Source organism: Melitaea cinxia, chromosome 27, assembly GCF_905220565.1.
Source record: "Melitaea cinxia chromosome 27, ilMelCinx1.1, whole genome shotgun sequence".
Classification (NCBI taxonomy): Eukaryota; Metazoa; Arthropoda; class Insecta; order Lepidoptera; family Nymphalidae; genus Melitaea; species Melitaea cinxia.
This window is the reverse complement of record NC_059420.1, coordinates 7629313-7690260: the sequence shown is the minus strand read 5'-3', so window position 1 is coordinate 7690260 and position 60948 is coordinate 7629313. Positions and strand designations below refer to the sequence as shown.

The 60948-nt window shown below is 42.4% G+C and overlaps 1 protein-coding gene across 1 annotated transcript; it reads right to left on the bottom strand.

Moving 5' to 3' along the window:
- Positions 1 to 3400: 3400 nt before the first annotated feature.
- On the bottom strand, positions 3401 to 41575 carry LOC123666755 (insulin-degrading enzyme). Its single transcript, XM_045600810.1, has 25 exons — positions 41405 to 41575; positions 40435 to 40523; positions 40149 to 40234; positions 39011 to 39132; positions 38367 to 38536; positions 37384 to 37506; positions 35907 to 36109; positions 35581 to 35666; positions 34771 to 34885; positions 34249 to 34386; positions 32695 to 32816; positions 32088 to 32172; positions 30817 to 30945; positions 29834 to 29916; positions 27839 to 27983; positions 21818 to 21973; positions 18101 to 18176; positions 13361 to 13487; positions 12399 to 12469; positions 11416 to 11573; positions 7857 to 7991; positions 6743 to 6871; positions 5072 to 5152; positions 4346 to 4459; positions 3401 to 3782 (listed from the first exon to the last, which is right to left on the bottom strand). The coding sequence occupies exons 1-25, from the start codon at positions 41551 to 41553 to the stop codon at positions 3675 to 3677; spliced, it is 3000 nt and encodes a 999-aa protein (XP_045456766.1). The 5' UTR covers positions 41554 to 41575; the 3' UTR covers positions 3401 to 3674.
- Positions 41576 to 60948: the final 19373 nt, after the last annotated feature.

Sequence of the window (60948 nt, the reverse complement as noted above, 5' to 3'; positions counted from 1 at the left end):
ATCATTTAGCTGTGATCTTCTGTAAGATAGAGGTACTACCCCAGTCGGGCTGCTCCAGATTTGAGCAGGAAATTTCCTGCTATGCCCTACCTCAGTTAAATATATATCAGTATAATGTTTTCTTAATTTTACTTTAAAAAAAATCCTGCTGTACCCTAACCTCAGCTAAATTAATTGTAATACATTGACGCAATTTCTCATTTCGTTTCTAATTTTTTTATTATTATTTATTTTCTTAAACAAAGGAGACATTTTGAAGATTGTATTTAAATGTTTCCATATTTTTCATTTATTTATTTCTAATGAATTAAACACATTAAAACATTACTAGGTCTTAAAATATGAGTCCAAAATAACTTGAAACCCGAAATTACATAAGCCTTTAAACGTACGGCTCATCTTAAACTGGAATACAACTTTATCCCATACTAGCTACTGCCCGCGACTTCGTCCGCGTTGAACAGTTACTTGAAAAAAAACCCGATTTTGAAACATTCTTCATTAGTGCTCCGCTCCTATTGATCTTAGCGTGATGGCTATACGGCTATAGCCTATAGTATTCCTCGATATATGGGCTATATCACAGTGAAAGAATTTTCCAAATCGGACCAGTAGTTCCTGAGATTAGCGCGTTTTTTTTTGTCACTAGGTCGGCAAACAAGCGTACGGCTCACCTGATGGTAAGCGATTTCCGTAGCTTATAGACGTCTGCAACACCAGAAGCATCGCAAGCGCGTTGCCGACCCAATCCCCAATCCTCCCAGGAGCTCTGGTCACCTTACCAACAGGAACACAATACTGCTTGAAAACAGTATTATTTAGCTGTGATCTTCTGTAAGGTCGATGTACTACCCCAGTCGGGCTGCTCCATTTTTTGAGCAGGAAATTCCTGCTGTGCCCTACCATTATTAAATTAGCGTCCAAACAAACAAACAAACTCTTCAGTTTATAAGTATAGATGCTTAACAAAATGAATGGAAATCGCAAAAAAGGTCGCATTTATGTTTAAGAAATAAAACAACACAAAAATTTTAGTATTTTTTATTTATCCTTAAAACAATGTTATTGCATTGAATAATGTACGGCATTGCCAGTCACTGGCAGGCTAGCAACATCGATACCAATGTAATTAAAGTTTCTATCAATGTCACTCTCACACAAAACTACTGTAACGATTGCGATAAAACTCAGTACGTAGTTAGCAGGATAACCAGCACAATACATAGGCTATATTTCATCCCGATATTCCTACGGGATCATAATACGAGCAAAACTGCAAAGTACAGTTGTAGATAAACATAAGAAAAAATTGCATCTGTAGTGTTATCCTAATGCCATTGGAATGCCAGTGATTGACAAGTGTCTATACACTGATGTCTTTATAATTTAAAAACAAAATCACAACACTTTTTTATATTATTTACAAAGATGTTTGACGCGACACAATAAAATATTTATATGAAATTATAATTATTTTGATTGTCTGACTGTTTAATTTATATAAAAAATATGTTCTTGAATGGTTCTCATTATAAATACCATTAGAACCAACGTCACCGATTGCTGGTACATTTTATCTTGAACTTAAGTTACTGATAGATCTATCAGCAGCAATTAAAACAAGCCCTTATAGTGTGGTTTAATAATCATTGAAAATAACACGTCTTCGGAACAGGTTGTTTAAATATATCTGACAGATACAATTGTATTTTATGGTGAATTAGAAAATACCATATGAGAATCTTTTATCTTTTGGATATGTTTATTTACCAGACGACTATCTGACACCGATAAAATGTGTTATTTCTGGGACAATTTTACTAGTTAATTAAAAAAATATCATAGAGTTACTGATAGGCCTTATCAACAGTAAGTAGGAGAGGTCTTTTCCATTCAAGTAATAAATAATAAATTGTATTATCATATTAAATAAGAAAAATATCACAAACTTTTTATGCGTTAGATACCGTTATACATCAAATAACTATCAGCAACCATTGAAACAGTAGTAGTTATAACGCTTAAAATATTAGATAATTAAAATTCAATTATATAATGGACCCCAAATTTTCGAATAATAGGCCTTATTATATATAGGCTGAATATTATATACCATTTGTAAGATATGTACAGAACATCAGTCAAATACAATCATCAGTTTAGCCACGAGATAGGTTTACATGAACTCTATTTGACTGATTTTTTTGTATATGACCCGATTCTTTTATTACGTAAGATAGGGGGTATTTAGAGGGGGGAGGTATCTTGTCGCTTGTATCCACTGTGTATTGATAGGGGTGTCAAAATAAGCTTGGTTACTTTAAGAAATAATGAAAAAATAAAGCATACAAATGTGGTTTGTCAATTCACGATTTTAAGCTTTTTATTTGAAAGATTATGAGTAAACAATGGTGTACTTATCTTTTATTTATTAACATTAACATAATTGTGTTAATAATTAACATATTTGTGTAAATAAAATAATATGCTGTGTGGCTACGGCACTAAAAAATTTAGCCACCCCCTCTCTTCCCGTGGGTGTCGTAAGAGGCGACTAAGGGATGACCAGGTTCCGCAACCACCTTGGAACTTAAGAAGCCGACCGATGGCGGGATAACCATCCAACTGCTGGCTTCGAAATACACAGGCCGAAGACGGGCAGCAGCGTCTTCGGTGCGACAAAGCCAATACTGCGGTCACCAACCCGCCTGCCCAGCGTGGTGACTATGGGCAAAACACGTGAGTTCACGTTATTTTTGGCGTAAACTTGTGGAGGCCTATGTCCAGCAGTGAACTGTATAGGCTGTAATGATGAATCGTGTTAAAATTCATCGATCACAGAGAACAAACAGTTATTATCCCAAAAAAACGCCTAAAAATACATTTTTAAATCGTTTTCAAAGCTAATCGAGGCCATTTTCCGACAATTCCATCAACGACAACATTTCGAAATTTACACGTTTTTTTACAGACAATTTATTCAAATAGGGACAATATTTCAGTATGTTTCAGTGATTTACGTTAAACTAGCGACCTCTGTCCATCGATATTCTTTTACCCGATAAGTAGTCACCAACATATCATATACTAGAACCTTCTCCGGAACACGCCGCATCTTATGGTATAAGTATTATTCCGATCGGTTCAGTAGTTTTCGCAGTACAACCGAACAAAAAAACCGGCTCCATTTACTAGTATAGATTAGGCTTGATTTGATTTCGATTAAATTAATTTTAATCGTCATTAGAAGCATCTGAATTTTTTTGTCCAAATGTTCAAAATTTTGGACACGATTTTTGAAACTTGATTCCAAATAATTTTAACACTCCTCAAGTAACTAATTCAATTATTACTAAACAACGAAATCCTTGAATCGATTATAATTAGTGAAAAGCATACCTAAGTGCAAACTTTAAAGGCAAAATTTAAAAAAAAATTACATTTCAAGACATTTTGATTTCAAATTGTCAAAACGTGTCAACATATACAAGTCAATAACACACTTTTTTTTCCATATTAACTGACGCCCGATTCACAGCATCATATAATACAGCCTAAAATTATTAAGCTAGAGTCAGACCTATGCTAACGATCCCTTTGAACCTACGGTTGGTCTAACCAAACCCATCCAATTAGGATTTAGGCATTTTAATGCTAAATTGTATGTTTGTCTTCTATAGCTTGCAATGTGCCCCCTTTCGTGGCACGCTGGCGGCTGGGGCAGGGTGGGGCATAAGTCGTCGTCTTGACTTGAATTCGACTAAATCCTGTATCTTTACGGGCTGTAACAGAACATTAATAATATAGACAATGAAATCAAAACATTACACCATTTATTTTAAATCACTTTTATAATTGTAATTGTTGACATAACGAATAAAAAGTGCTTTTGAAGCCTATTGTACTGGTTTCTGGCTGTTGCGCTGGCGGTTGCGTGTTCGATCGCCGCACATGACAAACATTTGTATTGGCTATGCAGGTGTTTGTCGTGGTGGGTGTTTGTGTAGTCTTTGTGGATCTCCCCACCATGCCTCGGAGAGCAAGCTAAGCCGGTCACGGTTGTTATCACGTACACCTGATATTAATCGTTACTCATAGTACGATATATCCGCCAATCAGCATTGGAACAGCGCGGTGAATTAAGCTCTGATTCTTCTCCTAGATGGAAAATGCCCAGCAGTGGGATATTACACGCTAAAGCGAAGCCTATTTGAATAGAGTTATTTTGTTGATTTTAAGCTGAACCCTTTATCTTACAAGATACAAAGGCTACAAAGAACCAGGACCCCATTTTCTTATAATGCTCTATGGGGTAGATTTTTATATATAATACATGTTCTCTCACCTGACGTTTCTTATCATCCTCGGACTTGTAATCGACGCCGGCGCCGCCCTCGGCCGTCGAAACTACGTATACAGAAAGCTTCCGTCTGTCTGGGGACTCGGGACCCACGTGTTTCTGTAAAAGATAGAATAATTAAGGCATACGTGTTGTTACCAGCAGGTACGACTGCTTTACTTTCTACGTCTTCAAAACTATTTATGATTTTATCAATTATAACGATTTGTGGATTTTGTGGCACTTCTTGGAGTTCACTAGTAACAACGACAATTCTGAGGTCAATACGGAAGAACAGAATGCAAAAATTGAAGAAGATTCAGGAAGTACATCTATTTACAATACTGATGTTAATAAATTACAATTTAATATAAATTCGAACACCCATATGTATAATCAAAATGGGTACACCCAGTAAAAAGTTATGTGGATTTTCGAAAGTTTCCCTCGATTTATCTGGGATCCCAATATCAGATCCTTGTTTACCAAACTATCCCTAGTTCCCTTTCCAACAAAAAAAGAATCATCAAAATCGGTTCATAAACGACGGAGTTATCCCCGAACATACATAAAAAATATATATATACGGTCCAATTGAGTAACCTCCTCTTTTTTTTGAAGTTGGTTAAAAAATTAAATATTCGTTTTTTGTATTTTCCGTTACTTATCTTTTATGTTTCACAGTTTAAACCTTCCCTGAATTTCTAATTATAGTACAATAGATGTATCCACCTTAAAGAAGTCAATGAGCTCGGCCTTTGTGACCGTATTCAGTTCGTCGACTTCCACGCGAGGCCTGTCGAAGTTGTACACCTGAAACAAATGTTAATTTACATGAATATTAAAAATATCATACAAGAAGAGACAGAGATAATGCTCAGACATACACATTTTTTTAGTTTAAATACCTGCGTAAAATAATTCGAGCTAAATTAGTGGACTAACTGTGAATTCCACTCCATAACTTACTCCTAAAGATGATACCAAAGCCTTACCTTCATCTAAACAAAGATTTCACTCTAGAGTTAACGCTTCACAGGTTAGGATTTTCTCCTGGGTCCGGAAACACACACAATACACAAGCACAAACGCCCAGATCATGACAAAAATATATGGGCAATACAAATATCTGTCGTGAGCAGGGATCGAACCCACGACCGCCAGCGCAACAGCTATTGCTGTGACCGCTGCGCCAACGCGTGGTAGAGCTACTTGTATAAATGATATCTGAGCGAGGCCCTCACCCGAGCAGTGATTTCACTCTAGAGCCTACTATTATAAGTGATATCTGAGCGAGGCCCTCACCCGAGCAGTGATTTCACTCTAGAGCCTACTATTATAAATGATATCTGAGCGATGCCCTCAAGTGAACAGTCATTTTACCCTAGAGCTTACTGTTATAAGTGATATCTGAGCGATGCCCTCACCTGAGCAGTGATTTCACTCTAGAGCCTACTATTATAAATGATATCTGAGCGATGCCCTCAAGTGAACAGTCATTTTACCCTAGAGCTTACTGTTATAAGTGATATCTGAGCGATGCCCTCACCTGAGCAGTGATTTCACTCTAAAGCCTACTATTATAAATGATATCTGAGCGATGCCCTCAAGTGAACAGTCATTTTACCCTAGAGCTTACTGTTATAAGTGATATCTGAGCGATGCCCTCACCTGAGCAGTGATTTCACTCTAGAGCCTACTATTATAAATGATATCTGAGCGATGCCCTCAAGTGAACAGTCATTTTACCCTAGAGCTTACTGTTATAAGTGATATCTGAGCGATGCCCTCACCTGAGCAGTGATTTCACTCTAGAGCTTACTATTATAAATGATATCTGAGCGATGCCCTCAAGTGAACAGTCATTTTACCCTAGAGCTTACTGTTATAAGTGATATCTGAGCGATGCCCTCACCTGAGCAGTGATTTCACTCTAGAGCCTACTATTATAAATGATATCTGAGCGATGCCCTCAAGTGAACAGTCATTTTACCCTAGAGCTTACTGTTATAAGTGATATCTGAGCGATGCCCTCACCTGAGCAGTGATTTCACTCTAGAGCCTACTATTATAAATGATATCTGAGCGATGCCCTCAAGTGAACAGTCATTTTACCCTAGAGCTTACTGTTATAAGTGATATCTGAGCGATGCCCTCACCTGAGCAGTGATTTCACTCTAGAGCCTACTATTATAAATGATATCTGAGCGATGCCCTCAAGTGAACAGTCATTTTACCCTAGAGCTTACTGTTATAAGTGATATCTGAGCGATGCCCTCACCTGAGCAGTGATTTCACTCAAGAGCTTACTATTATAAATGATATCTGAGCGATGCCCTCAAGTAAACAGTCATTTTACCCTAGAGCTTACTGTTATAAGTGATATCTGAGCGATGCCCTCACCTGAGCAGTGATTTCGCTCCAGAGCTGCGACGCTTTTATGGCGAGACGTTTGGGTCTCTCGAGCCGCTGGGCAGCAAGGGCAGCACGGTGTTTGAGGAACTCTTCTTCCGACATATTTTCTAGATATTCCTGATGATAAAGAAACAAAATACCGTTAAGTTCACATGATTATGGTAAGCTGTTACCGTAGCCTAGAGAGACGCTTGATGCTACCAACTTCATGTCGTGTCCCTTGTTGACGCTAAGAACATTATATACCTAAAAACTGAAGTAAGGCATAGCAGGAAATTTCCTGTTCAAAATCTGGAGCAGCCCGACTGGGGAAGTACCTCGATCTTACAGAATATCACAGCTAAGTAATATTCAATTTAGCCTAATACAGTCCACTGTTGGACATAGGCTTCCACAAGTTCGCACCAAAAATGGCGCGAACTCGTGTGTTTTGCACATAGTCATTACGCTCGGCAGGCGGGTTGGTGACCGCAGGGCTGGTTTTGTCGCACCGAAGACGCTGCTGCCTGTCTTCAGCCTGTGTATTTCAAAGCCAGCAGTTGGGTGGCTATCCCGCCGTCAATCGGCGTTTCAAGTTCCAAGGTGGTAGCGGAACTGTGTTATCCCTTAGTCGCCTCTTACGAGACCCACGGGATGTGAGAGGGTGGCTATATACGGCTCACTGCCGTAACCACGCAGCTAAGTAATACTGCTTTTAAGCAATGTTGTGTTCCTGTAGCGAATATAGTGACCAGATCTCCTTGGGGGGGGATTTGGGGGTAGGGTCGGCAACGTCGTAGACGTTTATAAGCTACGGTAATCGCTTACCATCAGGTGATCCGTACGCTTTTTTGCCGAGCTAGTTCTATATTAAAAAAAAAAAAAACCTGTGCGAAGTCGAGGCTGTCTTGCTATCGCTAATTTTTAACCAAGTTCACAAAGAGGAAGATTAACATTTATTCAAAAGCTTAGAATGTTTATCATATTGTCCCATTTAAATTAAAACCTAATAATTGGTATTTAATTGCGTAAATGGTGTTATCATTTAAAAACTCGTCGATGTAAACTAAGGCCGGTTTTTTTTAGAATAAACACAGTCATAAAATACAAATATAAATCGAACCTCAATCCCATCGATGAACTTCTCTATCCTCTCCTCCAGGTACTCCGGGTGTCGGTCGCTCTGCACGATGATCCTCAGACCCTGGACTCCGTTCGACCGCCGCACGCCGCTGAACACTATGTAACCTAATTGTTCCTGAAACGTTCGACTGTACTAAAACAACTGTTAAATAAATGTAGTTAAAATACTAAAGCATTTCCTTCATCACATCATCATCACGCGCGCGTGTGTGTCTCTTTGTATGTGCGTGCGTGCGTGTGTTTGGGTACGTGTGGTTACGGGTGGGAGTGTGACGTGTGTCGGCACGTGTGCGCTGTGTGTGTGTGCGCGTGTACCTGCGTGCGCAGCACGTGGAAGCAGGGCTCGCTGAGCGCGTGCGCGAGCAGCTCCAGCGTGACGTGTGTCGGCACGTGTGCGCTGTGTGTGTGTGCGCGTGTACCTGCGTGCGCAGCACGTGGAAGCAGGGCTCGCTGAGCGCGTGCGCGAGCAGCTCCAGCGTGACGTGTGTCGGCACGTGTGCGCTGTGTGTGTGTGCGCGTGTACCTGCGTGCGCAGCACGTGGAAGCAGGGCTCGCTGAGCGCGTGCGCGAGCAGCTCCAGCGTGACGTGTGTCGGCACGTGTGCGCTGTGTGTGTGTGCGCGTGTACCTGCGTGCGCAGCACGTGGAAGCAGGGCTCGCTGAGCGCGTGCGCGAGCAGCTCCAGCGTGACGTGTGTCGGCACGTGTGCGCTGTGTGTGTGTGCGCGTGTACCTGCGTGCGCAGCACGTGGAAGCAGGGCTCGCTGAGCGCGTGCGCGAGCAGCTCCAGCGTGACGTGTGTCGGCACGTGTGCGCTGTGTGTGTGTGCGCGTGTACCTGCGTGCGCAGCACGTGGAAGCAGGGCTCGCTGAGCGCGTGCGCGAGCAGCTCCAGCGTGACGTGTGTCGGCACGTGTGCGCTGTGTGTGTGTGCGCGTGTACCTGCGTGCGCAGCACGTGGAAGCAGGGCTCGCTGAGCGCGTGCGCGAGCAGCTCCAGCGTGACGTGTGTCGGCACGTGTGCGCTGTGTGTGTGTGCGCGTGTACCTGCGTGCGCAGCACGTGGAAGCAGGGCTCGCTGAGCGCGTGCGCGAGCAGCTCCAGCGTGACGTGTGTCGGCACGTGTGCGCTGTGTGTGTGTGCGCGTGTACCTGCGTGCGCAGCACGTGGAAGCAGGGCTCGCTGAGCGCGTGCGCGAGCAGCTCCAGCGTGACGTGTGTCGGCACGTGTGCGCTGTGTGTGTGTGCGCGTGTACCTGCGTGCGCAGCACGTGGAAGCAGGGCTCGCTGAGCGCGTGCGCGAGCAGCTCCAGCGTGACGTGTGTCGGCACGTGTGCGCTGTGTGTGTGTGCGCGTGTACCTGCGTGCGCAGCACGTGGAAGCAGGGCTCGCTGAGCGCGTGCGCGAGCAGCTCCAGCGTGACGTGTGTCGGCACGTGTGCGCTGTGTGTGTGTGCGCGTGTACCTGCGTGCGCAGCACGTGGAAGCAGGGCTCGCTGAGCGCGTGCGCGAGCAGCTCCAGCGTGACGTGTGTCGGCACGTGTGCGCTGTGTGTGTGTGCGCGTGTACCTGCGTGCGCAGCACGTGGAAGCAGGGCTCGCTGAGCGCGTGCGCGAGCAGCTCCAGCGTGACGTGTGCCGGCGCGTGTGCGCTGTGTGTGTGTGCGCGTGTACCTGCGTGCGCAGCACGTGGAAGCAGGGCTCGCTGAGCGCGTGCGCGAGCAGCTCCAGCGTGACGTGTGTCGGCACGTGTGCGTTGTGTGTGTGTGCGCGTGTACCTGCGTGCGCAGCACGTGGAAGCAGGGCTCGCTGAGCGCGTGCGCGAGCAGCTCCAGCGTGACGTGTGTCGGCACGTGTGCGCTGTGTGTGTGTGCGCGTGTACCTGCGTGCGCAGCACGTGGAAGCAGGGCTCGCTGAGCGCGTGCGCGAGCAGCTCCAGCGTGACGTGTGTCGGCACGTGTGCGCTGTGTGTGTGTGCGCGTGTACCTGCGTGCGCAGCACGTGGAAGCAGGGCTCGCTGAGCGCGTGCGCGAGCAGCTCCAGCGTGACGTGTGTCGGCACGTGTGCGCTGTGTGTGTGTGCGCGTGTACCTGCGTGCGCAGCACGTGGAAGCAGGGCTCGCTGAGCGCGTGCGCGAGCAGCTCCAGCGTGACGTGTGTCGGCACGTGTGCGCTGTGTGTGTGTGCGCGTGTACCTGCGTGCGCAGCACGTGGAAGCAGGGCTCGCTGAGCGCGTGCGCGAGCAGCTCCAGCGTGACGTGTGTCGGCACGTGTGCGCTGTGTGTGTGTGCGCGTGTACCTGCGTGCGCAGCACGTGGAAGCAGGGCTCGCTGAGCGCGTGCGCGAGCAGCTCCAGCGTGACGTGTGTCGGCACGTGTGCGCTGTGTGTGTGTGCGCGTGTACCTGCGTGCGCAGCACGTGGAAGCAGGGCTCGCTGAGCGCGTGCGCGAGCAGCTCCAGCGTGACGTGTGTCGGCACGTGTGCGCTGTGTGTGTGTGCGCGTGTACCTGCGTGCGCAGCACGTGGAAGCAGGGCTCGCTGAGCGCGTGCGCGAGCAGCTCCAGCGTGACGTGTGTCGGCACGTGTGCGCTGTGTGTGTGTGCGCGTGTACCTGCGTGCGCAGCACGTGGAAGCAGGGCTCGCTGAGCGCGTGCGCGAGCAGCTCCAGCGTGACGTGTGTCGGCACGTGTGCGCTGTGTGTGTGTGCGCGTGTACCTGCGTGCGCAGCACGTGGAAGCAGGGCTCGCTGAGCGCGTGCGCGAGCAGCTCCAGCGTGACGTGTGTCGGCACGTGTGCGCTGTGTGTGTGTGCGCGTGTACCTGCGTGCGCAGCACGTGGAAGCAGGGCTCGCTGAGCGCGTGCGCGAGCAGCTCCAGCGTGACGTGTGTCGGCACGTGTGCGCTGTGTGTGTGTGCGCGTGTACCTGCGTGCGCAGCACGTGGAAGCAGGGCTCGCTGAGCGCGTGCGCGAGCAGCTCCAGCGTGACGTGTGTCGGCACGTGTGCGCTGTGTGTGTGTGCGCGTGTACCTGCGTGCGCAGCACGTGGAAGCAGGGCTCGCTGAGCGCGTGCGCGAGCAGCTCCAGCGTGACGTGTGTCGGCACGTGTGCGCTGTGTGTGTGTGCGCGTGTACCTGCGTGCGCAGCACGTGGAAGCAGGGCTCGCTGAGCGCGTGCGCGAGCAGCTCCAGCGTGACGTGTGTCGGCACGTGTGCGCTGTGTGTGTGTGCGCGTGTACCTGCGTGCGCAGCACGTGGAAGCAGGGCTCGCTGAGCGCGTGCGCGAGCAGCTCCAGCGTGACGTGTGTCGGCACGTGTGCGCTGTGTGTGTGTGCGCGTGTACCTGCGTGCGCAGCACGTGGAAGCAGGGCTCGCTGAGCGCGTGCGCGAGCAGCTCCAGCGTGACGTGTGTCGGCACGTGTGCGCTGTGTGTGTGTGCGCGTGTACCTGCGTGCGCAGCACGTGGAAGCAGGGCTCGCTGAGCGCGTGCGCGAGCAGCTCCAGCGTGACGTGTGTCGGCACGTGTGCGCTGTGTGTGTGTGCGCGTGTACCTGCGTGCGCAGCACGTGGAAGCAGGGCTCGCTGAGCGCGTGCGCGAGCAGCTCCAGCGTGACGTTGGCCCGCGCCTGGCGCACGCCGCACGCGTAGTACAGCGACGCGCACGACGACTTGTGCACGCCGTTGTCAATGGAGCGCACGTACCACGCGCCTGGAGTCACGAATGAGACGACTTTTATACGAACTAGCGTACGGCTCGCCTGATGATGATGAACGATTACCGTACCCTGCAGAGGCCTGCAACAGCAGATGCATCGCAAGGGCATTGCTGACTCTGATCCCACCAGAAGCTCTGGCCCCCTTACTCACCTGAGAAATGCAACACCGCTTGAAAGCAGTGTTATTTAGCTGTGATCATCTGTAAGGCTGAAGTACTTTCCATTGGTGTAAATACCAAAGGGAGTGAAGTTTATGGCGGCTTTTCTATGAAGAGAAGCGCAAGGATATCCACCGGCTGTTATGCTAAAGGTCGTGTGTTTAATTTCCTTTGAAGATAAACGTATGTATGGGCCATACATGATGTAGATCCTAGTCTGCAAGTGTTTCTGTTGTGTTTTTAGAACTTGACGCTGGATGTGCATCCTAATGGAGACTTCTGAGTGAACTAGTAAGTTTATTCTCTTTAGCCTATCGCAGTCCACTGCTGGACATAGGCCTCTACAAGTTCGCGCCAAAAATGGCGTGAACTCACGTGTGTTGCCCATAGTCACTACGCTGGGCAGGCGGGTTGGTGACCGCAGGGCTGGCTTTGTCGCACCGAAGACGCTGCTGCCCGTCTTCGGCCTATATATTTCAAAGCCAGCAGTTGGATGGTTATCCCGCCATCGGTCGGCTTCTTAAGTTCAGAGGTGGTTGTGGAACCTTGTTATCCCTTAGTCGCCTCTTACGACACCCACGGGAAGAGAGGGGGTGGCTATATTCTTTACTGTCATAGCCACACAGCAGAAAGTTTATTTATCAAATTATATATACATACCTTTTTCGATTTCGACTTCTCTGTACAGCAAGAGCTGCTGCGCCAACAACGGCGTTGCGTCCTTTGGTAGCCTGTTAGAAAAATATTATCCTAATTTAAGAAGTTATGCCACTAAAATTCATCAACACTTATTATTATTATTATTGGCTGATCATCTTTAACACAGATCAAACTAATAAATTATATAGGATGTTCAGTCTGAACTAAATTAAAAAAAAAAATTTGTAAATGAACTCTTTGCATTAGTAAATTTCGTAATTGATACCATTTGTTAAAAATGTTTATTGAAATAAAGCTTATTATTAGTATTATTATCTTGCACGAAATTTGGAGTAGACTGACTGACTGCCTGCAAACCAAGACCTAGTTGGCATACAGCAGCTCTGACTTACTCACCATAGGGACACTACTTGAGAACAGCATTATCTTTTAAATATTTATAATTAAATAGCGACCCGCCCCGGGTTCGCACGGGTGCAATGGTGATACTTATTATAAAATATATATTTACAATGAAAGTGCAAAAAAAACGTGTTTATTTACATCACATTAGAAACCTCGAAAACTATCAGTGTTCCTCTAATATAGATGTATTACACATATAAACCTTCCTCTGGATGCACTCTATTTACCAAAGAAAACTGCATCAAAATCCGTTGCGTGGTTTTAAAGACCTATAAGCATACCGATACCGGAAAGCTATTTCGTTTTATACTATGTAGTGATAATTCCCCAGTCGGATTGCTCCAAATTTCGAGCAAAATATTTTCTGGTATACCCAATTATAACACGGATCCACACTAGCCCTGAAAGCGTCACCAGAACGAATTCCATTAGATTTTTCCTTTCTAAATCGCGACGGTCTTATTGATTCGTGTCCCCTGGTATGATGTATTGTGTCTGAGTGTGTGCGTATTTATGTGTGTGTATGTACAGTATAAAGAAGTATATGTCTGTCTCACTTGCTCTCGACGATGTCGGCTATCGCCATCGCCCTCTCGCGCGTCAGGTTACCGAACATTAGAGCCTCGACGTGCAACTTGCGCACGAGTTTGTGGCTGAACTCGTCCAACTGTTCCGGGGTTAGTGCTGGAAAGATATAGACATATTTTTTATAGATAGATAATTATATTACATATATTGATTTTTATATGACTTTTGAAGTTAAAACAGTTTGAAATGAAAATTTTACAATAAACAAATAAAGGTTGTAATGGGGTGTAACGTAATACGTACATTATTTGTGCTGCTAAATTAAAATATGCTTAAATTTAATATTTTAAATACGTGAAATGATTTTTCTTTAAAAAAAAAAAACATTAATTTATTATAATTAAATCTTGCATGAAAATCTACAGTAATTTATAAAACACAATTTTATCATAAATTATTTTTTTTTTCTACAAACAAATAATATAAATTCATCAACCGGCATTTATATTTTCGCGCGGGCAAGTGTCACGGTTCCCCTGGTCTATTAAAGATCTAAATGAAACCAGGGTACCATGAATAAAAAAAAATATATTAAATTAATTAACCCGGTGAGGTAGATAAAAAATGTATGTATATGGGCGGGGTCGAGCACTCAATTCACACAAGCTCCAAATGCAGTTCGGCTCAGGTACTCTCCTGGTTCGCCGTGCAGGTGATATTCCCGGGAGTCGCGTGGCAGGATTCCGCTATCGACCGGGGGCGGCAGGAACGGGTAGTTGAAGACCCGGCGGAGTGCACTCTCGTCGTTGGGGTTAAAGGATTAGAGGAAAAACTTCCAAAATTGTTGACCCAAACGTCGAAATTGGTGACCCAAACGTCGAAATTGGTGACTCAAACGTCGAACTCTGGAACGCGCCATCAAAATATAAAAATAAGCGTTCCAGCACTATTTGCAAACATCCACGGCACTGCGTTATAAAAGAAAACACCTAATTTGTAGCAGTAGTGCCGTGGGATCATAAAGCCAGAAGCGGAGATAATTATCTTTTAAAAGTAGGTTAACTTATATTGAAATATACAATTATAATAAAAAAATATTAAAAATGAGGGTAGACTTGAAAGATGGTGAAATGTAAGAAAATAATTTAAATGAGATTTATGCTACTGAATACAAATATTATATTTTACATTAGGCATGATTACTTGCATTAACTACATAAATTGCCTGCTATATAAAAATACCACTTACCCAGTTTGGGGGCGATAAACACTGACACTATATATATTTGTTGAATCGAGACAACGCTAAGCAAGGATCACAATAATTTTATAAAGTACGGTTACGATGCTTAAATATATATTAGACATCGTATTAGAGACCGTAATAAAATATGTGATGTGCGTTAACTACTTTCTTGAGACAAAATTCCAAAAATGAATGACGCGGCGGCGACCAGTACTGTCGTTCTTATAACCCGAGACAAAAGATTCATTTGAATTTTTGAAAAGATAAAATGTTGCCCGCGCGAATATATAAATGCCGGTTGATGAATTTATATTATTTGTTTGTAGAAAAAAAATAATTTATGATAAAATTGTGTTTTATAAATTACTGTAGATTTTCATGCAAGATTTAATTATAATAAACTAGCTGTGCCCGCGGCTTCGCCCGCGTTGAAATCAGTGTTTCACAAAGTTTTACCAGCAAACTTCCAGTGAAACTTTCATCAAAATCGGCTTAGTCATTCCATAAACCTTCCTCTTGAAGCACTCTCTCCATTGGTGAAACCGCATGAAAATCCGTCCTGTAGATTTTGAGGGAATCGACCACATACGTTTTTGGGGACTTTGTTTTATAATACACTAACTGTTGCCCGCGACTACATTTGCGTGGTTATGAAGATATGCATTACTATTAAGATGTTTAACGCAAACTATTTTTTTATATCAGTCACTTGAAATGCTTATCACACTGAGTAACTTTTTAAAAGGCACAATTTAGTATAATTTAATAGTTATTTTTATAAAACCTCTCTATACACCACATTTTTAGCTTTATTTTCAGGCTGCAGTATAAATAACCTATCAGGCGAACTTATAGCTGCTGTTTATGTTTCGTACAAACTATAATCCCCAATTAAACCTTCTTAGCGGTGGAATATCGCAAAATCCGTTCTTAGCGGACGTCTACTTACTATAATCTACCTACCTACCAAATTTCATCTTTGTCCATCCTGGATGGATTAAAAACCACGTGATGGTCCCAACGATTTTTGAGTTCTCGTGATGAGTGAGTCAGTGACCTTTCTCTTTTATATATATAGATTACGATACATTATTTGGACACCTCCTCACCATCTATAGAGCATACATTTTAAATTTCAAGTCTCTTACTCAAAAACATAGGACTTTCATATAAACTTGCAACCCCCGTTTTATCCCCTTAAGGGTCAACTTTCGTAAAAGCCGGTCTTAACAGATGTTTACACCCTATAACGAACCTACCTGCCAAACTTCAAGTTTGTGGCTTTTATAGTTTCGGAGATTTCGTGATGAGTGAGTCAACCTACCATCCCCCGTATTAACCCCAAGGGGGAGTTGATTTCTAAAGATACGTTATTTGGACACTTTCTCATCATCTATAGAGCACACATTTTAAATTTCAAGTCTCTTACTTCAAAAACATAAGACTTTCATATAAACTTCCAACCCCCGTTTTACCCTTTTAGGGGTCGAGTTTCGTAAAATCCGTTCTTAACGGATGTTTACGTCTTATAAGGACCTACCTGTTAAATTTAAAGTTTGTGGCTATTATAGTTTCGGAGATTTCATGATGAATGAGTCAATGTACCATCCCCCGTTTTAACCCCGAAAGGGAATTGATTTCTAAAGATACATTGTTTAGAGACCTCCTCACCATCTATGGAGCATACATTTTAAATTTCAAGTCGTTTACTTCAAAAACATAGGACTTTCATACAAACTTCCAACCCCCGTTTTACCCCTCTAGGGGTCGAATTTCGTAAAACCCGTTCTTAGCGAATGTTTACGCCCTATAAGGAGCCTATCTGCCAAATTTCAAGTTTTTAGGTGTTATAGTTTCGGAGATTTCATGGTGAGTGAGTAAACCTACCATGCCCCGTTTTAACCCGAAAAGGGAGTTGATTTCTAAAGATAGATTATTTGGACACCTTCTCATTATCTATAAGGCATACATTTTAAATTTCAAGTCTCTTACTTCAAAATCATGGGACTTTCATACAAACTTCCAACCCCCGTTTTATCCCCTTAGGGGTTGAATTTCGTAAAATCCGTTCTTAGCGGATGTTTACACTCTATAAGGAGCCTTCCTGCCAAATTTCAAGTTTGTAGGTGTTATAGTTTCGGAGATTTCGTGATGAGTGAGTCAACCTACCATCCCCCGATTCAACCCCAAAAGGGAGTTGATTTCTAAAGATATATTATTTGAACACCTTCTCATCATCTATAGAGCATACATTTTAAATTTCAAGTCTCTTACTTCAAAATCATAGGACGTTCATACAAACTTGCAACCCCCATTTCACCCCCTTAGGGGTCGAGTTTCGTAAAATCCGTTCTTAGCGGATGCCTACGTCTTATAAGGAGCCTACCTGCCAAATTTCAAGTTTGTAGGTGTTATAGTTTCGGAGATTTCGTGATGAATGACCTTTCGCGTTTATATATATTATAGATTATAGATTAATGTTTTTTTTTTTAAAGAAAAATCATTTCACGTATGTAAAATATTAAATTTAAGCATATCTTAATTTAGCAGCACAAATAATGTACGTATAACGTTACAGGGGATGAAAATCAAATCATGTCGAATGCTCTAATAAGACTACTTATTAATATGTTACTCACGTAATTTATATATTTAGGATATATAATTATTTTTTTTTATGTCACTAAGTCGGCAAACAAGCGTACGGTTCACCTGATGGTGAGCCTGCAACACCAGAAGCATCGCAAGCGCGTTACCAACCCAATTCCCAATCCCCCCAAGAGCTCTGGTCACCTTACTCACCAACAGGAACACAATACTGCTTGAAAACAGTATTATTTAGCTGTGATCTTCTGTAAGGTCGAGGTACTACCCCAGTCGGGCTGCTCCATGTTTTGAGCAGGAAATTCCTGCTGTGCCCTACCTCAGTTAAAGGTACGTAGATACGCCTATATAATATAATACGCTACACATGCTTCCTGCTCCAGGGATTGTGGATTCGATTTTTATCCCAAATCTCATTTTCACAAAAATGTACTAAAATAAAAAAAAATACGAATATATATCAGCTGCCGCTTCAGCCTGTAATATCCCACTACTGGGGATAGGCCTCTTTCCCCATGTAGGAGAAGGATCAGAGCTTAATCCACCACGCTGCTCCAATGCGGGTTGGCGGATATATTCCCTACTGTGAGTAACGATCGCTATCAGGTGTACATGATGATAGGTACCGACGGCTTAACGTGCTCTCCGAAGCACGATGGATATATCAGCTGAATATTACCTAAAACATAGACATTAAATTGCCTATCTTAGGAATAGACGACACGTTCACTCATCTATCATGAGCGGGAATGAACCACTACACCAGTATGGTTGTCCGACATTACAGACGTCATAGACACAGGTGACGGGTGTCAGTCGACGAAATATCGTGAATTTCAAAATGACAATTGCCGTAAGATTTACAGAATCAAAAGCGTTATCGGGTTATATTTTGGGCTATTTTAAGGCTAGTACTTACTCTCAGCCGAATTTAACAGCTGACTCCTTGTCCAGACAACGTCAGACAAGCACACAGCTTGTTGATACACCGCATGCTGGAAAAAAGAAGGAATATAAAAATCATATAATATGTATAAGAAAGACAGCTTTACTCTAACAAACATCAAAAAGTTTTTCAATTATTGCCTTTGAAATCTATTTAAATAAAAAAAATCAATTTTAAATTTTCATAAATGTTTTTCTTCAATTGAACATCTTTAGACATCTATTATCCGTAACCGAAATTACTAAACTATCGAATAACCTAAAATAATATCTGTATCCGAAATGTCATATCCGTAATATCCCTGATACAAACGACTTTATATTGTTCCGAACACACAAAGAAACTAGCGCCATCTAGCGGCAACCGTTGAAACCACACAAAGACAGCGATAGCACGAAACACTACTCAATACTAGATGGCGTTAGAGGAACTACTGTGGAACTATATAGAAGTATAGTCTCGAAAACCGGGTACATGCGCGAACTTTCCAGAATGGTCTGGGCCTCGTCTCGGCCGATATAAATAGCCACAGGTAGGCGAGCGAGTTCAGTTCAGTTTGAGCGATCTTCGAGGCGACTTCAAGAGTGAAAACTAGTGATCAAGAGTGGTACCAGCGATACCTACGACATTTGGCTACGACTTAGGACATCGTTAGTGCTTAGTGTTTGAACCTAGTGCTTTGTGTTGGACCTAGTGCTAGTGAATAAAGTCTTGAAAAGAGTCAGCAGGTCTTTCTCTCCAAATCCTTCGAACCCTACCACGTAACAACTAGTGTCGGAAGTGAGATTTTGAGATGCCATTGACTCCGAGAGAAGACTTCAAGAGGGGCGTCAAGACAAGGGCACAACGAGCTGCGGAGGTCACACCCACTGGGGACCAAGCTCCGCCCACTGCGGGCCAAGCCCCACCCACTGACCCCGCCTATCATGCCCCGCCTACGGACCACGCCCCCAAGGCCCCGCCCACTCGGGCTCAGGCCCCGCCCACTCGGGCTCAGGCCCTGCCCACTCGGGCTCAGGCCCCGCCTACTCAAACTCGGGCCCCGCCCACGCGGACTCAGGCTCCGCCTACTCAGGCTCAGGCCCCGCCCCCTTTGTCTCAAGCCCCGCCCACCGGACCCGCCCTCCTTACCACGCCCACCAGTGACACCGTAGCTTCTACAGACTCTCAAGTGGCTCTTCAATTAGGAAGTTTAATTAAATTAATGGAGCTGCAAAGGGCTGAAATTCGTAGCGCTTTGCAAGAATCACAAGAGCAAACAAGTTTCAAATTGCAAGAATCACAAGAGCAACAAAAGGCTGAAATTCGTGGTGCTTTGCAAGAATTACATGAGCAACAAAAAGAGCTCCAAGAAAAAACGCTTTGGGCTGTAAAAGATGTTAGTGACGCGGTGATTAAGCTTCGAAAAGATGTCGACGTAGTGGAAGAACGAGTTACCGAGTTAGGATTGAATCTTGAAAATGTGAAAACCGGCCTCACTGAACTACAGAAGAGAGTAGTACGCCTTGAAACCATGGGAATTGCGATGTCTAATGGAACTACCGGAGTGGCACAAGGACCAAAAGTGAAAATGCCTCCATACGACGGCACTACTTCGTGGAATGCTTATCGTCGACAATTCCAGGCTGTTGCTACTGCCAACGGATGAACGGAAGAACAATGCCTGACCGCTCAAACTGTTGCGCTCAGAGGGCAAGCTTTGTCGGTTGTGGAAGCACTGCCACATACAGAAAATGGGTTCCAAGACTTGGTGGAGGCACTTGGATCCCGATACGGGGATCGACACCTGGAGCACGTGTTCCGTGCCCAACTGCGTGACAGAGTTCAACGCCCATGAGAAGGACTACAACAATGGGCGTTGGAAATCGAAGAACTCGTCAGGAAGTCATACCCAGGAGCCGACACCAAGATGGTAAACACGAATATTGTTCAAACATTTGTCAACGGAATCAAAGACCTGGAGGTCAGAGCTGCAGTGCGGCTTCGTCACCATACCTCGATAAAGAAAGCATTGGCGCATGCTTTGGAGGTCGAGGCTGTTCGCCATGACATACGGCAAACCCATAAGATCCGCGTGGTCTCTGAGGAAGTCAAGGAGGTTAAGGCTCCTACAAAAAAAAGTGCTGGAGTTATGTGCTATAAGTGCGGCGAGAGGGGCCATCTTCAGCTCAACTGTCCGCAGAAGAAGAGCCAGATAGCAAGGATGAAGAGGATCGAGGAACAAATAGAGGAGCTGAAGAAGCAAGGAGCTTCGCCCCCTGCCCGGGATCAGGAGTATGACTTCAAGACGAAACACCGCAGCGGAAAGATGCATGGGAATGCCGACGCACTCTCACGAAGGCAGTGTTCGGAAGTCTGCAAACATTGTGTTAAGCAAGAATCTAATGAAGTAACATTAAAGCTAACAAGAACAAGTCCTTTGGGTATCTGGGAGAATGATGCTATGAGGGAAGCTCAAGAAAGAGATAACGACCTTCGGCACATCATCACATGGAAGAAACGGGGTGACGTAAAACCAATCTGGAGTGAGGTTGCACCCACTGGCGCTGTCACTAAGGCGTACTGGGCTCAATGGGACAGTCTGATACTTCAAAACGGAATACTCTACCGGAAATGGGAGAAGACTAACGGCAGAAAGTTCCACGTTCAGATAATTGTCCCAAGAACGAGGGTACCAGATGTTCTCCGTGAAATACATGATGGCGTATCAGGAGGTCATCTAGGTGTCAAGAGGACGTTAACAAAAGTGCGAGAACGATTCTACTGGTTGCATTGTCGAGATGATGTACGGGATTGGTGCCGCAAATGTACTACTTGCGCTGCTGTAAAAGGACCACAGACCAGGAGCCGTGGAAATCTGCGGTTGTATTACGTCAGTGCACCGTGGGAACGAATTGTAGTTGACGTGGCGGGGCCATTTCCTGCAACGGAATCAGGAAACAAGTATTTTATGGTCGTCATGGACTACTTCACTAAATGGCCCGAAGTGTTCGCCATACCAAACCAAGAAGCCACAACATTCGCTTCTAAATTAGTCGAAGAAGTGAATGGTCTGGGCCTCGTGTCGGCCGATATAAATAGCCGCAGGTAGGCGAGCGAGTTCAGTTCAGTTTGAGCGATCTTCGAGGCGACTTCAAGAATGAAAACTAGTGATCAAGAGTGGTACCAGCGATACCTACGACATTGGCTACGACTTAGGACATCGTTAGTTTTGTATAGGAATTTAAACAGTGCAGCCTTGACGATAAAGAATAGAATATGATACAATCGATACAGAGTCATCTAGCGGCAAACGCGAGAACTAGGTTTAAATGCTGAATTTTCCATACAAATTGAAGTTAAAATTTACGCCCGTTATTGCGAGATGGATTTAACAAAACTCGCACTAGGCACTTTGCGTCTGGGTAGTGTTACCGACTAAGTACTACTAATTAGTGCTCGACAGCCGGTCGCTGTGACCACTTCTACTCTGTCGTCCTCTTGTAAAACTTAATTAGAATTAATATTAATGGAAATGGACAAGCACACGCACATGCTCACACACGCACACGCACACACACGCACACGCGCACACACGCATACGCACAGATACATACACACACACACCCTTAATCAAACACGCACGCACACACGCACAGATTAGCTGACAAACGCAAACGCGTGCTCAAGCACACAGACACACAAACTTACCTGATACGGTTGTTCGGCTTCGAAGTTCTTTATCGCTCGGATGTAAGTCTCCTTCATGATTTCGAACCTCTTGGGGTCGGTCTTGAAGTTCACTATGTGATCTATGATCTTCTCGAGGAGCACGTGCTGTTTGTCATCGTAGCCGTCTATTGTTATCTGAAAGTTTTACTTGAATTTGAATTGTGTAAAAAACTTTGGGTATATCGGGCTCCTAGACACAGAAATTCGTTTTCTTTGCAAACAGCAGCGAAACGAACCATCATCTTCCTGCCCTTATCCCACTTATGTAGGGTCGGCACATGTTCTCCTCTTCCATTCCTCTCTATTATTCGTCACTTCAGCGCTTACTCCTTTCTTTCTCATATCCTCACTCACACAATCCATCGCTTTTTCGGTCTGCCGATCGCTCTTCGTCCATCGACATTCATCCCTAACATTCTTTTACCAACATAGCGTTCATCCCTCCTCATTACATGCCCTTACCACGCTAATATATTTCTTCTCATTTTCTCCGTCACGCTTGCTACTTTCAAACTTCCAAACTTTAGCAGCAAACGAACCGTTTCCCTATATACTCGTATATGAACCGGACTTTAAGCGGAGATTGATAGATATATGTACTGTGTGTCTTTACGTAATCACATCAAACATTGACATAGTGCAAAAACTGCGAAATTTAAGTGACTCTTGTTTACATTGAGATGTTTTAAGTAATTTCTTTACACTTTGCTCTAATTTACTACTATTAAATTGTTAAATAGTTCGCTTCAGCCTGTAATATCCCACTGGGCATAGGTCTCTCTCCCACCACGCTGCTCCAATGCGGGTTGGCGGATATATTCCCTACTATGAGTAACGATATTCCCTACTATGAGTAACGATTGCTTTCAGGTGTACATGATAACAACCGGAACCGACGACTTAACGTGCTTTTGGGAATGCGGAGGAACGAGGCGTTCAGTTCCTCGTCCGCCATCGCAAAGCGAGGATCCTCCAACCAGGGGTCAGGTGATGATGACGTCACGATGACGTGGCTTTTGCGAAGGCTGCTCTGACGTTCATACTCGGGGTCACCAGTTTGGTAGCGTCTGGAACGCTGTATGAAGAATCACGTCCGCCATCGAAAAGGGAGGTTCCTCCGGCCAGACGGAAGTTGTGTCTGGAGGGCTAACGCCCCAACGATTGTTGTCGGGTTCTTGTATATATACTCAATCACTTTGATGACTTTGATGGCGTGATGTAGGATACGTCAGTTTTCTCTAGTTTGTATGCCGCTAGATAGATGTCGCTACATGCTCTTCAATCGAGGCACAGTGAGGAGACGCACAAGGACAGCACAAACACCCAGACCACGGCAAACATCTGCATGGCCAATAGAAAAGTATGTCATGTGCAGGGATCGAACCCGCAACGACCAGCGCAACGGCCACAAACTAGTGATGTGACTGTTGACCATAATGCGTTATTAAATAATATAAAATATTAATACCGTGACACATACTCAAAGGTTCTCTGGAAGATATTAGCTCTTTCAGCAATAAGACTGCCTTTATGCATCTTTCCTTATATCATTGTTGATTTCTTTGTTGTTTGTTCTTTTAACTATTTATTATTTTATCGGTCCTTACTGTTATCATAGATATCTTATAGCGATTGTTACTCATGGCAGAGAATATATCCGCCAATCCGAGTTTGAAAGAGTAATTTCCAATCATCTATAATTGGATTGTCAATATGGATTTTACAAGTTGAATCAATTGAATAATTGAATCACTGATTGATCAATCATCAGAATATAAAAAATAATAAATAAATAAATATCATTAACACAGACGGTCGTCTTTCCCTAAGGTGAGCAACTTAATGCTTCCGTTATAACGTTATACAACATTTATTCCTACCACACGATCACCACAGTGATGAATAATATAGAAGTAATAGATCTCAGGCGGGAATCGAACCCACAGCCTTCGGAGCAGAAAACGGGGCCACTACAAAGTGCGCCAACGGGCGATGGTCTAGAGCACACCGAGAGGAAGCAGCGCTACTCACGCTGAGGCCGTGCTTGGCGTTCCCCAGGCTCCAGCGCAGGCCCGCCAGCTCGGCCGCGTACGCGAACTGCTGCAGCGCGTCCCGCAGCAGCAGCGCCCACACCGACGTCTAGTCTAGAGCACACCGAGAGGAAGCAGCGCTACTCACGCTGAGGCCGTGCTTGGCGTTCCCCAGGCTCCAGCGCAGGCCCGCCAGCTCGGCCGCGTACGCGAACTGCTGCAGCGCGTCCCGCAGCAGCAGCGCCCACACCGACGTCTAGTCTAGAGCACACCGAGAGGAAGCAGCGCTACTCACGCTGAGGCCGTGCTTGGCGTTCCCCAGGCTCCAGCGCAGGCCCGCCAGCTCGGCCGCGTACGCGAACTGCTGCAGCGCGTCCCGCAGCAGCAGCGCCCACACCGACGTCTAGTCTAGAGCACACCGAGAGGAAGCAGCGCTACTCACGCTGAGGCCGTGCTTGGCGTTCCCCAGGCTCCAGCGCAGGCCCGCCAGCTCGGCCGCGTACGCGAACTGCTGCAGCGCGTCCCGCAGCAGCAGCGCCCACACCGACGTCTAGTCTAGAGCACACCGAGAGGAAGCAGCGCTACTCACGCTGAGGCCGTGCTTGGCGTTCCCCAGGCTCCAGCGCAGGCCCGCCAGCTCGGCCGCGTACGCGAACTGCTGCAGCGCGTCCCGCAGCAGCAGCGCCCACACCGACGTCTAGTCTAGAGCACACCGAGAGGAAGCAGCGCTACTCACGCTGAGGCCGTGCTTGGCGTTCCCCAGGCTCCAGCGCAGGCCCGCCAGCTCGGCCGCGTACGCGAACTGCTGCAGCGCGTCCCGCAGCAGCAGCGCCCACACCGACGTCTAGTCTAGAGCACACCGAGAGGAAGCAGCGCTACTCACGCTGAGGCCGTGCTTGGCGTTCCCCAGGCTCCAGCGCAGGCCCGCCAGCTCGGCCGCGTACGCGAACTGCTGCAGCGCGTCCCGCAGCAGCAGCGCCCACACCGACGTCTAGTCTAGAGCACACCGAGAGGAAGCAGCGCTACTCACGCTGAGGCCGTGCTTGGCGTTCCCCAGGCTCCAGCGCAGGCCCGCCAGCTCGGCCGCGTACGCGAACTGCTGCAGCGCGTCCCGCAGCAGCAGCGCCCACACCGACGTCTAGTCTAGAGCACACCGAGAGGAAGCAGCGCTACTCACGCTGAGGCCGTGCTTGGCGTTCCCCAGGCTCCAGCGCAGGCCCGCCAGCTCGGCCGCGTACGCGAACTGCTGCAGCGCGTCCCGCAGCAGCAGCGCCCACACCGACGTCTAGTCTAGAGCACACCGAGAGGAAGCAGCGCTACTCACGCTGAGGCCGTGCTTGGCGTTCCCCAGGCTCCAGCGCAGGCCCGCCAGCTCGGCCGCGTACGCGAACTGCTGCAGCGCGTCCCGCAGCAGCAGCGCCCACACCGACGTCTAGTCTAGAGCACACCGAGAGGAAGCAGCGCTACTCACGCTGAGGCCGTGCTTGGCGTTCCCCAGGCTCCAGCGCAGGCCCGCCAGCTCGGCCGCGTACGCGAACTGCTGCAGCGCGTCCCGCAGCAGCAGCGCCCACACCGACGTCTAGTCTAGAGCACACCGAGAGGAAGCAGCGCTACTCACGCTGAGGCCGTGCTTGGCGTTCCCCAGGCTCCAGCGCAGGCCCGCCAGCTCGGCCGCGTACGCGAACTGCTGCAGCGCGTCCCGCAGCAGCAGCGCCCACACCGACGTCTAGTCTAGAGCACACCGAGAGGAAGCAGCGCTACTCACGCTGAGGCCGTGCTTGGCGTTCCCCAGGCTCCAGCGCAGGCCCGCCAGCTCGGCCGCGTACGCGAACTGCTGCAGCGCGTCCCGCAGCAGCAGCGCCCACACCGACGTCTAGTCTAGAGCACACCGAGAGGAAGCAGCGCTACTCACGCTGAGGCCGTGCTTGGCGTTCCCCAGGCTCCAGCGCAGGCCCGCCAGCTCGGCCGCGTACGCGAACTGCTGCAGCGCGTCCCGCAGCAGCAGCGCCCACACCGACGTCTAGTCTAGAGCACACCGAGAGGAAGCAGCGCTACTCACGCTGAGGCCGTGCTTGGCGTTCCCCAGGCTCCAGCGCAGGCCCGCCAGCTCGGCCGCGTACGCGAACTGCTGCAGCGCGTCCCGCAGCAGCAGCGCCCACACCGACGTCTAGTCTAGAGCACACCGAGAGGAAGCAGCGCTACTCACGCTGAGGCCGTGCTTGGCGTTCCCCAGGCTCCAGCGCAGGCCCGCCAGCTCGGCCGCGTACGCGAACTGCTGCAGCGCGTCCCGCAGCAGCAGCGCCCACACCGACGTCTAGTCTAGAGCACACCGAGAGGAAGCAGCGCTACTCACGCTGAGGCCGTGCTTGGCGTTCCCCAGGCTCCAGCGCAGGCCCGCCAGCTCGGCCGCGTACGCGAACTGCTGCAGCGCGTCCCGCAGCAGCAGCGCCCACACCGACGTCTAGTCTAGAGCACACCGAGAGGAAGCAGCGCTACTCACGCTGAGGCCGTGCTTGGCGTTCCCCAGGCTCCAGCGCAGGCCCGCCAGCTCGGCCGCGTACGCGAACTGCTGCAGCGCGTCCCGCAGCAGCAGCGCCCACACCGACGTCTAGTCTAGAGCACACCGAGAGGAAGCAGCGCTACTCACGCTGAGGCCGTGCTTGGCGTTCCCCAGGCTCCAGCGCAGGCCCGCCAGCTCGGCCGCGTACGCGAACTGCTGCAGCGCGTCCCGCAGCAGCAGCGCCCACACCGACGTCTAGTCTAGAGCACACCGAGAGGAAGCAGCGCTACTCACGCTGAGGCCGTGCTTGGCGTTCCCCAGGCTCCAGCGCAGGCCCGCCAGCTCGGCCGCGTACGCGAACTGCTGCAGCGCGTCCCGCAGCAGCAGCGCCCACACCGACGTCTAGTCTAGAGCACACCGAGAGGAAGCAGCGCTACTCACGCTGAGGCCGTGCTTGGCGTTCCCCAGGCTCCAGCGCAGGCCCGCCAGCTCGGCCGCGTACGCGAACTGCTGCAGCGCGTCCCGCAGCAGCAGCGCCCACACCGACGTCTAGTCTAGAGCACACCGAGAGGAAGCAGCGCTACTCACGCTGAGGCCGTGCTTGGCGTTCCCCAGGCTCCAGCGCAGGCCCGCCAGCTCGGCCGCGTACGCGAACTGCTGCAGCGCGTCCCGCAGCAGCAGCGCCCACACCGACGTCTAGTCTAGAGCACACCGAGAGGAAGCAGCGCTACTCACGCTGAGGCCGTGCTTGGCGTTCCCCAGGCTCCAGCGCAGGCCCGCCAGCTCGGCCGCGTACGCGAACTGCTGCAGCGCGTCCCGCAGCAGCAGCGCCCACACCGACGTCTAGTCTAGAGCACACCGAGAGGAAGCAGCGCTACTCACGCTGAGGCCGTGCTTGGCGTTCCCCAGGCTCCAGCGCAGGCCCGCCAGCTCGGCCGCGTACGCGAACTGCTGCAGCGCGTCCCGCAGCAGCAGCGCCCACACCGACGTCTAGTCTAGAGCACACCGAGAGGAAGCAGCGCTACTCACGCTGAGGCCGTGCTTGGCGTTCCCCAGGCTCCAGCGCAGGCCCGCCAGCTCGGCCGCGTACGCGAACTGCTGCAGCGCGTCCCGCAGCAGCAGCGCCCACACCGACGTCTAGTCTAGAGCACACCGAGAGGAAGCAGCGCTACTCACGCTGAGGCCGTGCTTGGCGTTCCCCAGGCTCCAGCGCAGGCCCGCCAGCTCGGCCGCGTACGCGAACTGCTGCAGCGCGTCCCGCAGCAGCAGCGCCCACACCGACGTCTAGTCTAGAGCACACCGAGAGGAAGCAGCGCTACTCACGCTGAGGCCGTGCTTGGCGTTCCCCAGGCTCCAGCGCAGGCCCGCCAGCTCGGCCGCGTACGCGAACTGCTGCAGCGCGTCCCGCAGCAGCAGCGCCCACACCGACGTCTAGTCTAGAGCACACCGAGAGGAAGCAGCGCTACTCACGCTGAGGCCGTGCTTGGCGTTCCCCAGGCTCCAGCGCAGGCCCGCCAGCTCGGCCGCGTACGCGAACTGCTGCAGCGCGTCCCGCAGCAGCAGCGCCCACACCGACGCCAGGCCGCACGCCGCGGGCTCCGCGTACGCCAGCGGGCTGCAAACTGACTTCTTGTACCAGCGCTCGAGCACTTCAATCTGATCGGTCCACTGCTGGACACAGGCCTCCCCGAGTTCGCGCCAGACGGACTACACCGGGATCGCTTTCCGCAATACCCATCCAGCCCACAAACTTACATAGCGACCAGCGACCGACCGGCGGACCGACAATCTGGTAGAAAACTGTTTTAATAAAAATACAAAGGTGGCTTTCAAGTATAAGGTCCACCACATAGTGAGCAGATACGATAGTTTATGGAGGCCCGCAACGCCAGGACCATTGCAAGCACGTTGCCGACCAAACCCGCATCACCCTCCCCCCCAGTTCTGGTCACCTCACCCACCACAGCAACACTACTTGAAAGCATAATTATTTAGATCTTCTGCAAGGTCGAAATGTTATGTTAATAACCATGCCACGAGGGGAGGTCCAAAAGTTCGTGGAATGGAGGAGATGGAGAGGAGATAGGGTAGCTCACTTAGTGTCATACTAATTGGGGACTCAGCTTCTATCACTTCAGCCCTATTGCATCATTCGCTTACGAACACTCACCTGCTAAACAAGTAAATCCGGAAGAAAACTGAAACTATGGAGAAAATTGAACACCGTGCTGTGATAAAATTCCTTACCAAGCAAGGAAAGAGCGCTCAGACAATTTTGAATGAAATGGAAACCGTTTATGGGAAAATGTGCCCTAGTAAATCAATGATTTACAAGTGGCATGGTATTTTTAAACATGATCGGGAGTCGATTGAAGACGACCCCCGCTCGGGAAGGCCAGTTAAGGCCACCACATCAGACATCATCGAAAAAGTGGAAAAAATTGTACTGGAGGACATCCGTTTGAAAAAAAAAAACAGTTATCTGCATTAGTTGGCGTATCAGATACTACCATTTTGCGAATCCTACATGACCACCTGGGTATGACAAAAGTCAGTGCAAGATGGGTACCGAGAATGCTTACGCCGTTTCAGAAACAGCAATGCGTCGATGCGTCAAAACAATTTTTGGAGTTGTGTGGAGACGAACCTGCTCAGATTTTGGAGCGGATTGTTGCCGGAGATGAAACATGGGTTCATCACTTTGAGCCTGAGTCCAAACAAGAGTCCATGAAATGGCATAAAAAGGGGATACCACCGCCAAAGAAATACAAAGTGTCGGAGTCGGCTGGAAATTTGATGGCTCTTGTGTTTTGGGATTATGAGGGGTATATTACTAATTGGTTACAAAGAAAAGGGAAGGACCATAACCGGAGAATACTACGCAACGATATTAGAAAAATTGAAGGAGGCAAGGCAAATTCAAGGAAAAACGTCGAGGAAAATTGACTAAGGTTGTGTTGCTCTTGCAAGACAACGCGCCGGTTCACAAGAGCAGAGTTGCAATGGCTGCTCTGCACACGCATGGCTTCGAATCACTAGTCCACCCACCTACAGTCCAGATCTGGCCCCAAGTGATTTTTATTTGTTTCCTAATTTAAAAAAAGACTTAAGGGGAAGGAAATTTTCCGACGACAATGGGGTAAAGGAGACAATTTTAGCTCATTTTGACGCAAAAGATAAAAAATATTTTTACGATGGCTTAGGAAGATTAATTCATAGATCTAATAAATGTAGTCAGCTTAAGGGTGACTATATTGAAAAGGAAAAATAGATTTATTTGTTAATTTTATTTCAAACCCTTCCATTCCACGAACTTTTGGACCTCCCCTCGTTTAAGCTAACTTCACACTATAAATAAAGACATTCTGTAGTATATTTAGTATCAGCATTGCACGCGTGCGAAGCCGGGGCGGGTCGCTAGTACATAAAAAGGACATTAATAATAAAAAACCGTTTAATACACACCTCACTAATTCCAGGGTAATGAATGCCTTAGGCAGTAAGAACTCGTTGTCTTGCTTGTACCAGAGTCTCATTAACGGCGTATCCTGAAAAAAAAAACGAAATTTTTGACTTTTAAAGTGCGATATTCTATCAAGAATTAACAACGTTATAAAAAAGTGTGTGTGTACTTTGTACGCACGTAAGAAGTTATACTTCATTGGCTAGCTTAACTTCAAGTTGCTAACTTCTTCTCCATTGACAAGCTAACTTCAGGGTGTCGGTTTTTTGTGACGGTGTGCGCGCGCATCGTAAAAATGTACCCTCATAATTTTTTCCCGAACGCGCCAAATGAAGTATAACTTCAAAAATACAAAAGTTAAATAAAGAAAAAAAATATATATATTTGGATGTCCAAAAGTAAAAAAAGTCGGATCATATACATAGGGGTGATTCGGAATCCCCAGGGGGGTTTCTAGCTCTGGACTTCCGCTTGACAGTCTTTCCTGGGACAACCTGTATACATAAGCATATATTTACCCCGAGAGCGTGACCATTCAAATCAAACTATAGACGTTTTCACGCACTAAATCAAGAAATTCTTTTTTCAAGCAGACTTCAAAAATATTCTTAAATCGTCATTATGTATTGTGTAATATTTTACAAAAAAAAAACTATAAAAGGTCATATTTAATACTAACAAAAGTTGTTGCTGTACAAAGTTACTATTTGTATGTATGATTTGATATTATCTTTGTATAAATAGTTCGGCAAACAAGCGTACGACTCACCTGATGGTAAGCGATTATCGTAGCTCATACACGTCTGTAACACTCGGAACCCCCCCCCCCCCCCAGAAGCTCTGGTCATTTTACTCACCCACAGGAACACAACTCTGCTTGAGAGCAGTATTACTGATCTCCTGTAAGGTCGAGGTACTTCCCCAGTCGGGCTGCTCAAGATTTTGAGCGGAATGTATCCTGCTGTACCCTCAGTGTAAGTCATACCTTGATAATGGCGGGTGCTATCGCCTCGGCGGTAGGATCGGTCGCCTTTTCCAGCTCCAACCTCGCTGGTATGAACTCATTGGGCAGCGGCAAGTGGATCTCCGGGTTCAATTTCACCGATTTCCATTTCTGAAAAATATGTCTACATAAACAAAAAAAGTGTGCGTGTGCACACACACACGGCAGAAGTGTAACTTCGGAAAAGGAACCTAGAAGATATTTTTCTCACCGAGAATATCATTCTCTCCTATACATTCATGCGTTTGCTTTTTTTATCGTGACGCATTTTCGTTTCATCGAGTTTCAAATCAAAACAATTCTAAAAAACAAATTTCACTTCAATTAATCGCTAAATGTCTTTATAAGCGCCCAACTGAACTATTGGACCATGCGACGATTTTTTTTTAAGTCTAGAAACAAAAATGTCTTTATTCAAAAAGGCTTCAAAAGCACCTTCGAATTGTCATTTTACAAATTAAAATTTTAAAAGTGAAACTACCCCCGATTCGGTATACAGATTCTGCAAAGAAGACACGGCAAGAAACTACGCAGTTAATCTTTTGAATTAGTAACGTCTTGCATGTAATATAGCCTCACTATATCCACACATCTTTATCATCTATGTAGTCCTGCAGCGAATAATAAGTTTAAGATATTAATTTCTTTTTAATACAAACTTTAAATTTATTCTCAGACAATTTCAATATCGTTTGTTGAATTTTATTATACGTGCGAATACTATAACCCAAAAAGGTGGGAGGCAGAGTGAGTTATAAGTTAAAAGTTATACAGTACTTTGTATAAAGTTCATACGAAAGAGAAATTAAAGAAATTGCGTAGAATTTTTTTTTTTTTTTATGTCACTATGTCGACAAACAAGCGTACGGCTCAGCTGATGGTAAGCGATTACCGTAGCTTATAGACGCCTGCAACACCAGAAGCATCGCAAGCGCGTTGCCGACCCACAATCCCCAATCACCCCACGAGCTCTGGTCACCTTACTCACCAACAGGAACACAACACTGCTTGAAAACAGTATTATTTAGCTGTGGTCTTCTGTAAGGTCGAGGTACTACCCCAGTCGGGCTGCTCCATATTTTGAGCAGGAAATTCCTGCTGTGCCCTACCTCAGTTTCACTTCTTCTTCTTCTTCACGGTGAATGAGAATAGTTTGACCGTCGGTAAGATTGTCCATCTGACAGATTAGCTATTAAAAATAAAACGACAGAAACAGGCGCCAATAGGCAGGTAAATTAATTGAGTTCACTCACCTCAAGTGTTTCGTTATCGATATCCTCTTGAAGATACTTCGTGCCGTACCAGGGTTCCGTCTGTGTGCATTTGTTCTCGAAACATCTGGAATTGTGTGCAAATTATAAATTAGATTCGGTACCCAAAAAAGAGCTTGGACGTGTTAGAACACGTATAATATGAGCAGTGGTCATCAATGCTTGTCTTTAAACATTAATGATATATAATTAAACTAGCGACCCGCCCCGGCTTCGCACGGTTATAAAAACAATCAGTGTTCCTCTACTATACTATGCATGTATTACACATGTAAACCTTCCTCTGGAATCACTCTATTTACTAAAGAAAACCGCATAAAAATCCGTTGCGTAGTTTAAAAGATCTAAGCATACAGATAGTGGGATGCAACTTTGTTTTATACTATGTAATGATAAACAATTACGACCAAAACATCAAATATTCAATGATTTGGTATGCTAATCCTGTGTCCGGGACCACAATAAAACACAAAACGAACTCTCAGACTACGGTAAACATTTATATGACTCATTCAATCACTGTATAACTCATACAAACACTCGATATGAGCGTATACAAAAATGACAAAACTTAAAAATAGTTACTCACTTCGCCACAACCCCCACCCTTACGTTGTCGGGGGTGAGAAGTCCAAGCAGGTTTTCTATGAGGTCTGGCCTCCACTCCGTCATCAGGTAATATGCGCTCAAAATGTCCTGCATCGGGAAGTCCTAGACACCAAATTTATTATTTCTAACTATTAGGCCAAAAACTTGAGACAAAGTTATATTTTTGGACATCAAATTCAGATTCACAATTTTGGATAGTACACGAGCAGAACTAAAGCAGTAAATGTATGGATAATTTAAGGAAAGGTCCTCCTTCTCATATAGGAGATCGATTAGAGCTTGATCCACTACGCAGCTCCACTGCGGGTTAGCGGATAATTTCGTTACCGTGAGTAACAATAGATAATAGATTTCTACTATCAAAACTGGACCAACGGTTTTAACATTGGTAATAATGGTGCTGATCTGTGGTAGAAACAAAAAAAAGCCGATTTTAATTTACATTGACAAGTATAGTACAATACATCTTACGAAGGACAACTCAAAATCTAGTCTAATCTATCTATCTAGTAATGCTGTGTGGTTATGGCATTAAATAATACAGCCACCCCCTCTCTTCCCGTGGGTGTCGTAAGAGGCGACTAAGGGATAACACAGTTCCACTACCACCTTGGAAGTTGTAAAGTCGACCGATGGCGGGATAACCATCCAACTGCTGGCTTTGAAACACACAGGTCGAAGACGGGCAGCAGCGTCTTCGGTGCGACAAAGCCAGCCCTGCGGTCACCAACCCGTCTGCCCAACGTGGTGGCTATGGGCAACGCACATTAGTTCATGCCATTTTTGGCGCGAACTTGTGGAGGCCTATGGCCGGCAGTGGACTATATTAGGCTGAAGTAATGAGTCATCAGAACTCTGTCAAATTTAAATGAGACCACACGACAAGCACTAGCTTTCGAATAACAAAGAATCATCAGAATCGGTACACCCAGTAAACATTTATGAAGTAAAACATATGTGTTAATAATTGTATTTGTTAGCAAACAAAACAACCAACTTCAATCACATCGACAAGTTATACAACGTAAGTAGACGACAAAAAATAACAAGCGCACTAATCGTCACTACGATTTTCGAGGGTTCCTCTCGATTCCTCTGAGAGTCCATCATTGGATCCTGGTTCCCTTATCTACCACCACCCATGGGATATCTCCTTTCCAAGAAAAACGAATTATCAAAATCGGTTCATAAAAGACGAAGTTATCCTCGAACATACATTAAAAAACATATTATAGATACAGTCGAATTGAGTAGCCTTCTCCTTTTTTGAAGTCGGTTTAAAAAAGTGTTTGTGTAATTATATACGCAAGTAATTCATTGGCTAGCTAACTTCACGTTGCTAACTTATTCTTCGTTGACTGGCTAACTTTAGGGTGTCGGTTCTTAGTGACGGTGTGCGCGCGCATCTTAAAATTTACTCGCATGATTTTTCTCTAACCCCCCAAAAGAAGCATAACTTCAAAAATCGAGTCGAGTAACCTCTTTTTTTTTAAATTACCCCGAGCTGGAGTCGAACCGGAACGGTTTTACGTACCTGTAAGAGATGCGCATGCGCAACTACAGCGGCGCGTGCGTCTTGAACGTCCCGGAAACGGAACTCCAGAGCCATCAGGTCGCGCTGCTCCTCCCACACCCAGCGCTGAGGACCCTGGGCCTTCAACATCGCCACGTACTGCAAAGAAATAATCCTTTTCAAAAAAATTCCTGTTATCAACATACATCTTGATAAATCTTGATAACAGCAGAAATATCCTGCTCAAAATCTGGAGCGGCCCGACTGGGGAAGTACCTCCTTACAGAAGACCACAGCTAAATAATACCGCCTTCAAGTTGTGTTGTGTTGCTGTGGTGAGTAAGGCGACCAGAGCTTCTGGGGGGTTCGTGGTATCAATGATCAAATGATGATCGAAAACTTGGACTTTTTGTTTTTTTTGAAAAAATTGATGATTAAACATTTATACATAAGCTTTATCAGAAACTGGAAAAACAGGTCCATAAAATCTTATGTATTAAATGGCTTATACCTAAATGCTATTCATAAATTTGACCAACTAACCTGAAAGACGAGTTCAACAATTTCATCGATGTGGTCAACTCCAGCCTCCGTGAGGTCAACCTGAACACCGAAGAAGGCGAAACCCCTCGCACCTATACGCGTACCTCCTACCAGACTGGGGATAATGGTATATCATCAGAATCGACACGCTAACTACGGGTTTGCTATCAAAGTTTAACTGTGCTTAAATTCAGGATATTGGCTAATGAAATGAGGATATCATTTATTTGGGAAAATTTTTGACCAGCACTGGACTGCGATAGCTTGAAGAGAAGAGAAAGGGATTATATGAAGCTATTTGATATAACTTTTTCAAGATTCCGCCTGTGACAATATCTATAATTTCACTCCAGCCTATCGCAGTCCACTGCTTGACATAGGTCTCCACAAGTTCGCGCCATTTTTGGCGTGAACTTATGTGTGTTGCCCATAGTCACCACGCTGGGCAGGCGGGTTGGTGACCGCAGGGCTGGCTTTGTCGCACCGAAGACGCTGCTGCCCGTCTTCGGCCTGTGTATTTCAAAGCCAGCAGTTGGATGGTTATCCCGCCATCGCGGTCTGCTTTTTAAGTTCCAAGGTGGTAGTGGAACTGTGTTATCCCTTAGTCGCCTGTTAGATCTACTCTACTTTTTTAAAATAGGAAAAGCCCTAAAGTATTTTTAGGAATTCACATCATACTAGTCTCGCTTTGAAAGGAATTCAATTGGTACCAATCTTTAGTAGAAATATCAAAAAAAAAAAAATTGTTAGCAAATTTGAGTTTTGCTCGAAGGATTACAAATATCCAAAACAACTGGTGTTATATCTTACCTATTACACCAGCCCCTTGCCTTGAGAGCTGACAGCAAGCTCCCTGGACCCTCGTGTCCCAGGAGGTGAGATAGGTAATGTCCAGGCTGAAAATAACACACACATATATATATATATATATATATCAATTTAAGAGGTTAGTCAGTAGCGTAGTGTGATTTTATGCCCACCGAAAATAAAGGTGCACACCAGTGTATGTGTGTGTGTGTGTGTGTATGTATGTTTGTCATTGATCTACCACTCGCTGTAATGGATTGTCAATTTTATTGTAAGCAGAACCGCATGCCTGGATCTTATTTCCACAGGTAATAATAAAGCCCACTCACACCGCTCTTGTAATGCTTCCTCGTATCTGGTATGGGGAAATCTATAGACAGGGTCCGAAGATCTTTGATAGGGTAGCAGTAGGCGCGTTTTCTTCTTAAATCAGGGGGAAACGGGTGATCGGGCCACGTGGGAGCTGTTACTGATTTGTCTTCTACCGGTGAGAACAACTTGACTACAATTTCTTCTAACTCGTCGAGGGATTCTAGAAAAAAAATAAATACTGAATTAGTTTTAAATAAATAAATTTAAACACCTTTAACCACTTCAGCCTGTAATGTCCCACTGCTGGGCATAGGCCTCTTTCCCCATGTAGGAGAAGGATGAGAGCTTAATCCACCACGCTGCTGCCAATGCGGGTTGTCGGAAATATTCCCTACTATGAGTAACAATCCTTTAACCATACGCACACTGTCATCTGTTTCCAAGCAAATAAATGCTTGTGTTATAAGTAACAGTTGACTGATATAATTACATATTTTTATTTACTTACTAGCAGCCCAGACGGACTTCGTTCTATCAAAAGTTAATAGATTTTTTTTCTTTTAGTATCAAAACCTTCCGTGGGTTTTAAGGAACATACAAAAAATAAATTAGCCGAATCGGTCGAGCCATTCTCGAGTTATGCGCTTAGCAACATTCATTTCTATTTATATAAATAAATATACATATTATATTTGACGCGTTAGAGCAAAGGTCACAGCACTGGTTTGGGGCTGTTGCATTGGTGATCGCGGGTTCGATCCCCTCACATGGCTCATATTTGTATTGGCCATTCACATGTGTGCGTTTGTGTTTGTTTGTTTCCGAACCCTCGACACATGAGTGAATCCTAGCGAGGATTTTATAATTTACTAGCTGACCCCGCAAACGTTGTTATGCCATATATGTTATTAACCCCCTTAATCCCTCCCTCTTATAACTTAGGGGGATGAAAAATATAGATGTTGTTCGATTCTCAGACCTACCCAATATGCACACAAAATTTCATGAGAATCGGTCAAGCCGTTTCGGAGGAGTTTAACTACAAACACTGCGACACGAGAATTTTATATATTAGATTACACACAAGCACAAATTAAGTATTAACTACAAACTGTGCCAACGGGCTATTAAAATGTTAATTGGTTCTTTAGCTATGTGGGCCGACTTTCTCCTTCAAGGGGTTGTGGGTTTGGTTCATACTCCAAGTCTGGGTGTAATATTTTTTTATACAATTAGATTGGCAAACAAGCGCATGCAACACCAGACGCATCACAAGCGCCATGCCGACCCTACCCCCCATCCCCCCCCAAGAGCTCTGATCACCTTACTCACCACAGGAACACAACATTGCTGAAAGCAGTATTGTTCAGCTGCGATCCTCTGTAAGGTCGAGGTACTTCCCCAGTTGGGTTGCTCCAGATTTTGAGCAGGATATGTCCTGCTGTACCCTACCTCAGTTAACAGGTATGGATTCCTAAAATGAAGTATACCAACCTTTCCCCATGACAATGAGCGTCATTATATTTGCAGAGTACCATTTCTGGTGAAACTTTAACAGCTCCTTGCGCACATCGATCCCTTTTTCTTTCGGTATTATTTCTAATGTGTCTTTGTTTCCTAAAAAAAAAAAAAAAAATATAAAAATAATTTTTTATAATTCAGCTTAATAATGCGGTCGATTTCATCAAACTTTTGCAAATGTAAACGTCTATTTTTTTTTCTTAAAATAAAAAATATTTTTCGTATAATGTTATAGAGCTTGTATTATGGAGTGGACACTATTGATTTCAATTATTGTCATTATTTATAATTTATTAACGTTATATAAGAATGTATGTTTTCCAAATTAAAATAAAACATGAATAAAAATGATTTGGAGGTTATAACAAAATAAATATAACTTTTTTTTTCTTATTATTTTGGCAAATATAAACATATTCTGTGGGAACAAAGTTCCGAGCAATAGTTTGTTATGATACGAGCTGTGCTTAAGAAGGCTCTCGCTATTAGGTGTACATGATACGACCGGGACCGACGGCTTAACCTGCTCTCCGAGGCACAGTGGGGAGATCCGCGAGGACAGACATCCAAATAGGAAAGAAATATTTGTAAATAAAAATATCTGTGGCGACATCTATCGCGCGACTACGAACTACGTAACTAGAGAAAAACTGACGTATCCTACATCGCGCTATCAAAGTTATCAGAGTGATTGAGTATATATACAAGATCCCGATAACAACCGTCGGGGCGTTAGCCAGACACAACACCCGTCTGGTTGGAGGATCCTCCCTTTTCGATGGCTGACGTGATTCTTCATACACCTCTACTAAACTACACCTCTACTAAACTACACCTCTACTACATCCCGACCGGGAATTGAACCATCAAATGGACCGTCTTTAGACGCCTACAATGCACATATATTACTACACCAGAGCAGGTTTTACTTTACTTATAAAGCCTCAAAAATTCACCTGTGCCAAACTTGTGGAAGGGGTGTTTCGGGTCAGCCGTGCTCTTGTTCAGCTGGTCCAGTCTCCAAGTATCAGATGACAGATTCTTCTCGTGTTCAGAGTTGACCGCACTCAGTTCTCTGCCGGTCGCTGATTCCGTAAACAGCGGGGATATGAAGAACTGAGCGAAGCTTTGGAAGGAAATTGTTTACCTTATTATGTATTGATCACAATTCTTTTTAGAGCGTTATTAAAAATGTGATCCGGCGAGGCGAACGTAAGCGGAGAGACAGATATAAGATTCACTAACTTAGAAAGAGAGAGAGTTACGTTTCGTAAATTTTACTTCAGTCGTGTGGTCTAAAGCACACTCGTTTTTTTTTTTTACTAAAGACCTTCAGAATCATTGCGATTTAAAACTCTTAAAAAAATTAATAAATAAATAAAAAAAAAAAAAATAAAAAAAAAATTAAAAAAAAAAATATATATAAAAAAAACTGTGTTTTAGTACAAAATTAGCCAAAAAGAAGATAGAAGGATAGAAAAGTTAAAAATTGCAGTTTAAAATGCAGTTAATAATGCTTATTTGACATCAAATTTTATAGTTATCGATGATTGGTCTTTTTTTGGGTTCAGACAAAGATTAAATCGAAATTCGAACTCACATATCCAAGGCCCCCGATAGATGCTGAGGCAGCACATCGAAATAGTATGTGGTGTGGTCTGACGATGTGGACGCGTTCGAGGACCCTCCGTGAGCCGAAAGGAACTTATTGTACTCGTTCTCCTAGAAAATATTACAAAACAGTCATTAGATTATCTGGTCGTATCGTGGGCTGATAGCAATCGTTAAGAGACTAATAACTGCAGCACTGACTGGACACGGTCCGTATAACAAACACCTATTTAATATGGGCATTACCGACAGTCCCCTGTGCAGAGCTTGCATGGGAACAGAAGAAACGGCTACGCATGTACTTCTTTACTGTCCAGGTGTAGCGGCTTACCGGGCACAACATCTTGGCACCCTCAAGACACTTCCGGAGATCTTCAAGAAGCCAAAAAAGCTTCTAAAGTTTCTGGAGGAGCTTGGGTGGCAAGAGTGAATCGAATCACTCCCACACACGCAAAATAGGCGCAAAGTCGTCGAGTTGCGGAAACCAGCCCGTGTTAACCATACCATACCATAGCAATCGTTAGTCATAGTAGGGAATACATCCGAAACCCCGCATTGGAGCAGCGTGGTGCATTAAGCTCTGATCCTTCTCCTACATGGGGAAAATTATATATTCCCCAGGAAGATTTTCTCCTGTGTCGGTGGTTCGGAAACACATTTTAACTGAGGTAGGGCGCAGCAGGAATTTCCTGCTCAAAATATGGAGCAGCCCGACTGGGGTAGTACCTCGACCTTACAGAAGATCTCAGCTAAATAATACTGTTTTCAAGCAGTATTGTGTTCCTGTTGGTGAGTAAGGTGACCCGAGCTCCTGGGGGATTGGGGATTGGGTCGGCAACGCGCTTGCGATGCTTCTGGTGTTGCAGGCGTCTATAAGCTACGGTAATCGCTTACCATCAGGTGAGCCGTACCCTTGTTTGTTGACCTAGTGACATAAAAAAAAAAACATACACAAGCAGAACGCCCAGACCACGACAAACATCTATATGGCCAATACAAATATTTGTAGTGAGTGGGGATCGAACCCGCGACCGCCATCGCGACAGCTGCGCTGCGGCAACGCGTCATCAATAATAAAAACATTTTCTCATAATAGTTGTATGATATTCTAACTAAGGTATACATACTTCAGGATATTTCGCCGTGCCAAGGAACAGCATGTGTTCACAAAAGTGTGCCAATCCCGGCAACTCATCTGGATCACTGAGGTAACCTAAAAACATATGATAAAAATTTATCTAGCATATATGTCACAAATAGGCTTTATCAGCAGGAGGTAAAACAGAACCAAAAGGCTTGTTATTGACCAACTTAAAAAAGACGAGTTTCTTAACTTGATTGTTTTTTTTTTAACGTGTGTTAATGATTCTTTTTATATTCGAAAACACATTTGTCTGTTACGATGTGTCTTACCTATGTTGACGTCCAGTGCAGCAGCTGACTTGTCAGTCGTAGAATCACTGATCAGTAAAACTTTAAGACGATTTGCTAGATGCAGACCTCTGTGAATGAGATACACTTTGTTATATTACGGATATCTTAGCTAAATAATACTACTTTCAAGCTATACGGTGTTTTGTGGGCCATACAGATGTTTGTCGTGGTCTGGGTGTTTGTGCAGTTTTTATGGGTCTCTCACCGTGCCTCGGGGAGCACGTTAAGCCGTCGCTCCCGGTTGTCCTTCTCCTACATGAGGAAAGAGGCCTATGCCCAGCAGTGGGATATAACAGGCTGAAGCCTTAGCTATACGGATCATAATATATACATCAATACATACAATGTACATTACTAAAACTATTAAGTCTAAATGGGAAACTTCTTTAAAGGCCATTTTAAGCACATATTCACACACATACTAATTTTTAACCGACTTCCAAAAAAGGAGGAGGTTCTCAATTCAACTGTATTTTTTTTTTATGTATGTTACATCAGAACTTTTGACCAGGTGGACCGATTTCAACAATTTTTTTTTTTAATCGAAAGGTGGTGTGTGTCAATTGGTCCCATTTAAATTAATTTGAGATCTAACAATTACTTTTCGAGTTATATATAATAATGCGTTTTTACTTGACGCTTTTTCCGTCGACCTACGTTGTATTATACCGCATAACTTTCTACTGGATGTACCGATTTTGCCATTTCTTTGTTGGAAAGGGGATATCCGTAGTTTGGTACCATGATAAGGAAACCAGGATCTGATGATGGGATCCCAGAGAAATCGAGGGAAACTCTCGAAAATCCGCAATAACTTTTTACTAGGTGTAACGATTTTGACTATTTTTTCGTCGATCTACGTTTTATTACTCGTCGATGAAATTGAAGTCGGTTTTTTTTCGTTTGTGAGCAAACACAATTATATTTAACTAAATTAGCTCCTACATACCTATATTCCCGTTTATCTTCAGGACTTTTGATAATATCATCATATTTCTTGATAACACCAGTGGGGCTGTCACTGCCTATACCCGGCCGGGGCTCGGTGGGGCTTTGTCCTCGGTTTAGCGAACGAGGCGCGCACTGCGGCACCGTCATACCGGAGTGGAGGCGTCGCTGTGTGTATATGTTGCTGAAATGAAAATCAATATTTTATCTATCGGAGTAATCATCACAGCACTAATCGTTATGCTGGAGGCTTAGGGTTCATTATTTGCACATGACACATTTTTGACCGACTTCAAAAAGGAGGAGGTTACTCAATTCAACCGTATATATATTTTTATATATTAATATGTGTTCAGGGATAGCTTTGTCATTTATGAACCGATTTTGATAATTTTTTTTTGTTGGAAAGGAGATATCCCAAGTGTGGTACCATGATAAAGAAACCAGGATATGATGATGATATCCCTGAGAAATCGAGGGGAACCCTCGAAAATCGTAGTAACGACTAGTGTGTTTGTTATTTTTTTTTTTTTTTTTCGTTGACTTACGTTGTATTACTTGTCGATGTAATCGAGTTCAGTTTTTTTCGTTTTTAACAAAATTATTATAGACTTTACAGGTAACTCTAGCAAACCATAGTGGAGCAGCATAGTGGATTAAGCTCTGATCCTTCTCCTACATGGAGAAAGAGGCCTATGCCAACCAGTAGGATGTTACAGGCTGAATCGAAATACTGATGTTTGTAGTGGTGTCTGGGGTATTTGTGTATTGTGTGTTTTTAAGCCCCCATACAGGAGTAGTTCCCAGCGGGAGCCATTGGGTGTAAGATATATTATTGTATGTTTGTTCATTTTTTCTTTTTTTAAGCAGAAATTATGTCATTTGACATTACATATCAATGTATATATACATTAATATATACATACATTGTATATATACTAATATTATAAAGAGGAAAGATATGATTGTTTGTTTGTTTGCATTGAATAGGTTCCGAAACTATTGAACTGATTTGAAAAATTCTTTAGTAAAGCTACACTATCTTCGGGTGACATAGGCTATATTATAAAATTTATTTATAAATTTTGTTGTTTTTTTTTTAAATACCCGTGTGAACCAGTGTGAGCTGCTAGTTTACTTCTAAATATCTAAAAATCTACTAATATTATATACCTGAAGAGCACATTTGAAAGAACTAATCTCAGAAATTGTCTGAATTGGAAATTTTTATTACTTTTTATTGCCTATTTATGGAGGAGATGTCAGAATTAGTGTCGAGCAGAGTTTTAATGTAAAATATTACAGAAAAGAGAAAATTTTAATCCTCATTTATTTAATATGATATGATAAAAATGTTCTTAATATCATTGCATCATTATAAGAATGTGATGTAATAATATAATTTAAAATTAAAAATTCAATATTAGTAAGTTACTAAAGGCATCTTCGCGTAATGACGATATGTTGATGCAAAAAACACTTAAATTTTAATACAATAAAAACGTTTTGCAAACTAATTGAAAACAAAATCTTACCTTTAAAATTCAAATTAGTATGACAAAAAAAAACACTAATTATTTACGAACACACAAAGAATGCAAAACTACAAAGTTATCTATTTCTAGCAATATTTTTTTTAACATATTTTAAATTAATAACTTAGAACAAGGCATAAAACAAATATTCCTAACCTATTACCGCTGGCTCGATAAGAAAGGGTTGGCGAGAAGCTATGAAAGCCAATTATTAATAATCTTCTTGATGCCAGCTTGAACAATTTAAATTAAATTCAGTTTAAATTATTCACAAATTTGTTTAATTAATTTCTTTGTACAATGACGATGAGCTATTATTGAACAACTTGACAATGACATTGACATGATTATGACACAATCAATATATCAATACCTACTTAAATTATCATGTAATTTATTTATGTTTCACGAATTATAAAAACATCTTTATTTAATGATAAAAAAATAATATATTCGCCAAATAATTAGTGTGAAAGAAAGGTATAAGCACAAAATTATAATACAAGTTAAGATTATTTTTTTATTAATATTTGTAATTTCTGTGTTAAGATGTAGAAACCAAACGCACCTAAATAGAAATATCTTTATTCTTAATCCTTTGGAAATAGTTATTAAATTTAAATGAAACAGTTCCTATGTTATTGTTTCAATACTACCTTTCCATCGTGTGAAAAAAGTCTAAGTAGCTTTGAAGAAGATTTTTTTTTTTTTGTTATATTTAAGAGAATAAAATAACAATAAAACATAATTTATATTAATTTGTAAATAAATTCCCGGAACATATTAAATATGTAACATATAATGACAAAAAAATTACATATTAAATATATATACGACTTATTTCCTGTTCAATCCAATACGTTGCATGCGGCGAGATCTTCTTAATTTCATACTTTTTTTTAAATAATTTGGCCCTACAGCACATTTGCTAGGTACTGACTGATAGGTGGAATTTTTACTCTCTCATTCTCTTACCTGAGCTTAAACACTAAGAACAAGTGGACAAATTGACGTGTGTGACTGTGGATTTCAATCACTCTAGAAACACGTAGGTACACTTTTATCGACAAATCACAATTAATGTATTCTTAATTGATAGTAGTTGTAGGTACATTAACAAATTCTGTATTTCAAATAAAAATAAAACAATACGTGGGTAGTTGAAAAGCTTTACATTCACAGCTGTATGATTACGGCAGTTTATTTACCGATCTCGGTATGATTTGGTTGTTAAATATAACTTTTGTTTTGTTCAAGGTCATACCGAGACCGTGTCGTCGGAAATACTCGTTTAAGCCGACCAGCATTTGGCCTAGCTTATCCAACGTTTCTGCAAAGATGACGATATCGTCGGCGAAACGAAGGTGAGAGATGCATGCGCCGTTGACGTTGACGCCTCGTTCCCCCCAATCGACGGTCTAAAAGACATCCTCCAGGGCAGTGGTAAACAGTTTCAGTGATACTACATTACGTTACATTAACCCACGCCGGAGGAAAATTCTTCTTGTTTTCTTGTCTTTGATATGAACGGTCATCGTTGCCGAATCGTAGATACATCTCAGTACCTCGATATATCGCCAGTCGATATGAAATCTCTGCCATGAGTCCAGGACAGCCCAGGTCTCGACAGACTCGAAGGCTTTCATATTAACCACAAATGCCATACACAGCCGCTGATTATATTATTCTGTCTTTTGTATAATCTGCCGAACAATATGGATGTGCAATATTTCGAAACCCAGCGGTAGTTAGAATTCGTTGAGTCTTCTGGCGAGACGATTCGTAACAACCCAGACGTGGCTCAGAAGTGAGATCGGTCTGTAATTCTTTAAGAGAGACTTGTCGCATCTCTTAAAAAACAGCACCACCACACTGCTGGACCATGCCTCCGGCGTTGGAATAAGACAAGTATCAGTTTTCGAATAAAACAAGAATCATTAAATATTGTCAAGTACATATGCATTTTTAATTAAACGGTTTTATTTAGCTCACCCCGTTTGTTTTATTTTTTATTCTTGGGTCAAATTTAGTAATTCGAATTTCACCCTCTTCCTGTCAACCGATTAATCTGAAATTTTGTATACACTTTGGATTTTGGTGACAATACAATTATGTTTATTCATTATCATTATAAATTCAAGATGGCCGCCGCTACAAAATGGCGGATAATTTATGTTTTATTAATCCCATCAATATGGGTATCAAATGAAAGGGCTCAACAAGCAGAATACAATATACTATAAAAAATTGAAATCCAAGATGGCGGCCGCTACAAAATGGCGGATAACGTAGGTTTTATCAATCCCATCAATATGGGTATCAAATGAAAGGGCTCAACAAGCAGAATACAATATACTATAAAAAATTGAAATACAAGATGGCGGCCGCTACAAAATGGCGGATAACGTAGGTTTTATCGATCCCATCAATATGGGTATCAAATGAAAGTGCTCAACCAGTATAATCAATGTACTATATAAAATTAAAATCCAAGATGGCGGCCTCTACAAAATGGCGGATAACTTAGGTTTTATCAATCCCATCAACATGGGTATCAAATGAAAGGTCTCAACAAGTAGAATACAATTTACTATGCAAAATTGAAATCTAAGCTGGCCGCCGCTACCAAATGTCTGATAACAATTTTTTATCAATTCCACCATATTGGTAATAATGCAATCAGAGCCAACACTGTTAGATGATACCGCTAAAATATTCTTCTTAACATCACTATTCGTGAATTGACTAAATTGAAAAAAGGGAGTATCACGAGTTGTAGAAGCTGAAATTTGAGAAATTGTATTTAATTTTGTTATGTTATCAAATGTAACAGAAGATGAGAAATGCTGATTAAGTAAATTTAAATTTAAATTTTGGGAATTAATGTCACGTCGCTGCTTCCCAACTCCCAGTGATTTGAGGAAATTCCAAACTCGGGCAGAGTCATTTTCCTCAATAACAGACTTATAGATATGGCGTCGATGTTCATCCCTGCACACCCTGTTACAGCGATTCCGAGCTTTCCTGTACTTCTCACGATTTGTTTCATTGGGATCGAGTCTATATTTAGCTTTCAATGTCAATTGTCTACAATCGTTGATTAAAATGTTTGTTTTGTAATGTTACACTATAATTAGGCAGTTGTTCAAATGACAACGATGGACGTGTGATAAGTAGGGCTAGAATGTGGAAACAAGCTAGCAAGCTCGATTATAAGCGAGTTTTAGGGTTTCATAGTGGTGAGCGAGTAGTACTTTTATCATATGTTCTGTCGATTAAAGACAAACTACGAGCAGTGAAACGATTCCTCGCCAGCCAGCAGTGTGAATGTCCAACGATAAACTAGTTGAAACATCTCTTTTATTTACATGGAGTGTATAACTATTGGAATTTCCATGAGCAAGAACGAATTAAACGATTCTTCTATCGCACATTAAGTCGATAATTTGTAGACAATTGACGTGCCCCACGGTTTTATTTTAGTCTAGTCTATGCATATGTTTATAATTCCCACGACTGTATCTATTTTATTATTTTTTGGTTTTTAGTACATTTATCTTAAACATTGCAATGTATGTTTAACATAAAACCGTTTAACTTAAAAAGTTTTTTTACCTATTTTTATTTTCTAGTTTTTAGTTTTTATTTCGCATTCTGTTTAATTCATTTAGTGCTTCATTATTGCAAGGCCCATCTTAAATATTGAGGTTGTATAGTGCACTGTATTCTTCTTGTCAAGCCCTTTTATTTGATACCCATATTGGTGGGATTGAAATAAGTCGAAAAATGCTAGATCGTAATTAAAGTTAGATCGTAATTAAATTTAAATGGGACTACATGACACGCACCACCATGAATTTCAAACAAAGATGTTCGAGACTTGCTGGGAATTCCTCTGTAATTTTTCATATAAGCTACCATTATTAAATTAATGCGTTCATGGGATCTGTTTTATTTATATTTCGAATGTGGGAGAAATTTTCATTAGTTCAATTTTTAATATGTAAATCAGAGTCCGAGAGGCCCTCTGAGCTTGCCCCTTTATAGCTACGCCAATGGACGTTGCATACTTTTTCGCAGCACCATCTATTAGGTATCCAATAAAACTACCTTTGTGAATATCGATCAAATGATATTATATGGTCATAGTAACATCACTTACATCTACTATAACATAGTGAGCTGTATTATTTACTAGAGATTCTATATAAATAATGTTGATGATTCTTATTTTAATCGAAACCGCCGATGCTTTTCTAGTGGTCCCATTTAAATTAAGCATCCAGAGATATCGAGGGGAACCTTTGAAAATCATAGTGGCGACTAGTGAGTTTGTTATTTATTTTTTTTGCCTACTTACGTTGTATTACTTGGAAGTTGGTTTTTTTTCGTTTGCTATTGCAATTATTTATGACATTTATAATACCCGCGAAAAATTGACATATTTAAAACGTCATAACTTGCGCTGTCAAGGGTACTCGAACTTCTAAGTCTCAAAATCAAAATTTATTAATTTATCCACTGAACTTATCAAATATACAACAATACACATTTTAAAAGTGATTATATTAACAAAAAATAAAGATTATTGCTTAAAATGGATGAGTGGGAAGTGTTCATCGAGGGATATCGTGATAGTGATGATCCAAAGGAATTCACGAAAGTTTTAAAAAGTGCTGATAATATAATTGCAAAGGATTTAGCTTCTTTTGAAATAGGTATTTGTTTATTTATTTTTTTATAGTAGTTAGAGATATTAATCATTTTCTAATTGGTTTGTTATTACATCGTAATATTTTACAGTTTTCGCCAAAGTCACTTCAACTTAAGTAAACAAACAGTCAAATTTCTGAACTTGTAATCGATTAACGCATTTAGATCAAATATTTTGTTTTTTTTTTAATAGTTAACATTTAAATATATTGTTTTTAAATTTTAATTTCAACTAATATAAAAGTATGTATTAGTATTTCAAAAGTAACATTCAATTTACTTTCGTTGAATTACTAAAACATTATGTTGAGATGAATAAACCTTTTTTTTTTCAGAATGGTTCCTGTCCTCTCTCCTTGAGAAACCTGTAAATCTATTAAAGATAGTTGCCGACAAACGCACCAGTGACGATTGGAACGATTGTGTTTTAAAGTCGTTAAAGCTACTCATAAGCATTGTAGTTAAATATGAAAATGCTAATATATATTATGAAAAGATTGTATTGGTAGGATATTTTTTTTCTTTTTGAGATATCAATTTCAATTAAAATGTCTCAATTCTTTTGTTTTGTTATTAACTGGCAGCTTCTTTTTATGTGTAGGATAAAGAGAAAATCATTATTATCAATAATTTTTAATCAGTAAGAATGCTTATTAGGTGGTAGTATGGATCAAATCATCACTACTAATATTATAAATATGAATGCAAGTTTGTTTGTTACGCTTTTCACGTGACTTATATTTATATACTTAAACTTTGTACACATATTCTTGGAGGTATTAGAAATAACATAAGATACTTTTTATGTAAAAAAATTCAATTAGAGCGAAGCCGCGGGTTAAAGCTACTTTAAAATAAAAACTAAATTCCACACAATCTGTTTAGTAGTTTTTGAGTTAAATAGTAAAAGACACACTCATCCATCCCGATCTCGATCGAACCCAACACTGCATGTCAACCAGTTACTGTGGCCACTAAACCAATACGTATTAATTAACTTTAGTGTCCTTTGTAGCTCTGCCTATTGCCATATGATGCTAAAACCAAGCAAGAAGCGTTGACGTGTCTCATCAAAATTGTTCCCCACTCGTCTCTAGCAGCGAGAGACTTGAACCAGCATCTGATGGCCCTCGAAATGGCCACCACTTGTAAATCACCACTTGCATTACTCATTGGTAAGGGAAATTTATTTTATATTCACATTTTTGAAGTAAGATTTCTTTACGCACACTTAACTTGGTGAGTAAGTTGGTGAATGACAATGCGTTACGAAAAGTGTGATCGGGCTAGGTGAACGGAAGTTGAGAGGGAGATATAACTTGGTGAAGATAGAAGAGAGAGAGTTACGCTTCGTAACTTTTACTTTAGTTGTTTGGTCTAAAGCACACCCACACGTTTCCGGTTATACAACTAGATTGGCAAAACAAGTGTACAGTCGACCAAATAGTAGCGGTTACTGTATGCTCACCACAGGAACACAAAACTGCTTGAAAGCAGTATTAGTTAGCTGTGCTCTTCTGTAAGGTCAAGGTACATCCCCAGTGAGGCTGCTCCGTATTTTGAGCAGGATATTTGGTACTGTTCCCTTCTTCAGTTATAATGTACACATGTACGTTTTTATGTTTCCCAGGTGCGATATGTGAACACCACCCGGATATTGTCGAAGCGGAAGCTGGAATGACGAATATTTGGCGCGTCTTCCTCAACTTTCTGGATATCAATAAGAACTCGGTAAGTTATATTGCGTTAATTTGAAGAAAAAATATAGTTTTAAGGTTGCCTGAAAGAGAGTGCTTTTAGCGATAAGGCCGCCTTTTGTACATATTAAAACTAGGTTGGGAAACAAGCGTACGGCTCACCTGATGGTAAGCGATGATCGTACCTTATAGACGCCTGCAACACCAGAAGCATCGCAAGCGCGCTGCCGACCCTACCCTGAATTCCCTCTCCCCCAGGAGCTCTGGTCACCTTGCTCACCAACAGGAACACAATGCTTGAGAGCAGTATTGAACTTTTATCTTGTTCTAGCTTTTTCAGTTGATTTTCTGTTATTATTTGTTCTTCATGCAGGTGGTTTTTTTATGTCTTTTTAGTTAGACAAATGACGTAATCGGTTCAGTTCATTAAAAGAGCTTACATCATGTGGTTGATTAAGTAATTTTTTCCGACGAAAAAAAAAACAGAGGAGTTTCTAAAGTCGCCACGTAGTTTTTTTTATGTTTGACCATGCATAACTTTTTTTGGGGAATTTGATATTTCTTTTTTTATTGGAAAGGCTACACCCAAAATTGATCGTCGCCTAGGAGGCGAGGAATAAGCGCGGCCCGCAGCTTGCTTGGCATAGGCATGGGGAAGAGCAAAGTCCACATTTTTTAAAACTTTCTTAGTGTATTTTTTTATTAGTATTACGGTAATAATAATCATGATATACCTTTTTGAAATCCTTGAATTGAGCCCTTTCATTTTATACCACTATAGTTGTTTTCAAAAAATAAATTCTTTTCACTAATCTAAGAACACTTGGGCTGCTAAGACAAATTTAACGATACCAACTTATGTAAATCCGTTCAGCGTTCTGGAGATATGAGGTGATAAAGAATATTACATAAAAGATAACCCGTCCTTGGTAGACTGCTAAAAAAAAGAATAATGCAAGAAATTATATTATTTTTCAGACAAAGGTCATCAAGTCAACACTAGAAGGTATAATGGGCCTCTTCAGACATTTTGGAATGGAGCTGCCGACTATGGAGCTTAGCGTGTTCTTTGACAAGTTTGTCAACTACATCGATTTGCCGGGATGCGAGAAAAGTATGTATATCGTAACATATGTATTTCTCCCGTGCGTGTGTTTGTCACTGAAGACCTCCATAAACGGCTAGAGAGATTTAGTTAAAATGTTGGACCCTTTATTTCTTCAACGCATTCTGTAACAACGTGTAATCTAACGACGCATATTTGAATGTTGTTATTATGTTAATAACCATGTTATAAGCTAGCTTCACACTATAAATAAAGACATTCTGTAGTATATTTAGTATCAGCGTTGCACCCGTGCGAAGCCGGGACGGGTCGCTAATTTTTTATAATACCTTACCCGACATCATATTAATTTTTTAATGTTTTGCAAGACTACTAGGCGGCTTACAGGATAGTCGATCTGTAGTCTTCATTGTAATAAATCGTATTACGGTACGGTCTGTGGGATAAGCAAAACGCATGATTTTAACCAAAGTAATGGGCGCTTTAGAGCCCATAGATAATAGTTAATATAAACCGTCCATACAGCTCTTTCAACCAAAGTTGAAATAGGCTTTCCGGTCGCGACTCCTCTAACGTAACCGTTAGGCCGGCATTCCTGCTTCCTATCTAGTAAAATTATGACTGTAAGAAATCTGATGGAAGTAGACTGGTTCCTAAAAAAATGGGACAAATATTTTTGTTGGGGCTGTAATAAAACGACCATTTTGCAATTAGTTTCATGGTAGGTAAACCCAAAGGTAGAAAAACATTTTCTGTAAATTTCACGGTACGGTTACGGTAGGTACTCATAAAATCGGTGAGGTAACATGAGGTGTATATATATATATATATATAAAACTGCCACCCCCGTACAGCGGTGCTGGCCCTGCTGCAGCAGCACGCGGCGCTGTTCCGCGAGCGCCTGCACGGCGCCGAGCGCGTGCGCCGCGCGGCGTGGCGCACGCGCGACCCTTCCAGCGCCCGCGCAGCGCTGAGAGCGCTGTACTGCGCTGTCGCGGAGGTGGCGAGCGGCGAGGATGTCCAGGTTTGTCACTTACGAAATACTCAGGGCATTGTTAAACTATTCATTATTTTTGCTGCACTGTTTATCACATAAACTGTATCTTTTTTGCTGTAAATAAATAAATAAATAAAAATAAATGTAGAGAGGTTCATGGACTTTCGTCGTTGGTTCTTTTCGACCAGGATTAGTATAAAAAACGAGTATGCTTTAGACCACACGACTGAAGTATAACTTCTGCACAATAGACCTGCACTGTGTCTTAGATATACGAAACGTAACTAGCTATGAGAGAAAGGGAAAATAAATGCGTGCTCGCACCTCTCTCTCTTGCTCAGTTCGTCTCGCTCGATCAAACTTTTCGTAACACTATCGTCACGCATTTACCCGCTCACTCCCCAAGTCAAGCGTGCGTAAAGAACTTTTACTTTCTAAAGTGAAAAATGGTACGAAAGTTTAATAGTTTTTTTTTTTTTTTTACAAATTGTCGTGACATTCATTAATTTCTCTAGTTGTTATAAGAATTGCTTAAGAGGAATTGTTTTATGGGTCAATTGTTACCTGAAATAAAGAAATTATTATTATTATATTATTATTAATTAATCTCTAAAATTTTATTTTAATATTTCAGAATTAATTTTGACATTGGCAAATCCTTACGGAAGCCATTATACAAGAAGAAGAAGAAGAAGAATTAAGTTTATTGAATAAATATGTAAAACAAGAAATAACTTGAAATTAATTCGACATTTTAATGACATCACATTACATTGCACCTTTGTTATAAAAATAATGAATTATTAAATAAACATTCCCTTAAGGTACTAAAACGCTGGCAACACATTAATACATGATAATTCTCTTCCAGAATATAATAACAACGGAAATCGAACCGCACACCCGATCGCATCTGTACATACAAAAGTACACAGCGCTGTATATAATCTCAGACATCTACAAAAGCAAGGGTTTAGGAGATTTGAATGTGTATATAGACACACAGGAGCTGGAGTTCGATGTTCGGAACGGGAACATTAATTATGAGACTTGTGAAGCTGTGAGTTTGTTTTTAACTAGCTAACCGATATGGCTTTGTCTGATCTAAGTTTCTTGTCATTTATTCAGCTTGTAACATCCCACTGCTGGGCATAGGCCTCTCCCCATGTAGGAGAAGGGTCGGGGCTTAATCCATTGCCAGAAGACGGCAAAACACCGGAGATTGATTCGATTCCCTCTTGGGGTGGACGTTGTATGGTCTTTATTGTTCTCCCCACCGTGCCTCGGAGAGCACGTTAAGCCGTCGGTCCCGGTTGTTATCATGTACACCTGATAGCGATCGTTACTCATAGTAGGGAATATATCCGCCAATCAGTAAAGCAGCGTGGTGGATGTCGCTACATGTAGTATTTACTTGTACATTTATCATAAAATATTGTTTCAAATATTTGTGTGTTCGTCAGGCAACTTTAGCTTACATTACATTTATATTATACACTAATAGATTTGGTATGAAAGAGCGCTCGTGGAGTTCAGTTATTACTACTAGACTTATTCTACTTTGGGGAAAGGGGTGGAATAGGGTATAAAGGTCCTCATCCCCCATTGAAAAGTTAGGATCCTTCGACTAGACGGGTGTTGTGTCTGGTACTACCGCCCCGGCATTTGTTGTCGGGTTCTTGCATATGTTGTTCAATCGCTCTGATAACAGTTATCGTTTTACAGATATCATGGTGTGTACAAGCGGACGTACTGTACAGTGATCGTTTACTACAGACAGCGATATTGTTCTACGACAAATTTATCGCATTAAAACGAACCGAGGTTGTTGTAATGTCACTGTTGAGAGCGGAGAAACAAGTTAGGAGTGTGAGTATACTTATGATTATCGAGGGTAAGGAGCACCGTCTCATATGGGGGGAAAGTTTAAAAAGTTCGCTTAAACCGAAAATAAAAATCATCATATCAAAAATTTCGATCTAGCGGGTACATCGTTCCATAGCTTAATTGGCTAGAGCGCCGACACGGTCAGTCGGAGACGCGGGTTCGAACCCCGCTGTAGCGGTCGATTTTTGATATGATATTAAAAAAAAAAGTTTAAAAAGTGTCCAGCTGTGTCCTGAAAATCAAGGTTCAAGTACCTAACAGAATAGCGCTGGCGTAAACTTAGTGAAGTTTGTAAAATGCTAGTATAGAAAACCTCGAATCAAAGATATTTTAGTCAATATTTAGTTACGTGCGATTACCGTAGCTTATAGACGCTTGCCACACCAGAAGCATCGCTGTGTAGCCGACACTACTCCAAATCCCCCCAGTAGTCTGCCTTACCACGGGCACACAACATTACTTGAACGCAGTATTATTTATTTATTTCATACATACAAGTTTACAGAGCTTTGCTCCACACACAAGTCAATCAAAAAAATAAAAATAAAAACGAAGGTATGACAAATGAAGAAAATAGAGATAAATGTAGAATTATAAATATACAATCTTATCAAAATACAATAATTAATATTTACAATGTCAAAAAAAAAACATTACTACCTGTATATGAAATATACTATATATACTATATATGTCCATAAAAAGAGAAAAGGTAAATATATATATATATATTGCAGACACTTTTTCACACACAAAAATGGTTCTCCTTACCTCTATCTTCCATACTTTATTTGACAATCGGTCTGCAGTAGCGAATTCAATTTTAAGAATTTTAAAAATTGTTAATCGCGTTATTGAAATTTACTTCTTAAGAAACGATATAAACTCCCGCAGTTTAAAAAAATAAATATGGGGAATGAAATAGTCTGAAACAGTAATGCTGACCTCTGACAGTGACTTTTTAGTGCTTTTTAAATAATTACATAGTATATATCTTTCCAGGCGGCGGTTATTTTCCTTATCTTAGAATCAAGCCGGTCCTTCGAACAACGGTACATACAACTATGGCACGATTTGCTCGACAACAATGAAAACACAACAGTGTTGGAATACGGCCCTCTGGTTGTTTATGATGCCGTGGAATATATGGTGGGGATGTTGGAAGGTTTGGGAGACGAGGTGAGTGTAGATTCAGAGATATATATATATATATATATAATATAGTAGTTTATATGTCGCTCACCCATTTGGCAGTTAGCAGAAAGCAAACAAGCATACAGTTCGCCTGATGGTATGCGGTCACCGTAGGCTATAAACGACTGCAACACCAGAAGCATCGCTGTGGTGCCGACCCTATCCCCAATCCCCTCCATGAGCTCTGGTCACCTTACTAACCACAGGCACACAACACTGCTTGAAAGCAGTATTATTTAGCTGTGATCTTCTGTAAGGTCGAGGTACTTCCCCAGTCGGGCTGCTCCAGATTTCGAGAAAGATATTAAGCTATACCATACTTCATTGACCATGCTTTCTGCTCCGGGTGTTGTAAGTTTGATTCCCGCCTCGAGTCTTCGTGTGTATGTAATGTACTTATTTGTTGATATATGTAGCTATATCAGGCGACTGTTACCTAAAACACAAGCATTAACCCACCTCAGAAACAGACGACCGTGCTTGTAAGTCAAACATATTTAATTATTATCCCCCCCCCTACAGGAGCCCCCTCCTCAAGTGAGGATGCAACTGTCAGTGATACAGCGAGTGCTGCGGTCACACCTGCGTCCGTACCACCTCGCACGTGTGGCTCCGACACTGTACGGTATAGAGGTATGTACACAGTCTGGCTGTAGCTTGATGCGAGTAGATCTATAGTTTAATCGCGTTAAGAAAATAGTAACTCAACGCTGCCACTTAGCTTAGACACAAATTAGAACGGCTCACCTGAGGGTAAGCGATTACTGTATCCTATACTAGACCTAGAAGTCTGCAAGACCAGAAGCACCGCATGTGCTTTGCCGATCCTATCCCCAATGCCCCCCCCCCCCCCCAGGAGCTCTGGTCACCTTACTCACCAACAGGAACACAATACTGCTTAAAAGCAGTATTATTTAGCTGTGATCTTCTGTAAGGTCGAGGTACATCCGCAGTCGGGCTGCTCCAGATTTTGAACAAGTACCATAAACTTAATACACAAACGTTAATACATAAACGTTTTAACCGACTTAAAAGAATACGGAAGCTCTCAATTTGAATGTCTCTTTTCTTACCTCATAACTTCTAACTGGGTGGACCGATTTTAATGATCCTTCTCTTTTTAATCGAAAGGTAGTATTTGTCTTGTGATCTCTTTTAAATTTGATTGTGATCTGACGTGTACTTTTTGAGTTATATCTAACTAGTGGCTCACCCCGGCTTCGCACGGGTGCAATGCTGATACTAAATATACTACAGAATGTCTTCATAGTGTGAAGCTAGCTTATAGCATGGTTATTAACATAATAACAACATTCAAATATTCGTCGTTAGATTACACGTTGTTACAGAATGCGTTGAGGAAATAAAGGTTCACTGCTCGTCCCCGTAGGCGATAACATGATAATATTGCCTTTATGTTGACCCGACTTCTTAATAATATTCGTGCCAAATTTGAAGTAAATCCATGCAGTACTTTTTGAGTTTATCCCGGACATACCTACAGACAAACAGACAAAAATTCTAAAAACTATATTTTCGTCTTCGGTATCGATTGTAGATCGCACCCCAAGTATTCTTTTAAAAAATATTCAATGTACAGTTTTGACTTTCCTACCATTTTATTATATGTATAGTTAATACGTATTGACTGTTTTTTCGTGTACGTTGTATTACTGGTCTATGTAAATGAAGTCGGTTTGTTTTTCGTTTGCAAGCGAACACAATTATTATGTTTAAACTTTAATTGGCTCTTATGTGAAGCTAAGTGAATTGTGATATTCTTAAAAAAAAAAAAACAAGTGTGCTTTAGACCACACGACTGAAGTAAAACTTACGAAACGTAACTCTCTCTTTCTATCTTTACTAACTTATATCTTCCTCTCAACTTCCGTTCGCCACGCCCGATCACACTTTTCGTAACGCTCTCGTGACGCTTTCACCGGCTAACTAACATAAATAGCCCATGAACATTTCATTCAGTAGACACGCCCACTCTTGGCGTCAAAGGTCACTCAGAGGCCTGCAGTACCAGGAGCCCATACCCACCCAAGAGCAAGAGTACTCTCCAAGTCAAGCGGGCACAAAGAAGTTTTCCTTCAAAAAGTTCTTAAATCTGAATGATATTCTCTTTATACTGTAATGACCTAATTTGACTATAATTTCACGTGATCTCTTCCAGAACGTACCAATACAAATTTTGGATGATGAAGAAAAGTTCCAGCAAGCGCTTGCGTTGACCGAGGTATCAGATGATCTATGTACTGACTGTGAGATGATATCGGCTCTTGAGGTTTGTATACAGCCTGTAACGTCCCGCTGCTGGGTATAGGCCTTGTAGCCTACTTAGTATTTATTATTTATTTATGAATATTATATTTATATGTATTACACATATATTCATCATTTCAGCCTATTGCAGTCCACTGCTAGACACAGGCCTCCACAAGTTCGCGCCAAAAATGGCGTGAACTCATGTGTGTTGTCCATAGTCACCACGCTGGGCAGGCGGGTTCTGCGGTCAACACATATATTAACGATTACTATTTAATTTATATATAATATACCACGCAACTTTACTTGCTAGAAAGAGATAATCTTATATATAAATGTCTTGTATCACAATTTTAGTTACAATATTCCTCTAAAACGACTGGACCGATTTTTATGAAATTTTATGTGCATATCGGGTAGGACTGAGAATCGGCCAACATCTGTTTTTCATACCTCTAAGCTATATGGGCGGGGTATTAAGAGGGTTAATAACATATATGGCAAAACAACGTTTGCGGGGTCAACTAGTAATATATTAAAAGAAAATACACACTCTCCACTCAACGGACCCCAATACAATACCAAACACAAACGCCCAGACTCCCCCAGATTACGACAGAGATCTTTATGGCCAATACAAATGCCAGTCGTGAGCGGGGATCGAACCAGCGACTGCCATCGCAGCAGCCAGTGCTGTGCTACTAAATATCAGGGTTAATAGTTAAGGAGTGAACTCCAGTCACGAACCGGAGTTTACACACTCATTTATATTTTTTAACATTCATATGTATTAATTTTTTCATTTCAGTTAATTTTTTCGAGAAGTCAAATAGAAGCGACCATATTAATCAAAGCCTTAGTAAAATTAGAAAATATAATACAGAAGCAAGGATTTGATGACGAACGGTTAAACAAGGTATGTATGTATATAAATATAAAATTATTTATTTTATACTTTATGGTATTCATAAAATTAATTTTAATTTACTTATATAGGACTGGTCACCACTTCAGCCTACCGCAGTCCACTGCTGTACATAGGCAACCACAAGCTCATGTGTTTGTATATAATGTATATTTTATTATAATTAAAATTATTATTCCAGATAATACGGAAAGTGGAAAAAAGATCAGAATATATCGACAGACGAAATAAAGATGAGAGAGTGCTGTATAAAGACATTATTACGTTCTTAGGTGAGATATTGTTTTATATACTTAATACCATCATATTCAGTCAGTTCAGCCTATCGCAGTCCACTGCTGGACATAGGCCTCCCAAGCTCACGCCAGATATCCCGGTTTCCTTCAATACATCCAGCCTCCCATCTTACGTAGATTGTCAGTTCAACGGCCATCAGTCCTACGACACAGGTGACCAGCCCACTGCTCGACTTGCTAATATTCGGTTACCGTCATTAATGCAGACGAAAAACAAAACACGGCACGGAATCCAAAAGTTGGCAGCACTGTCGCACGACACGTCCAATGTTCACTCGAAACGTGTTCAAAGTAAATACGAGTGTTTAAATCTCTCGACAAGTCCATATTAATTGTGTATGGCGGCATACAGGGTGTTCAACTTTTAACTGCATTCCTTCAAATGGTAGGATCTGCTGGTGCTAAAGATCTCGTTTCACGTGAAAAATTGACACAGGCACAGACTCTCACCTTAAAGAAAAGTTGATTATAATTTTTTTTATTTTGTATTTGAAAACATTAATTTATTTTATTAATAATAGATATTTTGTTATCATTACAGGTAAATACGGCGGAAGAGATTACAATAACAACAATGATACAGACAGCGTACTTATTGCCAGATTAAAAAATAAACTCTCACTGGAGTTGCCATATCAAAATACTACAGTAAAGGTATTGGTAATTTTTTTTCAAAGCATTAGTATATCTCATTACAAGTGTGGAAAGGCTGTCATTGCAAAGAGTTCCGACAAATGTCTACCCGAGCCGAGGCGCAGCTGAAGGCAAGGGTTGACAGTCGGAACAAGTTGCAATGACGGTTCCGCACGTGTACTGAACGACTATTTTTAAATACAGTTGCGAAAAAATGAAGCAATTTAATAAAATAATAAAAAGAAAATTTCTGAAAAATGGCGCCAACCGTAGAATATAAGCAGAGTTTTTTTTGTTCACCCATTCTGGTAGGCAAAGGGAACTATGCCCATACAGCCAAGTCTTCAGTAGAAGTTTTTTATTGATATAAAATGAAAATGAAATTTAATGAGATGAAATGAAATGAAACCTAACCATACTCAATCAATCAAATCATTAAATCTGATATTGAAACAAATTAGTAGCTTCTTTTTAGAAATATACGTATTTGCATGAATCATAAAAACTTCTATGATTTTTTTTTTAGTAAAAACTTCATGGTTGGTTTTTCTTTTTAATAGACATTATTTTGACAGTTGGGAAAGAGAACGCACGAGTTCGGGAAAGGTAAAAAAAAGCACGAGTATGTAATAGCCCGAACGCTATACGTCCCTGTAATACGCCACTTTTTGAGCAACTGTATTAAAAACACTATTTTTATGTATAACATAGTTTAATTTAAATAGTCAAATTCAAAATAAATGAAATTAAATTGACAATTATTTATCATTTTTTTTATGGACGCACACGCATACGCAAGCACGCACGTGCGCACGTGCGCACGCACTTACGTACTGTTATAGCTAGCACATGCACCCCTTTGCGCTGTGGTGCAAGCCTTAGATGCTGCATCAGCATTTTGTCTCTAAAGAAGCAGTAGGGACGGGACCTCGCAGTCAGTCTGCTCGGATCCCTCATATCGGTCACACATCTTTTTCCATACCAGTTCCGTGTATTTTATTTTATTATTTTAAAAGTAATATTGTTCAATTCAAATAAATAATTTCTGTAATTTTTAAATTTTTTTTTTTTTTAAACTGTTTATTCGGAACCCGTGTAACAGTACACATCTGTAAAACACCAGGCAATATAAAACATTATTCAGAAATAAATTGCTATTGTTCTTACGTAAGAAATTTTTGAAATCCAGAATTCTTGTATAAACAAAAAAAAAAAAAAAAAAACCTTGGAAAAGTTAATGTTAATATTTTAAAATTATTATTTGCTTGCAGATAAATCTTAAAGAATTATGTCATTCGGCGATAGATTGTGAAGACGTCGAAGCTTGTAAGACACTGTGTGATATTATCTGCGCTAACCGTGAGTATAGTTATGTTAAATTGCTGATAAAGTTATCTGACTGATAACGATATTGAATAAGTATAATTATGTATGTACGATTTTATTTTTGTGTTACAAACACACATTAGGAATTCTAAACCCGTCTACCGTGGCGCCGTCTATAGTGAGTTCTTTACAGGTTCGTTTAAACCGAATATTAAAATCATTATATCAAAAATTTCGATCTAACGGGTACACCGTTCCACAGCTTAATTGGCTCGAGCGCCGACACGGTCAGTCGGAGACGCGGGTTCGATCCCCGCTGGAGCGGTCAATTTTTGATATGATATTCAAAAATGTTAAGTATAATTATGGTTTTTTATTTTTCAACATCGTACTACACATTATCGGTCGGTTTAAACAATAATTTTAGGTTAAAGAAGAATTATATATATATATACAAAGATTTAGTTATGCCTTGCATAAAGTGCAGTGCCATTACCATCCCACACATCTTTAGGCGTATTATCAGAATAATCTTGGACCGAATTATAATAATAAAATAAAAATAATAATAATAATAAAATAATAATAAAAATTATAATAATAAATACTTTCGTATTCATATTACGACGCGTTAGCGCAACGGTCGCGGCTCTGGCTTGAGACTTGCGCTGGCGGTCGCGGGTTCGATCCCCGCACATGGCATACAGCATTGGTAATACAGATGTTTACCGTGTTCTGGGCGTTTTTGCTTGTGTGTTTTCGAACACAGGAGTAAATCCTAATGGGGCCGTTGTGTGTGAAGCGTTTTATTTGTAAAAGTTTTTTTCAGTGGCAACAAAAAAAGACGAGGTCCTCCAAAGTGTCTTGATCAGAGTGTTAGTCTCTCTGTCACACTGTACCGTCGATATCTCCTATATACTGGGCGCTGTGTCGATTTGCGATGCTGTTTGTGCTAACGAGCTGATCGAGGTGAGGAACAGAATTTTTTGTAATTTTATAATCTGT

Bases quoted from the DNA above. Each gene is read 5' to 3' on its own strand.
- LOC123666755 (XM_045600810.1), bottom strand. From the start codon at position 41,553: ATGACGGTGCCGCAGTGCGCGCCTCGTTCGCTAAACCGAGGACAAAGC. The intron at 37,507-38,366 runs GTGAATTTTTGA...TTTTTTTTTTAG, and splicing joins CTTCCACAAGTTTGGCACAG to GAAACAAAGACACATTAGAA. The intron at 29,917-30,816 runs GTATGACTTACA...TTTTTTTTTCAG, and splicing joins TAGCACCCGCCATTATCAAG to GATACGCCGTTAATGAGACT.